Below are 71,884 nucleotides of genomic sequence, written 5' to 3'. Positions count from 1 at the left end.
TTGAATTTTTTTTTTTTACCACTCATTTAGCTATCTTTGGCTTCTAAGTGGTCTTTACTCTTTGGAAACTAAAGCGATAATTTCTGTAGTGTTGTACTTGATTCTACTGGCATTTATATATGCATCCTTCCACAACATTATATCTCCTACTTCAGGATCAAACTGTGAGTCAGTATCAAACCGTATCTCACAACAGATACCACGCTAGCAACTTAATAAGCATAATACGAGGGAGATCTCGATCCTTTGTATATTCCATGTCCACCAGTATGACTATTTATAGACATTCTTCAGCATATGCAACATAGAAAAGTAATTAATAAGCAGCAGTACTATCCTACTTTCCCTTTCTATACTTGTGCCAGGTATGGTCAGAAGCTCTTCTACCCTCTCACCTACCCTTTTTTACATTTTTAAGAATCTAAAAGGCTTGCTTAGGCTTCATTTGGCATAATTGCCACTTTTTTTTTATTTCTTATTTTTGCTTCTGATTGTTTCTGCCTTTTTTTCAGTATTCTGAAAATCAAAATTTGCATTTGACAAGTAGGATGGGCAGAAGCCATGCCAAGTATCAGAGTGAGGGCATGATCAACCCCAAGTCTCTTGTATCAACATGATATTTTACCAACTCAGCCAGTTGACACCCTAGAAACTAGAAATATATTTGGTGATCACAATTGTTTTCATTTTTAAAATCAGAAAAATCAATAAGACATATCTAAAGGCAGCCACACTGTTTGATGGCAATGACGCTAGTGGTGGTGATGGGGTGGCAATGGCACCAGGTAGCAATGGCAAGTGGTGACGATGGTGGATGACAGTGAGGATGTGGTGATGGTCATAGCTGCAGCATTGGTGGTGATGGCATATGACAGTGTTGGTGATAGATACAAAGGGCAGAGGTAGTGATAGCAACAATGGTTTTGGCAGCAACTACAGTGGAGAGGTTGTGGTGATAGCCTCAAGGGGCAGTGAACATGGAGGTGGTGAGTGGTGGCAGCAGTGGGTGGTGGTGTTAACAATGATTAGCAAGGTGTTGAGGGGTAGTGGAGGTGGAATTTGATATTAGATTGTGATAGCGAATAGTGTTATTTTTGCTTTCCAAAATTTTGAAACTGCAAATTTTTCATTTCTAGAAAGTTTAGGATAGTGTTTTAAAAAGGCATACCCAGGTGCAAGGCATAGGCAAAGCCCACCCCAAGCACATTGCTTCAATCAAGGCAAGCACCTTTAAAGAGGCACATGAATGGGTGAAAGTCATTGGGCAATGGGGTGTGGCAACTGCTTGTACATGAAAGCAATGGCATTATGGTTTTTTGGCTGCGGCCAAGTCAGGCATGACCACCTGGCATGCAACATACTGAGAGCCAAACAGGAAAGGCAGTTACACCCAACAATATCCTGCTGGAGGAGCAGGCTATGACAGCAGACGGTCATAGGCAGGCACCACCGAGTGGCTTATCATTGGATGTTGCACCTTCCTAACCAGCAAATATATCAAGTCACATCATTCTAATAGTGTATATGAGAAACCCTCGCCAAAGATTAATGTCATTATCCTATCATAGCCTCTTATCTTGGCAATCAGATTCTATCAACCTAGAACCTCCATTCAATGGATTTGTCCATGATCAAGATAGCAGGTCAACTGACCTTGTACCATATAGGCCTAACAGCTCGGAAAACCACTTAGTAGACCATGTCAGATCTAAAGAAAGCATGATATTTTATGATCTCATAGCTCTCTTATCTGACTTCTAAATTGAACATCCCAAAACACAGAGAAAGCAAAATTATGTCATCATTCAAACTACTGCTTCTGTTAAGATTTGTTAGTGACGAGGGACATGTATAAACTTTAAAACTTACAAGAATGAACTTACAACTAAAATACCACATATAGTCAGAGAAATTTTTAGCTACATTCACCCATAAGAAAACTAAGGTGCGAAAAACAAAAACTAAATGTCTATATCTGTTATGACATGTAATTAGTCAGGGAAAGACCTGTTTAGAAAAACAAAAAGAAAAAAGAATGGTGCAATCCATCTCAAATTCAACATTGTTTTTCCTATGCATTTGTTACAGGATCTTGAATTGAAAGTCATATTTGTTGCAGAACTAAATCCATCGATTATAATAAACTATAATGAGTAATTCGTCCCTAAGGTCTGCAAGCATTTAAAAAATGTTATTACTTATTAGGTATTAACCCACAATCCACAGCTAGCCACATACCGATTCTCTATAATCATAACTAGTTCAATTGAAAAAAAAAAATGAATACTATATATACATATGAACATCACCTTAGCAATAACAGGGCGAGCCATCGAGGTCCCAAGCAAATACTTCCTTTCATAGACAGCCCCAGCTCGCAAACAGGGGAATATGTAATCTCTAACAAATTCCTCTTTTAGATCTTTGACAACAAGTTGACTTGCACCACTGGCTTTGGCTTTTCTTTCCAAGCCATCCATCTCCATGACACCCTTAAAAAAAAAAGACAGGCATGTTTGACAGATGAACTGAAATGAGTACTTGGAGGGAATTTATGATAAACTAATGCCCTGTTTGGGAAGATCCTTCAAGATCTGGAATGATCCGCCAAAGAAAAGGTCATGCATGGGGTGGAGGGGGGGCTCACGGGTGTTGAGAGCCTTCTTTTTAATCCCACGGAGATCAGGCCCCATGATAACCCACATGCTCTCCCTACTCTCTCCCGCCCTCTCCATTCCTCCCCCCCATGCTCTTCCTCTGGCCAATCCTGCAGTATCGTGAAAGGTCATCCCAAAGAGGCCCTAAATAGTAAAAGTTTTAGTTGATGTTGTATGACAAAAAAATGGGGTAACCTGTCACAAATTTTAGTGAGGAGAATTCTGAAGTTGTGTTATTTGATGAAATGCATGAACCAAATGAGGTCTCATTTATAAATATGATGGATGGTTTGATGTGGAACTGGGAAAGCTCTGAAGTAATTTGAAGTGATGAGTGTAATTGGTATCTTTATGACTATACTGCATGAAATTAGATTGTTTAGGTGCTTTTGCCCTTTAAAAAATAGTCACCTGCTTCATAGTAGTATATTACAAGAATTATATAGGATCCGGTGGTTAAGTGATATACACAAACTTAGTTCGACTTCCATGTTAGTTTGTTTAAATATATGGCAAAATCTCGTGCCCTGAACAGAGCACAAATGGATTTTAACACATCGAATACCAAGAAACAGCATATTATTCAGCATGTTATTTTCAATAACCTAAACATGAAGAACATTGGTTCATGGAATGTGATGATACATGGTAATGTCTAGAATGATTGTGGTGACAAAGCTGTTCAACAGAGAGGCAATATAATTGTGGAATATAAATGAAACTTAGTTACCGGTTAGATATTTGAAACAGCATATTCTGTTCATCTGTGCAAGCTTGGTCACAATGCAAACATAAATAATTTGAAGATGCCATCTAATATGTGGCAGACTATTGACTTGATCGAGTGCATGCAACTTTGAAAATCAAATTTTCAATCACGTTTGAGGTAAAATGTATCACCTCAGGAGTACTAAATCATGAAACAATATCCAAGTATATGATTTACAATAAGAAATCGAAATTTTCTAGTTCACTTATGGCAAACCGACAACTCAATCAGTCACTTACTTGACCAACATCTGCAGTGAAGCAAACAACTTCACATCCATAGTTCTCCCTGCAATTCATAGATGACAGAGAATAAGATGGTGGGAAATGCAACATTAAGTGGTCCGCATAAAGAGAATAAGGCAATTATTCCTTGCGTCCAACTCAAAACTTCAATGATAAATGCATTCATATAAAATCTTAAATTATTGGCACACCATACACTGCAGGTTCTTCTTCCATATAAGAATATTTGTAGCACAAGAGGGATTTTAGATTAAGTTAAAATGACAAATAGTAAGGTACATTCTATGCAAACCATGACCTATACCTTAGCCATGGGACAATAACTGATGTATCCAAGCCACCGCTGTAAGCTAAAACAACTTTATTCAACTTTCCACGCAATCTGCTACCATTATGACTGCCATAAACATCAGTTTTTCCAGAAAGTGTCGGATCTGTCCCTTTTTCATCAGCAAGTACAAACTGAATATCTGCATATTGATGACGGGGAAAAATTAAAACATACAATAGCAATAGCAGAAGGTATCACCATGAGCAACCAACCTAACAATGTTTCTCGAATACAACCTAAAGCAAATATTTAGATGAGATTAACTGATATTTATATTAAGTTGATGGCAGAGACATGTAAAAAGATTCCCCTCTTTTGGATGCAGAAATTAGTTCTCTAATGTGTCTCCCTTCTTTCGGGTACTCATATAGTTATGATATGAGAGAGAGAGAGAGAGAGCATTCAAAATCATAATTTTCATATGCCTGTATATTCACTTAAAAATAAGCAAGATGTTAGATTTTAATATCTTTGATCCATGTTAACATTTCAAAGGAATTTTGCAAGAAAATTATGCTGGAAAAGTATAAAACATGGTTCACACTTCAAAATTTTGAAAACATTCAGTTTCAACCAGAATCAATCAAAAGCCAACCTTTATTTTGTTTTGGTGGCAAGTTCATACAGTGTTTGTGTGTGTATGCATTTAAAATTTAAGTGCATATGCAACTGACAGAAAATGAATTCCAAAACAACATAATTTATTCACCAAGATTAAAACAATTTGCTCCTCATCACATACCTTTGTTCCCAGTAACACATGTTTGTCGCGAATTCTGGTTAATGTTCACATGGCCGCAGAACCCACTTGACCTTGCACCCACCTAATCAAGTATTAACACTATGAGCACATTGCACAGAGAACATAAAATTATATCAAAAAGAAAAACAAAATTAAGAAAGTCAAATTACAAAAATTCAACAGCTTCAGTACCTCCAGGTGGAAGTTGGACTTCTTAAAGTAGCATATGTTATCCCGATAGGCGGGTGTTCCTTCAAGAATAGAGAATTTTGGTTAATAAGGGATCATAAGCAAAACATGTCAGACACGCATGGGTTTGCATATATTGAGCATAATTTATCATTTCCTCTCTTAAGCTAACCAGTAAAGAGAAATGTGAAAACAATTCAGTACATGCATATTGAATAAATTACAATCTTTTTGATATTAAATTAAAAATCTTTACCCATAAATTCTTGCATCATTTTTTCTGCATATTGCTTCATATATGTCTAATGTTTTGAAAGTTTCAAAATCAGCTACTGATGGGAAACAAACGGGTTTCTTCCGAAAACTCCTATAAGTAGAGATTCTAACTTCAGCTTTCATAACAGGAAAAAGCCTTTGTCGGCGATTTGGAGAGACATGAAAAGGAAGCAGGACTCAGATCCAATGGAAAGACATGATATTATATTTTTAACAAAGAACTAAAACAAAGGCTGCAAATTAAAGGAAAAAAAAAAGAGACAGAGAGAGGAAGAATCATGTGGGTCCAAACATCGAAATCAGCACAATCTCCATACAAAAATCATTTTTCACGATTTGAAACCCTAGAAAGATAACAAGGACCCAGGAAAGAAAGAGAAATCAAGGAAAAGGAGCAAAGATTCCGAGTTACCACAAATCCTCGGTCGATGAAACGAAATCTTCGAAGAAGAACAGGCCCCAATCGCCTGCAACTGAGCCATGCAAAGATCTCCTCCAATCCACCACCACCACCACCACCTCCAGGCGACGATTGATGGATCAAAAGCTAACCAGATCTACGACTTCGACGAACAAAGGATCCCGGAGAGATGAGAATGGCCAGAGGCGGGCGCGGAGCCCAACTAGAGTTCGACGTAGTCCGATCCACGCTGTTCTCGATTGTCGGTTAGAACTGTTCCACCACGTAAGCGGCCAGTTGACACCTCGACACGTGGACAATCTAAAGGTTGCGAGAGGCTGAGACTTTTAGGGTTCTGATCTCTTTCGCAAGCCTCTGCTCCGTTCTGTGATGGGTAAATAGGATGAAATGTGGGTCGATTTATCCTTATTTTTATATTTTTAAAGTAAATAAACTATTTTTTAAATAATATTTGTTTATAAAATTAAATAATTTATCTATTTAGAAGATGATTAAATTATTTTTTATTGATCAATAAAATAAATATTTAATTTTATTTTTAATATATTTTATTTTTATTTTCAATGCTTCTACCGTCCTCAATAATCTTGTCGTACATTTTTTTTCAAAAATAAAAAAATATAAAAAATATTTTAAAAAATATAAATAAATTTTAATAACTTATATAAAATAATATAAAAAAATAAATAACAAAATTTAAAGTTATTTTTTATATTTAAAAATATGATTAAATTATTTTTTATTAAAAATAATTTATTTTAAAAATATAGATTTTAAAATATATTTTATTTATAAAAAAAATGAATAGCACCGTCCGCACATATAAAGTACCTTACATCTTTCAATAACAAACCAACACATTATTTAAAAAAATAAAAATATATATTATTATCTATTTTGATTGAAATTTTTAAATAAAAAAATTATTTTTATTATTTTTTATAAAAAATTTATTTTTTATTTAATATATTAATTTAGTATTGAATGGTGCCAGATAAACATAATAGACTATTCTAATCAATAACTTTTCACATGAAAGGCCTCATGCATTAGATGCCATCGGACCGCATCAAATCTCATGGTGGATAACAAGCCACGCTGCCCTTGTGTTTCACCAATTCTTGATTATGCGTTATCCACCATGCATATGCTTCGGGATTTGTCCTGGTTTACTTGCACCTGGTGCATGCAATAATTTTTCGCACGCGACAGCCACCCGTGAGAGAAATTTCCGACTAATTTCTTATTGGGGCGGTGTGGTACTTTGCTTACTCGATGGAGAATCTTGGCGCGCGGGGCCGCTCTTCCGAAGAATATTCCCACGGAACGAAGCACGATCCGTGACGCGTGGAGGAAAACCAATACTGGCCGACGGATCAGGATCCGACGTTATGATGGGATTACCATGGACAACATGGTGGCGCGTGTTATGGGTTGTTTGTCGGAGTCATGTCTTCTAACTTTGTCCTTGATTTAAGCTTGTGACAATGGACCACCACTTAGATTCCTTCATGTTTGTGGTTGGAATTTTTTTTTTCCAGGTACAAAGGTGTGGCTGGAATTATATGAAGGCATGTTCACTTGGTTATGCAATCACATCTAGAAGGAGACTTCGACATCAATGGTGTTAGCAAGTTGTCTTATTGTCCATGTTATTTCTAAAGATGCTTAACTGATAGACTAGCCGGGCAATCAGTTATGGCATCAATGGTCACAGAATATATGTCACCTTTTTGTAAGGCTAGCATTTTGGACATCAAAATCAAATCAGAACTTATTCTACATTATTTGCTTATAAGAATGCTAGCTTGATGGGTGATGGAATATATAGAAACCGAATTAGGACTTGTTCTCCATTTCTTGGTTATGAAGATCCAAGCTTTGTTGAGTAATGGCATGTAAATATGACTTTTCCTATAGGGCAGGGAACTACTAATTCATCAAAGAAAATAGTTATTAGTTTCTAGAGACACTAACTAAGAAGCAAGAACTTTTCTTGATTTCTTGTTAATAGTAACAAGAATAAAATGGACCAGTTTTACATTTGACTCTTTTTTTTTCTTTTTCTTTTTCTTTTTTTTTTTTTTGTTGTGGGTTGTGGGGGGTGGGGTTGGTGTTAGTGTACACTTGAGTTTTCAAAAGGTGTTAATTTCTCTTACGTATTACGTGGGGAGCTCTTGTCATACTTTTCCATAAATTTTACAACTTTTCATGTGAATAATCGTAACAAAGGTGCCAGATTCTCGGTATTTTCCAATTTTATTTGCAGAATTTTGGTTCTTAATAGACATCTATTTGGGCCATAAAGCTACTCATGATTTAAAATTGTAAAATTTAGTTGGATGACATGCATGCACTAAGTGCTCTACAATTCACAAACAAAATTTTCTTTCTAAATCCACCTCAGTTCGTTTAAAACAATTACATCTTTCAGATAAACTTCACAAATAGACTGAATAAATTGGTAATCAGGAGTCACCAATGCATTAATTTGTATTGCCAATATGCGAAACTCCTACATACTCTTCTTTTTGAAATAAAGGTTTTTTAATTTTGTCCCACAAATAAATTGCACCAATTACAACTAACAACCTAACTAGCTAATATTTAAAATTATTATGATCATGCGACAAAGAAATTAAACCCAATTTAATTAGCAAGGTTAATATCCTAATCAAAAGTTATTTCAGCACTGGTGGAATTCAAAGTCAATGAATAAAGGAGCCGTATGCTAAAAAAAAAAAAAAAAAATCTTTTGATCTATGTATTTGGTTATAAGATGGACTGAAGGGATAAATATATTAGAGATGAGAATGTTGAAAGGGTGAACCAGAAAAACCGTGAAAACAAAATTACATATTAGAACCTGAAATGGAAGAATTGCACCTAAATTATAACATTTATGATATGATTTTAAATGGTTCAAATACAAATAGATGAGACAACGAGATGGGTAAGATTACTCCAGTGGAGGTTGCACTGAAGGTTTGAAATAGTTAATTTATGAGCAAGCTTTTCTTTTGTCAAAAACAAAAGAAAGAGCTCTTGGGATCTTTCTTTCGATGCATGTGCCCTTTTTTTTTATTTATGTGTATATTAAATAAAAGTAGCTATGTATTTGAAGTAGATGATGTGATACATTTTGGCAATGCAAAGTAGAGAGACAAGAAGATAATAATTGTAATAAAAAAAAGTATATCTTTTATTTTATTTTATATTTCTCTTTCTTTTTATCTCTGCCCATTTTATTATATAACATGAACTATACAAAGCCATTTTTTGTGGCATCTTCACTTGTGTTTCCCTCACTCTTAACTCATTATGCTATGTCCTATAAGCGATCAACTTGTTTTTGTGTGGGGATGATAGTGTTTAGAAGTTTCATAAATGACCAAAAGAACAGGATAAACATCTGATCTGGCTGGAAGAGTCAATTTAGTTAAGTCAAAACAGAGAAGAGAAAAAAAGAGTTCGCATGTTATATGACACATATTAGATATGTACAATTGGGATGCTTGGTTCATGTATTAGCCATTTATTTTCAATTTTTCATGTGCCTTGTATTGGAAATCATTGAAAAATCTCATCGTTGCTTTTAAAAATTGGCTTATTTCCTCTACAAATTGGATCATAAATTTGCCCCCCTACAAAAGCTATTTTTTATTGTGTTGAATTAGAATGTTGCTTTCAAATCTTGTTCCAAATAGATTTTCATTTTGGGCAATTATGCTGTAAAGGTTCTACTTGACCTTCCATTAGTTCAGCAAATGATCTGAAAAACCTGAGGGGCAAATTTGTGACGACCAAACTGTTTTAAAATTCATTGTACAAGATATGTAGCACTTACTGAGGACATCTAGTTGTCATCTGTATAAATAAAGATCAATTATATCCATATTTTAAAATTGTGGTCATGATCTATTTAATAGTTATACTGAATTGTGTGAAAGGCATTTCAACTATCGTTAAACTTTTAGATGCTAAAAACATTTCGACAGAAGGTGATATGCCAACAGTTGTTTGCTGGATGTCAAAGTCTGGAACTCCTTCCCTGATTTATGATCCTTGTTTACCAGATATTTAGAGCTAATTCTTCAGATATTATTGCACATCTATGGGGAAGGCAAAAAAGAAAATTTGAAGTTAGTTTCCAAACTAACTTCAAAGAGGAGTTAGTTTCCCCTTTTCTGCCAAAAAGAAAATAATTATAGTTATTATCCTTTTACATGGGCCCAAACAACAAGACTTCAAAGACTTGTTAATTACATGAGCAACAGAAACAAGAAGGGCATGCTCTTGAAATTTTACAGGGGCTGTGTTCAGTCTCAATCATTCAAAGAAAAGCTTACCTCCAGAACAAAATGACATGGCCAAAGGAATTACAGGATGACAGAGGATTCTGATCCAGAGCTGAGACCATGAATGATGCCTTGCATCCTTGGGCTAAATCAATAATTACCAAGACCTGCAATGAGCTAGCCTTAGATCACTTTATCATTTTATTATTTTACCAAGACCTGTATCATCTGACAATTTCCTTGATTGCTTCTACTACAAGAGGTATGTAGCACAATCATGCTCAAAGACACTTCGCTGTTTGAATCAGCTCAAGACATATTTGCAGAGATCGGTTGCATTATTGCCATCTACATTCTGGGTTTCTTTAGCAGCATCTAATTTTTGGGAGATGATGCTGGTTCCTTCAAAGATTGCCACACTTCTGCTTAAGCTCAGCACTCTGCAACAATCAAGGTTACCTGGATTACCACCTGAAGCTATGTACTATGTAGCTAGCCAACCATTTATTTAATCCTTTCAGTGTATTTTACCAAAAAGAATCACTAACTGTGTACTAAGTTGATGATTCATGATAGTTCACTGGAAATCTTTACATTTTGATCTTGATATGCATAAGAAGTTGAAAGGAAGACAATTTAGCATTTGCTGTTCCCTAATTGAAAATGAACAGTGAATATCACTTGCTACAGTGCCTTTTCATTATTTAAATTCTAAGCTGCACCAATCATGAGACTCTGATAGAATACTTCAGGAAAATGGTGGGTCAGGCTCTTCATATGGAGCACAATGTTTATTAGACTCTGATAGAATACTTCAGGAAAATGGTGGGTCAGGCTCTTCATATGGAGCACAATGTTTATTAGAGAAGCTACTACAACAGAACATTTCTTTTGCAGTAAGTCTTCATTCCCACATATCATGCACTCTCATTTTGCATAAAGCTCTCTGGCATGCGGAACCATGCAAGGCCTGGTTGGTTGCACTGTCGTGACTCCGGAATTGGAACTATGGGCCCCAAAAATATACGCCATAAATCGAGTATTATGGTAACAAGCATTGCAGCACCCAATGCATCAACAGCCACTCTTGGTAGGTCCCATGGGTCACCATTTTTCTCATCAACCCTGGATATTAGCAAAGATAGGATGAGACGATGCAAACTATAAGCTAATCTGATGCCGATGGATGAAGAATGATGCATGCCAGTTAAAAACTTTTCAGATAGAACAGTGGGTGACAATTTTAGCAGTGGTGTAGTCAATATACTTATGTCCTGCCCCTTGAGAAAAACAAATTGCCTGTCAGAGCCTACGCACAAAAAGTTTTGAATGATTCTAAGGCGATGTTCTAATTAGTAAAATGTTATGGCAGATAAATCTGTCTCTTCACATGCTATGACCTCCATGCACACTGTGCCACGGCAAAATGAGTCAAATACTTTCCATATGTCTCAGAGATAATGTTTAAACCACGCCAATAGAGTCCCAGAAGACTTGAACACGATCATCTGGTCTGTATGCTTTTGTCATCCCCATCAATCTATTGGTAGGCTAACAACATGTTTCCAGACATAATATTATGTTTTTCCCTTCCCAAACTACTCATCTCCTTTAACTGTGGTCTGCTGATCCTTGGACAAGATAAAACTCCAAAAGGTTCTATATGATTTTGCATTCCTATCTATAAATGAGTAGGTTAATACTCCATTAGATAGGTTTGTGCAAGGGATCACCCAGCAAAGTTCTGTAAATAACTTCGTACTTGATTTCCCAAACATCTACCACTTTTAACTGTAGCCTTTCGGTTCTGTGTGAAGGGTAAAGCTAATTCCATTTTGGAGGATCATACATGGGGTCACCTAGCAAGTTTCTTTTTCAGTTTCTTTCTCCTCTTGCTTTATCTGAAGCATCCTATCCACCATTCTTTACCGGTTTCAATTATTCTTTTGCAGAGGCATTTTGACAGGTCATATACGATCCAAATATTAAAGCGCCTACCTGTATTATACCACATCGTGGTACATGGTATTCCTGCTGTTTCAGAATCATACGGTGGTGGACACCTCTATATCATGTGTGCCAATGCGTATTGATGCATATTGGATCATAACTTTGTATGTAGCTTCCATATGCATCAACACAGACCAAGGGATAGCTGTATAGGCTTGTACACCGATCTCTCCTTTTAAACATGCAGTCCACCACTCCACCTCACTTAATAGCCTTCAATTTCAATCTAGCTGGTCACACTCTTCCGACCTCCCTCATTATTTTTTTCTTTTTTTAAATACTTGTTCACAACATATTAAGGCCCATCTACATAATAAATAATGATAGAAATGTCACTTAACATCAGACCAAAGTTAAAAATATGGGGTTTGTGTGCGTATGCATAAAAACATTTCCACAATAATGCTGGCACATGAGCTTCTCATAGTATCAGCAAAATCTATAAACACCTAAAATATATTTATAAGATTTTAACATAATTATATGTGCCCCTGTGATTTCTATCATGAATTTTGAGCTTATTTGTGTTGCTCACATGTAAATAGTCATGCAACATTGACTCCTATAACAAATTAGTAGGCAATGATGGTCTATGATCATATAAGTTTCAAACTGTATACTGGTTTATAAATAGCAAAAACTAGTCTAGTGCAATTAATATTGACTTGAATAGAAAAAAACTAACAAAGGAATGTGTTTAAGCATGCAAACATGCTTGCAGAATTTTTCCTTCTAGTTCATGCCAGGGTTTGGCAAGATATGCCCACATATGCATACCTCGTCACTCATAATCAGCATTAGCACAATATACAATACTTTAAGCTTGATGCAATCCCTATAACTAATTAAGAGGTATCAAAAAAATTACAGTTTTTTTTCCACCCGGAAGCTAAGGGTGACTACAGTTTAGGTTGGGTGAGCTTAACATCCCAGGATGTGTGACCAACAATCGGCCAGACCCACAAGTTGTTATTCAACTATACCCACTTGCAGGCCTACAGCCAACCTGCCGAACCCACTTGCTAATTTCCTTAACCCTTTGAACTATGAAGATCTGCCCAATCCAATCCCCCACCCCCCCCCCCACCTCTTTCATAGTTGATTTGCATAAAAAAAGTTACTGAACATAATGTAAAGCAGTGGAAAATGTTTTTTTTGTTTTTGAAAAAAAAAAAGTTGAATAGATTTCCAATGTTACAATTTTAACATCATATGTATAAAAGTATATATGTCATCTTTGTCATAAATAATGGCTCAACTGGTCATGCAGGTGCTACTTATACAGAGCATGCAAGTGAAACATGCCTACCGTGCCCTTATTTTAGCAGTTCAAGTGTAAAATGTTTACCTCAACTCTACAACAATAGGTATTTAAAAGTATAGGGATGGCAAAATTAATTCGATCCGATGGGTATACACCCTACCCGAACCCGGTCAAACCCGAAAAATAGGGTTTGACTGGGTTTGGGTTCGGATTTGGGTAAAACCCGAAAACTATAGTACGGGTATGGATAGGGTATGGGTAGTGCTATTTTCTACCCGAACCCGACCCGAACTTATGGGTATGGGTAATACCTGAACCCATATCCGAATATATATATATATATACATATATATATACATATCCGAATATATATATACATACATATATATATATATATATATATATATATATATATATGTATGTATATATATATTCGGATATGTATATATATATATATACACATATACATATACATATACATATACATATATATACATACATATACATATATACACACACACATATACACACACACATATATATGATCTCTCTCTCTTTCTCTCTCTCTCTCTATATATATATATATAATTATATATATGTATGTATGTATATGTATGCATGCATATATGTATGCATGTATGTATGTGTGTGTGTTAGAAGTATGTATGTGCGTATGTATGTATGTATATATATATAATTTGTAATTCTATTTTTGATTGATAATATGCATAAAATTATTTTACTTTTTTTTTGGGTATAGAATGGACGGGTATGGGTTGGGTATGGGGCGGGTATGGATTGGGTATGGGGAAATGGATTACCCACGGGTATCCCCGAACCCGTTGGGTATGGGGATGGGTATCTCTTTTCTTACCCGATCGGGTATCGGGTAGGGTTTGGGTATAGGATATTAAGTTCGGGTTTGGGGATGGATAGTATACTACCCGACCCAAACCCTACCCATTGCCATCCCTATAAAAGTACCACTACCATGACAAGAGGTATCTATCCAACAAGACATTGGAATTCCAAGCAGTCTAACTAAAGACAACAAACTACAAAAGAGAAAGTTTAATTGTCTTTGCATATGAGGATCTACCCAAAACCAACAATATTGTTGAAAACCCCAAATCCATGGTCTTATAAATGTCTGCCTTTATGAACCAAGAAAATCTGTGAAGGACCATTTCCAAAGCGACATGAAGCTACATAGGTTTATTGGGCAACTTGATAGCCATCAAACTAACAAAAAGATGAGGTTAGAGTGGATAGATCATTTTGGGAATAAGCTGGGGGCATGAGTCAATTTGTAATAGAAGGACATAACACCAGCCCATATATTTATGGTGGATATCCTTATCAATTTCAGTGTTTTGTGATTATATTTTGTTGTATTCATGTGATTTAATTGTATTTCAAGATGCCTCGCAACATCTACAACTAGCTTGAGAAATCCGCAAAGTGGAAAAATTTGGTGTGCTAACTATAAGCTTTTTCCACAGCATAATATAAGAATTTCAGTTCGTTTTGTCGAGTTAATTTGACATTAATACTTGCTTAATGTTAGGAAGTTCCCAATTATATCAATAGTCATGTAGGGCATGAATTTAGATACCTAACTCCTCCATCTCTACATAGGATCCAATAACTTAAATCAGTTATTATCATAATTGTTTTCTAGATAATGGGGTTTTTGCTTTGAATAAGACATATATGTTGGAACAACCAATCTTTTAAAAAGTTAGCTTTAAATGATTTTGTGTGATATTAATGTTGAAGTGTCATACTGAATTATTGAAAAGGTTTTATGATGCTTAGAATTCTCTCTCTCCTATGATTGATTAAGCAAACTTACAATATTGTCCAACAACTTCTTTTCTTCTTTTTCCCCACCTTAACCTCTGCTGCCTCTTTATCTTTCAGTTCCTATGGATGAATGCTTACATTACGATGCATGCATGCAGACTGTACACATATGCATAAAGCATAAGTGCATCAATGCAACTCAACATGCAAGTGTATGGTTAACGCATGCAGAGAAAGGATCTTAGATCTCAATTTTAACTTCCTAGCAGCATTTATGCAGGAAACCATCAGACTGTAATAAAGCAAAGAGACACAGGATGATCGTATTGAAATACTACTTATGAGATGCAAACAAGTTGTAATACATGATACATGATTTAAAGGCATTTTCTCCAAATTCCACAATAAAATAATAAAAAAAAAACTCCCTGAATCAGCTTCTTACCTTGAAAACATGGGGAAGCTCACAACGAAAAAAATTGCATAAAACAAGGATCCAATTTTGTACATCGATGCTCGATCAACAAACTCATAATAGGGAAACTGCAAGAATTCAAATAATCCACAGAATATCACCATGAAGATGTCAGCGCACAAGTGCTATTCAAGAACAGAAGTTATTTCTATGAATGGTCATGTCCAGGTGGCAAACATTACATTGTTTAATTCCACAGAAGTTTTCTATAAGTGATTGAATCATTAGCAGTTTAACAAGAAAAAGCCAGTATTCAACTTAAAATGAAAAGAAGAATAATTAATTAGCAGAACTATAGCATTAACAATACAACAATACAAGCACCGATCAACAAAAAATACACATTGCATAGACATGTCCTCGCAGCAGGACAGCAAATGCTGTGATTGAAGGTTTTATCCCATCATTAAAGCATGAGTACCGCCAGAAGGAAATGAACTGTTGAAGGTTGATTTAGATTTTAGATAGCATTATAGGGAAAGATATTCATCAGTTGCTACATTTCTGGAGTGCTGATGCTTATCAACTGTCACCTAGTTCCTCTTCCTCCCATGCTGGCTTCACCCTAATGACTTAATTGCATCTTGCAAGTTACAAGCTTGCAAGCATTGTGTTTTCAGTGTTTGCAAATTCAGCTCTGCTCTGATAGCTGTATATAATTCGAGCTCATTAACATTAGAGAACATTCTGCAGGCTTTATATGCTAAACAACATCTACCAGTCCATGTTGTTGGTTTCAAATTGAATCTCACATTTTGCAAGCTACAACCATGCGAATGTTGCATTTAACTTGCCATGAAACTTTGGATTCATTAGAATTTGAAATCACCAGGAATCATGTTGAAAGCTGTTCAAGATATCATAACATGGAATGATAAATTGCATAAGCAACCTTTCCAGGGAAGGTTGTCATGAAGGCTTTGAATTTTTTAGGTCTAAAAATATTTCTTGCAATCATCCTCATTCAAGAAAGTAACCTTCAACAATTAGAAAGTCTTTCATATTCTAATGTATACCTAAATCAATTCTGTGAAATATGATAAAATGATGTGTCTAACTAGTTCAGCAACTAATTATAACATTGAATCCACAATCTATCAAGCCTAGCTTGAATATCCATTATTATACCTAAGCAAAATCCATAGTCATCAAGGCTCAATAAAGCTTGACTATGGAACTCGGAATGAAGTGTACACAAATATTACACATTAATGCTGCAGCCAGATTGCCATATTGTATGTGACAAATCAAGCACATCTTCACATACCACCATGTCCTAACTTCATTCAAATCAAAATATAAATGCACCACAGACAACAAATTTAAATCTCTAAAGGAAATTGGATTTTGAAGATTTTAATCAATAAGAAAATAAAAACAAATTAATGCGACAAGTATGTTACCACATACATTTGAAATACCTAATGTCTCCAAGTATGCTATGAAATAAGAAAGTGCCAAAATCCATGCAGCTTCAATGACCAACCGATTTAGCCGTGGCAAGTGCGCAATGGAATGGCGTAGTCTACGAAGAGTTATATTGGACATCATGTGGTAAAATAGGAAGCAAGCATGAGTGAGAAGGAATGTTGCATGGGGTACCTGTAATGTAACAAATAGAAATGGTTACATTGTTTTTAATAACAATCGTCCCAGTATAAGATAACAACGATTATAACAGTGACATCGAGGGCATAGTCATGCATAGTCAATTCCAAGTATGATCATTTATAACCATAGGAATGGGGAAATATACATGCACCTCAGTCCCCATGAAAACTGACAATAACAAACTGCATCCTTCACTTGTCCTTCATGACTAGCATAAATATCATAGCATCTAGCTGAGACCATTAAAATATCCAAAGCAAATTACAAGCAAAAAATACTGATATTCTTAAATGCTATTGACAACCAAAGAGAACCACACAAGTCAGTGTTCACACAGAACTTTTTGAATCATTAAATTACATGTCTTCATGTCTCATCATGAAGGGTAGCTAATAGACACTAAACTCTCAAGGTTCTGTTATATTTTAGATTTCAGCATCAGCAACTATGTTTAAGGCCTTGACAAAAAATGGCTTTTAAGATTTAGGAAGGGAGAAAGCCCATGGAAACAATAAATATACATAAGATGATGATGATAATAATAATAATAATTAATTAATAATAATAGTAATAATAATAGGATGTGCACTACAGACGTTCAACCTAGGAATAAATGACAAAGAAGGATCAATCAAATCCAAATATTTAGGGTCCTGCTTGCTGGTTATGTTTATAAATAATGATTAATCGCATTTGATAATTTACCAGATTTATATTTTCATGATGAAAAGTAATAAAGACCCCATTTTATTAATTTCTATCAACAATATACAATGATGACCAGAAAATAACAAAACGTCCTGCATCAAGATCAGGACAAAAGCACTAAGCATGGCATCAGTACGGCTTGTCTCTTACATTGTTCATTTTCCAAGATGGAAAAGTATATGATGCTCCAAGTACGGTGAAGAAATAATGAGTCCAAAAGTAGTTCCCGACATAACTAAAAATTATTATCCAGAGATTTGCCTGCAGCAAAATAGAGTCAGAAACCGTTTAATGTGTCAAAAGTAGGCAGGCATGATAGAAAAGAAAAAATTTAGGATAAGCTAACATCGTGAATAACACTAAGGGCATTGTGTTTGCATCTGTATGTGAAGATCCCAATAGGCATTTCAAGAGGACTGGACTATACAAGCTCACATGCTCTGTATATTTAATATGAGTAATCCAAGTACTGCATCATTTTGCTCAAACAATACAGCTGAGTATGTTATAGTTGTATTCAAAAGCATGAAAACCTAATTCAACGTTGTTGCCTAACTCAGATTGCAAAGATTTCATGCATAAATCTCATAGTTATAGTTATGAGAAAGATTTTGAACCAGCAGACTTCATAGTTATACAAGAAGTAAATAGCCCATTGGTGTTACTGCAGTTGCAGGATTGTAATCAGAAGTTTCCTCCATCCATCACTTCATTTCAGCAGAAATTAAAGAATTATCTAATGTACATTAGTACCACTTAACTGGAATGAATAAAACTTTTTTAGCACTTCTTAATGTTGCGGTTATTAATAAAAACTTCGAAGAATCCTTGTGGTCATGGTTTGCATCACAAGTTAACTTAGATGAATATTTACATAATATAAAAATCAATGACCAGAAGTACCTTCAACATCTGTATATAATAACCAAATAAAATAACTAAGCCATATGCACTGAACCAATAAAGAATCATCATTTGGCAATGAAAATGAAATAAAAGTATAGACAAATAGATACACTTCCACTACTGTTTCCAGTCAGCCAAGTATCCATTCAGTTTTCCATAAAAGCAAAAATGTGGAAACACGAAAGTGATAAACCATTAGGAAGCACAATCTTTAAGTTAGATCCATGAAGAAAATGGCCTGCAGTTCTTTTCACTTATAATTCTCCTATAGCTTTTTATACTAGTTTTCATGGTATAGTGTTAGCCATGGAGAATCTGGATATAAATTAATTTGCAAAGTTTTCAATAGGAAGTTCACTAATGTGGCCACATGGAGGTTCAAAAACAGAAAAGTTACCTTTACCCAGTACCGATCCTTGCAGCATTTGCCTCTATCTGCCTGCAAGTAAGAACAAATAATCAAACCCCTTAAACATGCTAAACATACACTTAATTTAATTATCAAGGGTTATCCCAATTGTCATTTAGGATTAAAGGTTTAGAATACTTACAACAACTAGGGTTAAAGAGTATAATGACAAGGTTTATGCAAAGGGCTTGTTCGACTGATGATTACTAGAAAGACCTGTTCCTTTATTTTTTTAAAGAAAAAGAAATGGTTGGCATAGCTTCCCATTTTATGCATTAGTGTTCCCTTTTCACCTTTTTTTTTTTTTTTACATCCTATTTCTGTTTCTTGCATTGTTTTCTGATCTTCCTTGAGTTTGGCAGCTACTGTTCAGATATCTAGGTAAAAGCAATAAGACATACTTGTTTATATTCCTCTTTTCTTTCATTATCATTCAGCTTCATCACAAATCCAAGCTTTCCTACGTCCAGGCATGCCATATATAGATGTGCGCTCATACAAAACATGTGTAACAAATACAGTATAGGCATGACATATTCAGTAGCAAATGCTTGTATTCCTGATTGCTGCATTATCCCTGCAGGCAGTTGTTGTGGGGATAATGTACTTCAGATCATCACTTAGAAAAATGTCCCTAAGATAATCTAAATAACCAACTAATCAATCTAACAACAGTTTACAACCACAACAAACAGCAAGACATATTCCATTTAAATGGTGACTCTTTGTCAAAGACAGCACAAACTGACTTTGAATTTAAAAAATTGATGCTCTAGATTTCACTCAAAAAGTCATTCAGCTAATTGTTGCAATTCTGTCGCCACATTTGAATTGGCATTATAAAGCGTGCCATGTAATGGATGAAGTAAAGGGAAAGCTCTAGACAGCTGAATGACTTCATCGAATGAGAATTACCTTGGCATTGCGCATCTATATTTACAGAGTAAAGAGAAAAATGTGCACCTCTCCAACAACAAATAGGGGTATCAGGAAAGCTGGAACCACGGAAACCAACGCATTAAGCAAATACTCCAATTCAGTGAACCTCTGCCATCACAATCAGTTCATTTACAATGCCATTTTATAACAATAACATGCTAAGCAATGTTAAGATCAGTTCAAGACAATAACATTAGATTTATCCATCAAATTAAAATTTTTAAAAAAAACTTTTTATAATAGAATGTTTGCTGAAATGATCTTCATAACAACGCATATTTGATCTACCAAACATAAATCCTCTTCACTTGAAAAAGAACTAAATTATCCGCCTTTATCAGCGGATGAAGCCAAATTTACGTCAAAATCACATCAAGATTTGATCTTTTCTTGAATCCTCTTGAGGAACCAAACGACAGGAAGAAAAAGAAACAAAGAAAGGATCTAAACCTCGTAGAGCTTGAAAGGAACCACGATCCCGATGTTAAGGGTGAGCCAGAAGGGGGTGTAGAGTAGAAAGAACGCCTCCCCCCATCTTTTGCTCGGATTCGAAGCAAGCCATAAGCTTTTGGACACAGCGGAGCTCTTCTTCTCCCCTTTTCCTCCTTTAAGGCCTGCAACAATGGGGAGGTCAAAAAACCCTAAGAAATGGAGATCGACATTGGAGTGATACGTGGCGGCGGCTTTACCTCCCATCCGTCGCACGCTTAGTTCTCTCTCCCCAACCGACCGGCCGGCAGCGGATCTCGTCGTGGATCGAGGGGCGATACTCCCACTTCCGCCGCCAGCTGCCGTCTTCCCGCTTTCAAATCCAGTCATCGCAAGCATTAGCGTCGAGGTATGCATGCGTGATGGTTACATAAATCCAGCATGATGCATGAGACGTGCATTGCATGATGTTGTGGGCCTCATATGATCATCGTATGATAAATGGACGGCTATGATCGCAGGATTGAGGTAAAGGGGATCACCTGTTGCCTCCCCGATTGTTGACACCTGTGCTTGTTCGACGGTGCTTTGGACAACGACGTGACGTGAGCGGCTCCAAACATGTAGCCAGAGACTGAACAAGGGATCACGGTGGTCGCCTTGTCGGTATCCCCTCACCGAGAGGTGACCAGGAATTACCGAAATCCCGCAAAATCCGATCCTTATTTTCTTCTGGTTTTCAAATTCCATTCCGGATATAGCTGATATAATTTCGATCCTGATGGCGAACCAAACGCGTCCTTAATTGATTGCTCTTAAGATATAGATTCTGCCATGTCTGTGAGCCTGGTGGAGACGTTGCATATGCGGAATATTATGGATGCTTTTGCCCTCCTATAACCTAAGAGATCCATCAATCAAAAATAAATAATAATAATAATAATATCATCATCATCCATAATCATAACAATAATAATGATATGATAAAAAATAATAATAAAAATAATAATAATGATGATGATAATAATAATAATAATAATAGTAATAATAATAATAATAATAATGATAATTATAATAACAGTAGTAATTATCAAGTTTTTAAGTCTCAATGGGTAGAGACATCCCAACCATCTCATCTAGTGTAGAGCTGTCAACGGGCCGGATCCAAGCCCAAGACCCGTGGGTATTTACCCGACGGATTCGAATTTTGTACTAGCATTGAACCCATTTATCCGGACCTGATAAACTATAATATAAACAGACAGGATTTGGATATTTAATACCTAGATCCGATAGACCTCAGACCCGATGATATAATATAATATATATATATATATATTAAAAATATTTAATATCCCATCCCAGACCTTCTCTCTGTCTCTCATTCTCTCTCTTTCTCAGTCTCTCGATTTTCCTGAGGATCTCGACGGTGCCTCTCCCTCTTCGCTACGAGATCCGCTCGTCGACGGTCAAACCCCGACACCAATGCTGGCCCTCGACTCTCTCCTTTAATTCTTCGCTTCTGATCCATCCAAACTCGCCCCTCCTTACCGTCAGCAACGAGTCATGGCCACCGCTGACTGCAACCTCATCACCCACCTTGTCGCCGCCATGCGCTCTCTCTCTATTGCCTTGGCCGAAACCGATTTCTCTGAGATCCGCATCTCCACCCCCCACTCTCTCAGCATTCTCTCCGCCTCCAAGCCCCCATTCTCCGGCCACTTCCGTCAGGGCTACGACCACACCATCTCCACCCTCATGCTCGATTTCTACCGTAAGGTCAAGACCTCCTTCGTTGTGAACACATATTCTCGTCAACGGTCAGACCTCGGCACCAAAACATGGATGGAGGAAATCCGAACCGCCTCTCCCCTGTGAGATCCGTGCCCCCTCCCTCTGCCTCACATCATCTCCGCCGCCATCCGGACCGCCTCTCCCCCTCTGCTGCTGCCTTCTATGGTTCCGCCACTCCGTGCCCCTTCTCTCTACTTCGCATCATCTTCGCCGTCATCTAGGGCACCTATGACGAGGAGTTTCGGGTCTCGAAATCGAATCCGGATATCTAGGATCCATTAGGATCCGAGTCCGATACTTCAAGGTCAGATCCGTCGGGTATTCGGATTCGGATCCGGTATCAGTAATTAAGATTGGGTCCAAGTTTGGATATCTAGGTTCTGATCCAAATCTGACCTGTTGATAGGTCTAATCTAGTGGGATGTAGTCAAGATTTAAAACTTATCCATATGAATAAAGAAAAAGAAAAGAAAAAAAAATAAAAAATGAATAAAAATAAAAACAAAAAGAATAAAGAATAAAAGGAAAAGAAAAAATGAAGTAAAAAAAAAAAAGGATGAAAGGAATAAAAAGAGGAAAAAAAGAAATAGGAAGAAGAATGAAAAGGAAATAAAGAAGGAAGGTAGAGAAAAGAAAAATAAAAAAAAAAAGAAAGAAAAAAAAAAGAAAGAAAAGAAAAAAAAAAAAGAAAGAAAGAAAAGAAATATGAGAAAAGAAGGGGAGAGAAGGTGAGTGAATATGGAACTCTCGATCAAAATTATTATCATAATAAAATAGGATAGTGGAGCATCCCATTTTATCCATTTCATTAAAAAATAGAGATATTTTTATCCTATAAGATATATAATTTTGATAATAATAATAATGATGATGTAATACTAAATTTTTCTAATTTAAAATAAAAATAAAAAGATTCAAAAATCATCTTAAGAGGCACACAACACCCATCAAGTATTGATAGGTTCAATTGCATCAACGTTTGATGAGCCCATGAAAGATGTCCAGATAATATATTTTTTTTAAACTCAATTAAAAATATTGATCGTTCAATTTTAAATCCATTGATAAGATTGCATAGTTGTCAATTTCTAAGCTATTTAAAAGCAAAAACATAAGAAATACAAATAATTGTGATGGCCATCGATTTCTAAGCCTTTTAAAAAGAAAAACATAAGAAATACAAACAACCGTGCTGGGCTATAGGGTGCTCTTATCTCATAAGGTATAAAATTTTGATAATAATAATGATGATGATGTAAAACTAGATCTTTTTAATTCAAGAACAAAAAATAAAAAGATTCAAAAGTCATCCTAAGAGGCACACAACACGCATCAAATACTGATAGGTTCAATTGCATAAATGTTTGATGAGCCCATGAAAGATGTCCAGGTAATAATTGTTTTGAACTCAATTAAAAATACTGATTGTTCAATGTTGAATCCCTTGATAAGATCACATAGTTGTTAATTTCTAAGCCTTTTAAAAGGAAAAAACATAAGAAATACAAATAATTGTGATGGCTATTAATTTCTAAGCTTTTTTTTTGGTTAATATAGGAGCCAGCGGCTATATATTAGAAAAAAGGATAACAGTTTACATAAGGATACATATTGGAGACCAAATTCAAAAAACACTTGTAATACAACACAACCAAATAGTAAGAGATGGACATCAGAGACACCAGAACATCTATTAGCGTCTGAAAATAGGAACCTGAAATCCTGGCAGCATGAAAGGAGATAGATGCATATTGGGAAGATAACACTCTGGTGCTCCCCCCATAAGAGAAGCACAATTTGTATTGTGCACAAAAACATGTCTGAGACTTAGCAAGCACCTGGAACAGAATGTCTGCCTTCCGGACTATCAATTTCTATGCCTTTTAAAAGGAAAAACATAAGAAATACAATTAATTGTGTTGGCTCTGGTTGCTCTCATCCCATAAGATATAAAATTTTGATAATAATATCGGTGATAATGTAATACTAGATCTTTTTAATTCAAAAATAAAAAAAAAAGATTCAAAAGTCGGGCACACGACGCCCATCAAGTATTGATAGGTTCAATTGCATAAACATCTGATGAGCCCATAAAAGATGTCCAGATAATCAATTTTCATCAGGTATTGGTAGATTCAATTGCATAAACATTTGATGAGCCTATAAAAGATGTCCAGGCAATAAATTTTTCAAACTCAATTAAAAATATTGATCGTTCAATGTTAAATCCATTGATAAGATCACATGGTTGTCAATTTCTAAGCCTTATAAAAAGAAAAACATAAGAAATAGAAATAACCGTGCTGGCTATGGGGTTCGAACCCATGCGCACTTATGTGCAGAAGATCTTAAGTCTTCCCCCTTAACCACTCGGGCAAACCAGCTGCGACGTACGAGTGGGGCATCACAAATTTAAAAGAATATAAATTTAAGATCATGGTATGCATCATTGCAATTGCTTGTTTTAGCTTGTTTGTGGTATCTATCTAAAGTAGCCGGACTGATTAGATATAATCTTGCATGCACATTATTTTACAACGGTTGTATGTTCACCATCTCAGTAGGAGGAGGAAAACATGCTCCCTTGTCCCATAGATCATGGTATCTAACATATTATTTGCTCCATCATAAGAGAAATTATAGTCTACCCTATGTGCTTTATGTAGCCATGCACAATGTCAATCACATCTATCTATTTCCATGAGCTCCATTCATCAAGTATTCATCTTAATGAATTGCTACAGAAATGAGCAATTATAATTATCGACATGCATGGTCATATGGTGCACGCCATGTGGAATATGATTTCTTCTGTCATAGATCTAGTTTCGTTGAACTATTGATCAAAATTATTTTTTTTCTTTTGATAAAATATAATTTACCCTTTAATTGGTGAAACCAACCATTTTGCAATAGCCAATTTAAAAATCATTATCCTTTACCTTACTTTGTTTATCACTTTCGCGCAATCCACCCCCCATGCTTTCAACCTCTTTAAAGGATGAGCTCTATTTATGCTTGATTTGAAGCTGAAACCATATGATTTTTAAAGATATTTGTCATAAATGTTGCCATTATAGAAAATATCAAGTTGCCAACAGTTTGAGTTCTGGGTACCTTTGAACTTCCATGGAGTGGCAGAATGTGATATATTTACTGTTTTCTATGTGACCCTCCCTATGATGGGAGACTCCAAATAAACTGTGTTCTATGCTCAACCTTACGGGTGGTGGCCATCTTTTTTTACCTATTTTCCAGCTTGATGTATGGCGCTTTGGGTTGATCAAGCCTTGTACAATTATATATAGTTGGAACCACTAGTGTGCCATGGCCAATTTCTTGCATCCACCTCAATCATCAATCTCTAATCATTCATATTCCCCCCATCAGGTCTTATTAGTATTCTCAGCCTTGCAATCCTAGAGCAATGGGTCTGTCCGAATCCATGCTTTAGGAAACAAGGGGGAAAGGCCTTGATCAATGTCGTTGGGAGATGCAGTAGGTTTGAGCTTGAAGACTCGATCCAGTTGATAACGATGACTTTGGTAATGTTACATCTCTTCTCTGGTTCCTAAGATAAAGAGATATCATTATATTCCAAGATGTCTCATTGATTTTTTTTTTAATAAATTACAAAAAAAATTTTAAGATTAGACCTAAATTATACTTACATTTAGTAATTTGAAAAATCTATACTTACCTTTGGAGACTTCTTTTTAGCTAACACTTCAACTTATAACTTGACATAATATTAGTTAAATTGTTACTTTAAATAGAACATAAATGTCATGTCAAAAAAAAATTTAAAAAATGATCAAAATAATTTTAAGTGATATAAGAGCCATACAAGTATATTAAAAAAAAAAAAGTGCATGCACCTTCCCACCAAAGGCGTTTTTGACTTTTCACACGAGATATATGGTTTTGCATTTCTATGTTCAAATTTATTGTCTTGAAGCTGTTAGAAGTCATCATATTAGATCTCATCCTTACATATCAATCTCGATCGGACGACACTCATCTCTAATATCTACATCTTTATCTTCCATCCAATGTATAATAAGCAATATATTCTCTCACTAAATTACCAACCAATTTTTAATTGACATTATCACCCGCAAACAATTTCATAATTCCTGTAACAAGCATCAATTGATTTTTTTTTTCAATAATTATCAAATTATGGCTCCAAAATTTCTATTGGTGAGAGAAAAGCAAGAATAGAGACCACCCGAATACAAACGAAACAGTCCCGGTGCAAGCTCATCTCATTTTATAATCAATCTTGAATTACACCTTGTTTAAAAGATTCAGTAAAATTATGAGAGCTTAAAATTAATTACTTGAAACTTCTATTTAAATAGTTTGGAGTAATAATATTGATTATATTTTAATCTAATAGTTAGACTACAATACATCCTATGATATATAACCTATATTAATTTATACAAAAACAATTATAAATGTATCAATATATTATTTTATATTTCTCTAGTTATGCTCATTTTCCAATAAAGTGAGCTAAATCTGACCAGAATTTCGAGTTTAACTTGGGACCAGCATGCTTATTTGCCACTTAGAGAGAGGATTTTACCATAATTAATATCTGGCACGTTATGTGACCAGGTAGCATCGCTTTTGAAAAGTGGTGACACCAATTCTTTTTGGCTCTTGTGTTTCTCGATCCCTTGTCCCTATCGGCAGGTGCCCAAGAGAAGCGAGAATCTCGCTTGGGGCATGTGATATTACTTTGTAGAAACGTTTGCTTGTGATCATAATTTCCTTGGGGGTCCAAAAAAGGTGATATAACCTTTGTCTCCCGTCCAAGCGAGCTTTGTCCATTGCAAGGCTTCAAACTTCTATTAACGCCGTTGTACCATTGTAGTGGTCCTCCTCCAAAGCCCCCTGACCGTTACTATGGATATCAAGAGGTTTCATTTGTCCATTACAGTTTGGTTAGAGATGAGTGGCTCTTATGGCTTTTATCTGTCGTGATGGAAAGGAAATTAGTTAGTGTTAACTAAACCACTACTAATTAGATCAAATTATTTCTAACCTTGAATAAAATATATCTTTAGAACATGCGCGCACACATATATATTATATATATATCTATCCCAAATGATCGAATTTTAAAAACATATTTTTGGTAAATAGTGCAGATGATAAATGGCATTTGTTATTTTCATTTATGAGGCCATTATGGTAAAATATTTATTAGATAGCAATATTAAGTAAATACTCGCCTGCATCATTTTAATGATAGCAGTTTTCTATTTTTTTGTATTTTTTAACTCATCTAAAAATCAGACTTTTCCACTAATGCCTTCCTTTTTTTTTTTTTTTTTTTTTTTTTGTGGTAGTGGTCTAAAAGGGAGAATATATCTGTGTGTTTGGAATCTCCCGATATAAACAAAAGGCTTATAGTTCAATAAGATCATGATTGTTGACAACAAGCAAATTGGGACTATGATATCTACAACAAAGATAGCTCGATCATAACAATGACTCATGTTTAAAAGAAGATATATACATATATGTGTGTGTATGTATGTAGAGAGAGGGAGAGGAGAGAGAGCCAGACTGAAATCAAGTCAAACGAATTTAAACTCAGATCTGATTAGATCAAAACTCTATAATTGAAGTTCTATATCAATGATTCAAGCCATTGAATATAATCTATTATCCCAAAACTGCTTGCATATAAAAAATTATATGATTTGTAGATCTTTAGCCTATGCATCAAGTAATCAAAAATTAAAAATTTAAATAAAATTATATTAAATATATTTTTTAATCACTTGATGCATATATTAGAGATTTAAATTATATGACTTTTGATGTGTAAGTAATTTTAAGATAGTAGATTACATTTAGTAGTTTGGATCATCGATGTAGGACCCTCATAATCTAATTTTAATCTGACTGGATCTGATCCCAAATTTAATCGATTTTATCTAAGTTTGCCGGTATATATATATATATATATATATATATAGCAAATGATAGGTGTTTCTTTTAACATGCCTGCCTTCCAAGTCAAGCTTCATGTGCTCATGCATGTTAGGAGGTTGCATCTTACACACGAAAACTTTTAGAAAATCCACTTTTGCACATCCATGGATATGTATATGCATCTGCACACATCTTATTACTAGCAATGTTATGATCATGATTAACCTTAATACCTTCTTCCCTACTCCTAATGCTTGTAAGCATGCAATCGTAACCACCAACTAAAATTTTATATGCCCAGCCAGTATTGAAACTAGAATTATATCATCTATAGTAGTTATATTATGATTTATGAACATTTATCATGTATGCACCATTGGTGTTCTAGATGTTAAAATCAGCTAGTAACATGGTGGTTTTGTTCTATACCCTTGCATGCTGATTAAGATTTGAAGAAACAAGTTTATGTAATGTCACCACAACATGATATTATTGAAGGGTCTAAAGCTTGTGAATCTCTATTGATTTGTGTCATTCAGGAGAAAGGAGATGGTGCATCAAATTTAGATCAAATGAATTTGAATCTAAATTAATGGTCACTCTCCAACCCAAAATTGAACCAAAAAATGTTTTGCTAAATTATTAACCATTCTAGATATGGAAAAATCATTGATCATAAGCCATATCCTATTATAGGGAAAATGGTGACAAAGGTCCATTTTATGTTTACATAAAATTTTACTTACCTCACATAACAACTGCCTCGTACTTGACCTTGTGGTCTTCAAGAAATCCACTTCAGGACTTGACTTTTGCCTCCTGTTAGCCAAACATGCACATGAGGAAGCAAATTAGTAACTTGATGGGCAATATAAGGAGCTAGTGCATTGATTGGCTTACTTCTATGACTTCTTTACGATGAACTCGCAATAGGGTGGCAAATTATAATTTGACATGCAAACATCTGATATAAGTGGGTTTTGATTTGTATAAAAAATATTTGATTATAAATAATCAGCCTGATTTAATCGGTTTGATAAACGACTCAATTTCAGATTTAAAACCTAACTTATTTATCTTATTTTTTCCTTTAATATTTAAATTGAGATGACACATTTGCAACCCGATCCGTTAAAGACTTGTTTAATCCATGCAAATAGTTCAAGATCTATTTAACCCGCTTAAGTTCTATTTAATTTGTCACCACATCTGGACTTTATTCAACATATTTATTAAATAAACTATGCACATCGAGTTAGATTATCAATTATTCAATTAACAAGATGGTTGGGTTTGAATTTCCATTTTATTTATAATAGGCTAGTCTAATTTGCATTTACATATTTATACATACATACTGCATACATCAATTTTGGTTCAATTCTAAAAGTAGCAATACAAAACTGTATATCCAGAATAGTTCTTCCAAAATCTTTTACCTATAAAGAACAAAATGGAGTAAAAATGAAAAAAAATATTTTCATTTTATTTGAAATTTTTTTTTTGGTATATGTGATAACCAAATGTAAACTGCTTGTGAGAATGGATGCTAATGGAATTAGATATTTGTTTGGCTTCTTCACCATAGTTTGTAGTTCTTGAAGAATTTAGTCCAATTACTAAATTATGAAAGCCATTTATAGAAAGGCAGAAGGGAAACTAATGGTTACAAAGCAAGTAATTTTTTTTAAAAAAATGCATTACCAGTGATACTAGGGAAGGCAAGAAAAAAACAAACTAATCCAATTAGAAGTCATGATTGGACTCTCAATTCTTTGATTAATCTGAAAGATCTAAAATAACATAATTCTCATTATTTTTTTAGTGAGGGAATGACCAACATGAACGATTTGCAAATGGCTTCTGTAAAGAGTGCGTCTTTGGAAAAGAATTTCCATAATGGACATGATGGCTTTAGAGATGCTGCACCTATAATCTACTCTCGGCAGAGTTTCAGTGAATAAGGAGAATCGGGTCAAACATATATAACTGTATATAAACTTGGAGACCGAAGCTACTAGCAATCCATTTAAATAAGTATATTTGTACCATATAACTTTGATTAAATTTTAATCACGATCAGCTCAAACTTTTCATAGTTTATTTTCATTACTAAAGTTCTCTTTGGATGATTAGACTTAAAATCTCATGAAATTTATCGATTGAGCCAATACAATTATCAAAATCAAACAAAGCTAAGGGATCTTTTTTCTCCATATGATATTCAGGCTGGCTCACTTTAAAATTTTTTTAAATATTTATAAATATAGATCTAGTCTAGTCTAATTTTTAAATCTATAGATTTCATGAAATTTTGAGATCAACCATTCGAATAGGTCCTAAATGAATTAGTATAGAAAAATATGAAAAATCTTTGCCAATGATATCACACGAAGCACCTTTTGTCATGCTCATATTATATCGAGCACAATGTAATCTCACTACACAAACAAAGTAGTCCACCTTGTTAGATTAAATTTGTATTTTGATTATACAGAAACAATTCTCTCTCTAATATATTGCTCTACTTAACATTGTTTTTATATAGATTTTTGTCATCTAAATAACGTTTTTGTTTTCTTTTCCCCTTTATTGCATTCTAAAAGCATTCGCTAGATGTCAAAAATATTTTATACAAATAAAGCTAGTCCAATACAATACATGAGAGGTCATATTATCAATTTTTTTTTTCCTACCCCCCTAATTACTCATTAATTATTATTAAGTGTCATTTTCAAATCTCCTCAATAGATTGGTCCAAGCCTTTGTTCTCCCTCTGGTCACGCATGGCCAGGATTCCCCTGGTATCGGACTGTATTAATGACGACAAATTCGTCAACTAAAGAATATCTATTGCCGCCATCGGCACCAGCCAGTGGATGCCGAAGTCGGCAATGACTGCCTCAAATCCCGGGAGACAATGCCGGCGAATACTTCGAACCAACTGCCATCGAAACGACGAAACAACCCGCATCAAGCTCGCAGAACCAATCACAACCGTCAGATCAACGAGCTCCTCCAATCCCTTCAATCCCATCCGTCCAATTGATAACTATTTCCGTGGAGTCCTTATCCTCGTCCCATCCGGAAAACAAGCCATAGGAGCCGCGCCGCTGGATCCACGGAATTTATGAGAGTACTCGGTCCAAGGATTAGAACAACGAGACGTTATATTTAACAGCTTTAGATCCCCCCGCCATGTCATATATAACATGTTTTAAAAAGAAAAATTCATTACAGAGAGTTATATTGATTGGGGTATAATCAGATTGAACCAAATCAAAAAATTGAAAGTTAGAACTCAATTCGATTAAAATATTTAAATTTAAAATTTGACTGTAAGTTAAGTAAATCTTAATATCTGAAGTTTGAGTTAAATTTGATGAAAATAGATAAAAATTAAGGTTGACTCAATTCAATTCGAATACCAAATAAATTAGATTCAAATTTAAAATTAAATTTTAATTTATTAATAATATATATATTATATAAATAATATTATAAAATATATATAAATCTGAATAGTTCATAAATTTTTGAGTCAAATATTTTATTATTTAAATTTGATTTAAAAAATTATTCAAACTATTTGAATTCGTTAATAATCAAGTTGAATCGAATTTGAGTAATTCGATTTGTTTGCGTCTTTAATTTTAATAATTTATTATCATATAAATATTTTTTATTTTTTTAAAAATTTTAAGAGTATATCACTGGTAACAACATTAATAGAAAATGAGATTTTCTTGTCAACGTGCACCAAGCATGGAAATATAGAATTTGAAGAAGGGATTAGCCTCTTCAATCTTAAAAAAAAATTGATATAAAGATATAAGCTGTTGTTGGTTCTAGATAAGAGGAGAGAGAAAAGATGATCAATAAGAAAATAAATAAATATTTTATTTTAATTAAAATTTAAGAAAAAAGAGAGAAAGGTGAGAAGCAGCATTTTTATAGAAATAAATTTTTATATTTTATAAAAAAAAAAATTCACATCCATCTGTTGAAAGTTATAATTTTTTTTAAAAATATTTTTAAATTTTAAATAAAATAAAATAAAATCTTTCAATTTATTAAGAATATAATAAATATTTTATATAATTTTTTAAAAAAATATACAATCGAATATGAGATATTCTAAAATTTATAATTTTTTTATGGTTAATTAAATAAGCAAAAACTACTTCCCAGATATCATATATTTAGGTATTATTTTTTTAAAAATTTTTTAATGAAAAAATATTCTTCTTATAAACCAAAAGAGCCAAAAATCATTTTTAAATTAAATAATTTAAAAAATAATAATATTTTTTATTATTATTTATCATTTTTCATTGGTCCGTTCTAACAACGATCTCCGGTTATGTCAATATTATAAGTTTCTGATATTCGTTCATACAATATTCTGTATTTATATATTTATATTTTATGTATGTATAATAATCAATTAAATATGAAAGATTCCTTAAATCAATTTTGCAAAAGGTTTTTTAAGGGTCCAGGTCGTGGGATTAGTTATATAAATACATAGAAAACGGTCATTAAAATGCAAAAATCGAAAATTACAGAGATTCGTTTCCAGGGAAAAACCTGACCAACAACAGTAATTCTAGTGATAGGTATGGAGAAAGTCCGTTATAAGGGAATACCGCCGTTAAGGATAAGCTTGCAAAATGGACGGTCGAGATTTCTGATTCTGATGTTTCTCGAGTTCCGATGCGTATTTTTTTTATTCGATATGATTAAGATAAATTATTTATTTACAAAAGGTAATATTCTATTCTAATTATTTTAATCGCTAGTATATATAATCTGAGGAGAATCTCTTTCGTACCCTTCGATCTCACTGCTCTCCCTCCCTCCCTCTCTCTCTCTCTCTCTGTTTGTTTGCTGCGAGAAAATACCGTGGCCTCGTCTCCCCTGGGCTTCGGATTCGAAGAAACCCTAATTTGGCGGGCTGGAGGGGATGAGATCTCGATGGTTCGGGACCGAGCGCCATCTCTCGATCTCTTCCGGGGCTCGCGGACGAAGTTTCCTTGGCAGGATTTCTGGATTTTTGGGTATTTTTCTGCTTTGAATCGGATTAGGGGATAACGAACATTCGGATTCCCGAGTTTTTTTTTTTAAGAATTTTGGGAATTTCTTCCCTGTGATTATCTTGATGTTAATGTTTTTCGAGGTTTGAAATGCAATTTCAATTAATTTTTGTGTTTGGATAATAATTAATATTGCATTGAAGGAAAAGTTAAGATTTTTAATGTGATTTCACCGTATATCTTCTTTTCTCGATATATTTTTAATGTCCATTTTCTTTTTTGGCTGGTACGGGTGTTCACACCAGTCTGGTGTGAGTGATGTCCATTTTTAGTTGTATTTTTTTTTTTTTTTTGATGAAGTCTTGCAAATGTTGAGTCGAAATACCTAATACATTTTCGTCTATCTGGGTCCTGAGATCTAATTTTATTTGAAGAATGAATTATTGGAATGCATTTTTTTTCTTTTTATTTTTTGATTTCGGCGTGAGCTTTTTTTTTTTTTTTTTTTTTTTAAATTCTGGATGAATTCTCGTTTTGGTAAATAAAGCGAACATTTTGTTTTTATCCGAGGTTTTTTATTCCTTAAATGGTCTTGATTTTAGTTGCGGCCGGGAATGTGGAACGGGAATGAATTTTATGTTGAATGCTTCGGGCTACTAGTTGATGTTTATTTCCTTCTTTTCAGTTAATTGAGTTTGGAAAAGAATTACTGCATAACCTCATGATTGTTATTGTTGTTCTTCTTTAATGAGCGTAGCCTCGCGTTTGGAGCTTCTAATTTTCTTTGTAGGTAATTAGGTGCGATTGAAGGGAGCTATGGATTCTGGTGAGGTCGAAGAGAATCTGTTTGCACCCGGTGATTCAAAGGTCTCCTCACCAAGCTGATTTGTATAACCAAATTAAATGGAAGGCTTCACTTTCTCATAAAATTGATCAATAAAAGGAAGTTGTTATTGTTGCATCTTTTACTTGTAACTGGTTATATGTGAATATAATTGTAATGAGCTTCAGATATTAATGTTTTGTCATGGATCACAAACTACCCATCGATGTATTGTTTATTCTTTTCCTTGTAGGTAATATTCTTATTGAAGTTAATAAAGGTCTTGTTATGAGTCGTCTGGCTTATTAACAATTCCTTGCAACATTTTATTTTTGAATGAGTTGGTACTTTTTCCACTTCTCTTATTGAATACAAATGGTAATTGTACAATGTTGCCCGAAGGGATTTTCTGATACTACTATTGATATTATTGGATGTTTACAAGGGCCTTGGGAGAAACTATAAGTCAAATCATTTTTTAGTTTACTTTTATCCCAGAGGGGGTATCAGGATTAAGTGGTTGAGAAAATTTTGCTCTTTGTATGCAGTTGCATGGCGGCATGTGTAAACAACTTTCTGCAATTGTTTGTAAAGTTTTGGGGATCTTTCCAGTCTTGGAGGATGCAAGACCTAGAAGCAAGTCTGGTTTACAGGCACTATGTTCATTGCATGTAGCTCTCAACAAGGCCAAGGGCCTTCTTCTGCATTGCGCAGAATGCAGCAAGCTTTACTTGGTGAGTCTATTCTATTCTGCTAATTGACTATGTGGTCATCTGATGCTTTAATTTTTCTTAACCAAATGGTGGCATTTAGGATTTTTTTTTTTTTTTTTTGTTTATTTTTCTAGCTCATAGCAAATAATGGTGGCCATGCTTTGAAAAAAATTGACAAAGCTGTCAGTTCGGTGCACCAGAAAACATTGAGCTACAATTATTTTATATGCACACTCCTACAAGTTTATCAAGTTTATGTGTCTCAAGGCTTCCTGGAGACATGTAGGGATTTACTTCTAACAAGTTTTCCTAGAAGAATAATTTCCTTGTTTATTCTTTCGTGAATTAGTTTTGTTAATGTTATTGCAACTTGCAGGTTAGGATATCATGAATTGGTGTTTGTTGATTTAATCTTTTACAAGCCTCTGTATGAAGCTTTATGCAATTCAGCTACTATTATTGTTATTTTATGCAAAAGCTTTCTCTAGAAACATAGGTGTGTTTAAGAATACTTATTCTTTGCATGAGCTCTGATATTATGTTATGCTCTCATGTCAGATATATTCTCATTTTAATATGTATCTAATTGGACCCCTATTCCCTTGGATGAGAGGGTGCATAATAATGTTATAGTCTTAATATAGAACATTAATTTTGTATCATTTGCCTTACCATAAAGCATAACTTAGCTTCATGTGCTGTAATGGCTGGAATGGTTTAGAGGCTAACATATGCTCCATCTTGATGCTGCATCTTATGTCTATTTCTCTTTCTCAATTATTAGGCTATAACTGGGGATTCCATTCTTATGAAATTTGAGAAGACAAGATGTGCTCTCCAAGAAAGTCTTCGGCGTGTTGAAGACATAGTTCCTCTAGCCATTGGTTGTCAGGTATGGATTAGAGATTGAACTAGTAAAGGACATGCTGTAATATGGGTCATTGCTTTCAAAGACTATAAAATCTTCCTGTTTCTGTTTCTTTTGTACACTGTTTTTTTGACAATCATATGTTTGCTCTTTCACATCATGATCTCCTTTGTGCAAATTACTATGACATATATAACCGAAACTCTTCTATGCAAAATTATCCTTAAACATCTCCTGTCTGAGAAATAGCGTTATTCCCAAAACAATGCTGCAAAAAATGAAGGAAATTACTGTTTTCCTTGAATACATCTTAACTGCTTGGAGCCATTCTGGTAATAACTTTTATATTCTATTACATGAGCAACATATAGATTGGTCAGTTCTGATTTGAGACCTAGCTCCTGGATTAATGGTGATCTTAGGAGAAAAAATCAAGTCATCCAGAGACTAGGTAAAATCAGGAACCTGTCATAAGGGCTAATGTTTGAGACCCTATATGCGAAATGTCCTAGGTTATTTGTATCATATTAAAGTTCTTCTTTGTGGTTAAACAATTGCAAGACAGTAATGATGATGTGCTGGAGCCTGTATCGATAAATTGCTATATATGTCAATGGCACAGAGCTAGCTGCACCTTACACACACATATTACAAATGATCAAATTAATGGTCGAACCTTTATAATCTAGCTATTTAATTGAACCTTGTTCAATGTAGCTTATTATTGCCTTTTATAATGCCAGATGACATTTTTGACCCATATAGTTTCTACCGGCCATGAGCTTAGTTAAGTGTCTTTTGGTAAATACTAGCTGAATACGTATACTTTTTGCCAGTTAAAAACATCAAAGATCTACCTGACCTAATTTAGAAATTTTGATTGGTCATGAGTTCATTTTTCCTCTTTAACATTGAGCTTTTAGAGATGCTGCTTCCCATCTCCTTGCATACAATAAATGATACCATCCCATATAATCTATAACCAATTCCAAACAAGCTAGAGAGTCGACTTTGTCTCCCATTCAGTCATAGATAGCTTAGTCTAGGTTCACACTTTGAATTTCCATCTGCTGTATCTATCTTTGACAAAGTTCACGTTTCTTGTTTACTGAAGATAATATTTTCATATATTCTTGTCAGATCATGGAACTTGTTACTCAGCTGGAGGGCGCTGTTTTTATTTTGGATCCATCAGAGAAGCAAGTAGGCGAGGAAGTAATCACATTGCTTCGAAAGGAAAAACAATTTAATGGTGATTCCAATGATGGCATTGAGCTTGAAATTTTCCACCAAGCTGCTTTAAAGCTGGGCATTACTTCAGCGAGAGCAGCTCTTACTGAGAGAAGAGCTCTCAAGAAGCTGATTGAAAGAGCCCACGCTGAGGAAGACAATAGGAAGGAATCCATTGTGGCTTACTTATTGCATCTCATGAGAAAATACTCCAAACTTTTCAGAAGTGAGATGCCAGATGACACCGACTCTCAACGATCTGCTCCTTGTTCACCTACTGTCCTAGGCTCTCTTGAGGGTGTCAATATGAACAACCAAGCTTTTGAGGGGCAGCTAACCGAAAGTTCTTTCGATTTTAAGCATCATGAGGTGAAATCAGGAAACATGTCAATACTGCCTGAGGAGTTCCGATGCCCGATCTCCCTACAACTCATGTATGATCCCGTCATTATTTCTTCTGGGCAGACATATGAGCGTGTCTGCATCGAGAAATGGTTTAATGACAGGCATAGTACTTGCCCCAAAACCCAGCAGCAGCTCTCCCATCTCTCTTTAACTCCAAACTATTGTGTCAAAGGCCTGATTGCTAGTTGGTGTGAACAGAATGGTGTTCCAGTTCCAGATGGTCCACCAGAATCTCTTGATCTGAACTATTGGAGGCTGGCTTTATTAGAGCAAGATCCTACGAATTCCAGATCTACAGGGACCATTGACTCCTGCCAGATGAAGGGTGTGAAGGTGGTCCCATTGGAGGAGAATGCTGCAATAGAGGAACCCAAAGTGGATGAGAGGGACAGTTTGGAAAATGGCCCATGTGAGGACCATGAAGTGGATGAGCTTGAAAGAAATGAAGGCTTGCTAACTGTGCTCAATGAGGGTAATGATATTGGAAAACAACACAAAGCTGTGGAGCAGATAAGGTTTATATTGAAGGATGATGAGGAGGCAAGGTTCTATATGGGTGCGCAGGGCTTTGCTGAGGCACTTGTCCGTTTTTTGAAGTCAGCTATCTGTGAAGGAGATGAGAGAGCTCAGGAGGTTGGAGCATTGGCACTTTTCAACCTTGCTGTCAACAATAACAGGTATGAGAGTCATTATTTCTTAAGTTCTTTTTATTTTGTAGGTCAGATGGCTCCATTTGATTTGCTAGAGAATGAATGAAGAAAGCTCTCTGTAGCCTTACATGTGCACCAGCATTTTCATCATTTGCTTCATGTCATTGATGCACCTTTCTCGTGCATTTATTGATGTGATGATTGCTTCACTTTTTAATGCATTGATGGTATGGCACAAATGATAGAAATACCTTCATGTATATAAGGTTATCTTGAATGATGCATGGAGGGTATTTCTGTCATTTGCCAGTTGGAGCAACCACAAGTTGCTCCAGTTGGACCATTGTGCTGTTGCCTATATATGTACGTATGTATGCATAACTCCTCTATATGAATTGGGCCAACATGCTTCTTAGAGCAGTTGACCTTAAATGCTTGCTTATGGAATTCAATTTTGGGTCTCTCAAAATGGACATCCACACTGTTGATCAGGATCGGAGATGTATAAAATATTTATAAATAATAAATCATGTATTTTTGAGGACTTTAACCAACATATCATATGGATACAAAATGGATAATTTTAACAGTATGACCCATGTCTTGTTTTGTTCTACAGGCTATATTCATCCAAATTAGCTAAAACTTGATTTGTATAAATTTAAAAATATTTAGATGAGACCAACGGTTTGGATTTACAAATCATGTAGACTGTAATATACTTTTGTTCACTTGCTATATTGCTACCATTCACTTTATGCTCTTTTGATGCAAAGGCAAGAGACTTCTAAAATAATTTTAGTGTTTGGATATTCGTACATTGTAGATCATAATTAATGGTGTGGATTTCTATTTTTGGAAGATCTACCATTGATTTCCATCGGGAAGCATTATCGTTGACTTTCATCAGGAAGCCTTTGGGGCCACATACTTTTAGAAGCATTCGATTGTAGTTCCCTGCCTCCCTCCCTCGGTCCCTATATATATATATATGCGTGCACGTGTGCTCGCACGCACATGGGTGTGTACATATATCAAATGCATGAGTGTACTAGAGGATTTGATAAAATCAACCCCACCTATTTTCGCTGGATTTTTACTAGTAACGTATTTGAATAATTAGTTCCAGATCTCCTGCCATCCTTTTTGTTTCTTCCCTTGCATTCTTATTGCTGTGTTGCATGTGGGGGGATCTCAGGAACAAAACAATGTTGCTATCTGCTGGGGTGGTACCCCTGCTCGAGGATATGATTCAAACTTTGAGACTTGCGAGGCAGCCACCGCTCTCTTACTCAATCTCTCCTGCCTTGATGAGGCCAAACCTGTCATTGGGTCAAGTGAAGCTGTCCCTTTCCTGATCCAGTTCCTAGAGGCCAATAACTCTCGAAGCTACTCCTGCAAGCATGATGCCCTCTACGCCCTATTCAACTTGTCTACTCACCCCCCAAACATCCCTTACCTCCTTCCATTTGGCATCATCGAACAACTCCAATCTCTCCTTACAGCTCCTGCAGGACCTTCAAGCTACACATGGGTTGAGAAGTCCTTGCTGTCTTCATAAACCTAGCTTCAAACACTGCAGCAAAGAAACATATAATATCAGCCCCAGGTTTGATCGGTTCGATTGCTGCAGTCTTGGACAATGGTGAGCCCACTGAGCAAGAGCAGGCAGTGTCATGCCTCCTAATTCTGTGCAGTGACAACGACAAATGGAAGAGGGGGTGATACCAGCGTTAGTGTTGGTGGCAGCAAATGGAACGCCAAGGGGGAAGGAGAAAGCACAGAAGCTTCTCCAGCTGTTTCGGGAGCAGCGGCAGCGTGAGATGTCCCCTGTCCGGACTCAGCTGCATGAGGTGCATTCAGCAGTGACTGTTGGGATTGGTGGTGGTGGGGATGATGGAGGTAAGGATGCATCTGAGTTTAGATCAAGATCCAAGAGGTTTGGTAGGGCATTGATATCAATGTGGAAGTACAAGAACCGGTCTCGGCATCAACACTAGAATGTATCTCAATGCCTCTGTAAATTGTTGATGTAATTTTAGTCTGCTTCTTCCTTCTTCTCTGAAAGTTTCTCTCCTCCTGTGGAATATTTCCTTGCCTAGGAAGAAGTCCCAGATAGATGTACAGGCCTCCCAAGTTTTGGAATTTATTCTGAGTCCTTTGGTTTTCTGCCTCTTTTTGGTCCTTGTGTGCTGGCTCCGATGAATTCCCTGTATATATTTATGATATTGGAAAGACGCAACCACATGCCCGTCTAGCTCAGTTGGTAGAGCGCAAGGCTCTTAACCTTGTGGTCGTGGGTTCGAGCCCCACGGTGGGCGTTTCAAAAATTTTTATTCCTCAGATATTTCCTTCTCCTCTCTTATTTTGAAATTAAAAAGGAAAAAATAAAAAAAATCTACAATGTCAAGTTCAAACATCAGAATGGTTATGGCCCCCATTATCGTTCACTAATTTTTCTAAGCACTAGAAATAATACTGCTTAAAACTGATTAGCAATCCTATGCATCTTCATTTAAAAAAAAAACAATGCGGCGTGTTAAGGTTTTTGTTTTTTTTAGATTTATATTTTGTTGTTGTTGTTGTAGTCTGCTACTACATACTGTGTACCAGTTAAATAGCACGATTTGATGAGAAAAGTTTGGATCCCATTGGAGCTTCTTTGAGAAAAGTTTGGAGCTCCCATCTGAGCTTTTAAAACAGCAGCACTATTTTAACACAGAAATCTAAACAATAACAATGATAATAAAAAAGATATCCAGCTAATGTCTATTTCTTCAGTGACTTCCTATTTGATTAACACTGTCGAAGCTGCACGTACGAGAAGCAGGAAAGCTCCATATTAGTCATGGTTTTTTCACATGAGACTACCATTACCAACCTATCTGTTTGGCATAAAAAGTAAACAAAAATTACCAACGTATATATTTGGCATAAAGAATAAACAAAAATGAGGTGGAGATCTTTAAATTCTGGAATCCAAAATTTCTGGGACAATAATCTTTTAGCTAGATTTCTAAACTCCATGGAACACCGACCCCCCCCCCCCCTCCCCTCTTCAACCACCAAACAAAAAAAAGGCAGAAAGGAAATGAGAGAGGGAGGAAGAAGAATTTTGAGGAATCAAACGAGATCACTGAATTACTAACAGAAAGAGGATCATTAAATCCTGCAATACCAACATTTTTGGGACATCATAGATCACCTTTTTAGATGGATTTTTTCATCCTAATGAACTCTGAAACTAAGGAGCAACACCTTGTTTGGACTTTGAAACTGCGATAAGGGTGGATTATGCATTCATCCTCCGTTATGTCTGGGGTAAAAGACACACATGCCAAAAAATGGTCTGGCATCGCAGATCCTCAATTATTCAGTCAGATTGTGGTGAACCCGGGATAAACAATACCTCAACTACAATGTTACTAAGGCCGCAAATGAGTCGGATTGATTTGTGACCTAATCCGACCCTATCTGCTTACATCCGATCCAACTCGACCCATTTTAAAGGATCCACGGGATCGGGTTAAATTCTAAATTGGATCCGTTCAACTTTTCAGATCAAGTTTGGGTTTACTGAATTCGAATCTGATCTGACTCGATTTGAATTCAGTATTGGATCCAACATATAAATCATAGGACAAATAGAGTGGGATTAGAATTCTGAATGCTCTTATAGCATTGTTATTTATTATATAGTTTTGCTCAATTTGACCATGAGATTCTAAGAAATCATATTTATACTTACATTATTGGTCTCTGCCGACTGATGGTATATATTGTGTTTATCTTATATATGCTATCAAAATGAAATCCATCAATCTATTTATTTATTATAATTTATTTATTTTGATTATAAAATAAACACTGTACTAAAAATAAAAAAAAATTTCAGTTGTCAAAAAAAGATAGAGATGTTGTAGAAAAATAAAAATAATCTCCTTGTTGGTTTCTGTATTCATTTTTTTCTCTCTAAATTATATCTATATTTTAGTTAGTTCTTGATAGTGACTGTACCAAAGTCATTATAACATTTGATGACATCTGTTCATTTGTGAAATTTTGTGCTAAAATTTTTTTAAATCATGATTGAGTTCTAGTAGTTAAAAATTATGGATTGCTTATAAATTAATAGTCAAGACAAAATAATATTTATTTTCTTTTATCATAACTTCTCACATGTTGGTCTATTATACGAACCGAGTTCGAATCGGATTCGAATTTTTTAGATTTGGACCGAATTATATATAGACCAGACCCAATCTAAATAATTCAATGGGACAAAATTTTTGATCATAGATATGATCCGATCTTCTATTGGGTTGGGTCTGAATCCAACATTAAAATTTGATCAAAAAATCGAATCAGATTAGAGTCATTCATGATCCCATCCGATTCGACCCATTTGCACCGCTAAATATTCCCAGGGTCATCTCTTTATTTTATCCCATCTTTATTATAGAAACAATCCAAATGATCTTTGTCCCCAAAAAATAACCACAAAGATAAATTGGTTTATCTTCTAATCCAACAATAATCACAGTTACATCAGTCCTACTACCATACGATGTAATTATGCATGGCGATACAGTCGACATATCATAACAAGAAAAAAAGGACTTATCCCATCTTATCCTTGAATTTATTTATACCAATCAGGGACAACCACAACTTATGGGCTTATTCTTAGAGTCATAATCTGAATAGGATAATCAATTGCCCGAATAACCCCGAAGGCATTTCAACCGTCAAAAAGGCAAGCTCTGTTGAATTTTGGTGCTCAGTAAGTCAAACTATCCGTTTTTTTTTTTCTTTTCTTTTTCTCCAAGCACGAAGACTTCTACTGAGAGATCCACATCGGCTCCTTTCTATGCTTTCTTCGCAAGCTTCACTCCATCTTTAAGTAGCAGCCCCTGCATCAGTTATTGGAAACAAAACAAACTTGCATTTCTTCTACTCAAAACTCCAAAGTATGGTGGAGTCTCATCCGATTTCTTGGAATGAAGGATTACATGGCTTCATGGATCTTTGGTGCTGATTAATCTTCTCTTTTCTAGGTATCCAAACATGAAGCTTGATACAACTGGTCTTGAATCCTTTGCTCCACTTCACGGAGGAATGGATGATCTCCATGGAGAACTTTGGGCGCCTCCATCATTTGATCTTCCAGTTTGTGCTGATGTAAGTTTGTTTTCTTTTCTTTTTTTCTTCTTTTCGAACAATAAATCTAATTCCATGAGCTTTAGATGGAATTTACTTGTTGCTGGGAGTGCAAGAGAAGAAGATTTTTTCTTTTTCTAATCTCTGTTGTTTTTCCCTTCATCCAGTTTGATGGGTTTCAGAAGAATGCGATTCAGATGGTGAAGCCGGCAAAAGGGACGACGACTCTCGCTTTCGTTTTCAAGGAAGGCATCATTGTGGCCGCTGAGTCTCGGACTAGCATGGGAGGATATGTTGGTAATCATAAAGCCTTTGAATGTGTCTTCTTTCTGAGTCATGTTGCACTGCACGTTCTAGTGAATGCTATGCTGTTCAAGTAGCTACTCCTTGCCTGTTTATGGTTAGCTTGCTCAGATTGATGGGATTCCATCATACTACTAGCTTGTTCTCTATTTTCTAATTGGTGAATCATTGGGTGATTGAAGGAAAGAAAAAAAAAATTGGACATTGGATGAGTAAAGGTTGGCAATTGCACTTTTCAGAGCCTGTTGGCACCTTGTTATTGGCCATGCATCATTATAGCTTCAATTATACTAGGTTTGCATGAAATCAAGCTAGGACTAAAGCCTAAAGATCTTATGATGGACCTAGGCCTCCATGAAAACTACAAATCTTACTAAAACAAGTTTACGAAAATAAACTCAAAATTAACCAAAAAAGATCATGCAAGAAAATGAGACCACTTCATATATATTTCCTGTAAGGGGTTTGCATGCAGTCTATAGGGTGTGGAAGGATGCAGATTTGGTGATATCACAGTAGAACAAACCAGCTAGCTGGTATTGTATTGTGACTTGTGTTGCTGTTTGCTGTTTGCATGATGGCAGATGGGGAATTTTTGTTTAGGATCAGAAGAGAATATAAGATGTAAGATAGGGACTAGCATTCCATCCAGTGGGATTCAAGAGCTTTCACCTATTCATTTAATATAGAATAGTTGCTTCCATTACCGCTACCCCATCCAGGTTATTTTCACAAAAGAGCCTTTAGGCAACCTTTGTACCGATGCTATGCTCTTGATAAACTGCTGTACCACTAATCTCTCCTCCTATATTGCAGCTTCTCAGAATGTCAAGAAAATTGTTGAGATCAATCCTCACATGATCGCAACAGTGGCTGGAGGGGCTGCAGATTGCATCTTTTGGCATAGAAATCTGGGAGTCAAGGTCAGATATGTTCATGTAACTTTTATATACACAATCAAATTATTCACCTTAAATGTGCTGTGAATTTTATGTACATCAATAAATGTGCAGTGAGTTTTATGCGCATCAGTGAGCTTGGAAGAAATAATCCATAAGTTTTGTTAAACATTGTTTTGATTCACCTCCTGCTCAGTGCCGTTTATATGAACTGGAAAACAAGCGAAGGATCTCGGTTGCAGGTGCTTCGAAGCTATTGACGAATATGCTTTACTCGTACCTTGGAATGGAGCTTTCGGTAGGGACGATGATTGCTGGATGGGATGAAATGGTATTTCTGCATCTATGATTCTATTATTTAGGTGTTCTTATTTCCAATGCAGCTGTGTGACTCGTTCTTTTCTGTTTGCACATTAGGGGCCATCTCTGTATTATGTTGACAGTGAAGGAGGAAGACTAAAAGGCTCAAGATTTTCAGTAGGATCTGGATCTCCATATGCTTATGCTGTCTTGGATAATGGGTGGGCAATGGACAGACCCTCAAGTTGACCTGAAGGTTACTCTTTAGCTAGATCAGCTCATATTTTCTTCTAACATTGTATCAGATATCGCTACGACATGCCTCTCGGGGAAGCTGCAGAACTGGCTCGTCGAGCCATTTATCATGCAACATTTAGAGATGGAGCTAGTGGTGGAGTAGCTATTGGTATATTCTCTTCTATCCACTAAAAATTAGCTTCACATTGGCATATTCCATTATGTTTTGTGAAATAGGATGCCATTTGCTCGATGATCGTAGTGTTAATATGTTCTAGTAATTTTCATTTGCATCTTACTGAGATCGTCTAAATATTGCTTTCTCTAATGGTCGAACTTATCATGATGTTTTTGCTTTGCAGTTTATCATGTCGGACCTGATGGGTGGAAGAAGCTCTCTGGTGATGATGTTAAAGAGCTGCATGATAAATACTACCCTGCTGTCCAAGTTCCTGCTGAGCAGGAAATGATGCAAATTACGCCGCTCTAAGCACATAGTTCTGGAGTCCTGATAAATGTCATTTGAGACTTCAGCATATATATGAATCTATAAATACATTAAACGGATGCTACCAATCTGAATATTTGTTGAAAAAGTTTAAATTAAGCTTTGTCATCTGAGCTATGGTGGTTGTGATACATATATTCATCCTTTGATCAATACCTTTTGCTAGAGATTAGGCATCATCAGTAAAAATACAGAGAGAGCATGCACTATTCTTTCCATGTTTGGTGGTCAGAACGGTGAAAGAGGCCGAGTGGCAAACAGATAAAATTGGTTAGAGAAAGTACTAGCATTTGCCTTGCTGACTTGCTCTGGTGGTCTGCTAGTGGCAAGGAAAGAGAAATATCTTCATTCCAATAGAAATGCTACAATAATGTGCAAGACCATTTGCTTTTCCTGGATTGGTTGGGCTGAGATGGTGGCCAACTGGAGTTATTACTCCCTTGTTTGCTTTGTTTCTCTATCATATTCCAAACTTGCTGGAAATTTTAATCAGTTTCACCAAGGCAATTTGAACTCTGTCTTTTGGTTTTTAATACTGCTGATCGACCCAGTCGATCTGGCATGCCAACAGCCTGATTAACCACTAGTTTAGCTTTTAGAAAATTATCCGTATGCACGATTATATTCAGCTTTGGAACTCTGATTGGCTGAGAATGCATCCATGTATGTCTATCCGGTTGATCTAGAATTCTTGCGCTTGATCTACATATCTAAAACTTTGGCCCAAGGCAGACTTAATATATATTTGATCCAATTGTACTCACTTCAACCTAGCCCATGGTATCCACATTGCGATTAAAGCTGATCATGGGCTGAGCCGCAAGCCTAAACTCTATTCATTTTTAATCGGGCTTTGGATCGTGCTTTTCTATATTTTGTCATTTTCTAGGCCCAAGCATGGCCCATGACTAACTCTAATTGACTGTGCATGCGTACATACCATTTGGATGCAGGGTGGGTCGCATTCAGGTTAGGGCAGACTTTTCCATTCCAAGCTCTGTTCAGTGATAAGCTAAGCTCGCTTATTTTTAAATTGTGGAAACAGAGTCAGGGATGCATGGATCCCACATCGTCTGCACCATGAGCCATGGGCTGCCCAATACTCTACTCTCCGTCAACACGGCATCTAATACAAACCAAGAAATATGATGCTAGACAATTACTACATTCCACGGTCTAGAGGGGAAACCAGGGTACTGTCCTTAAGGAATGGCTTGGGATTGACTTGGACAGAGACATGGGATGGTTAGGTGTCCCTTTTCTCCCATTTCAGTCACAACCTCATGCATACATAGCTGGAAGTGATTGACATGAGTATAAAATGTTTAGATGTGTCACCTGCTGTTTTGTTGGCCATCTTATCTTTGTGACAATGCCAGTTTACCTGTTCCATTGTTACAAAGAACCCCAAAGTCATGATCATCAAATGGAGGCACACAAAAACCAAACGTAGTGAAAAATTTGTACATCAACTCATTATTTTGTAAAATTGTAAAATACCAAGTTGATGGGATGGTCATTGCATTGATTCAAAGAATAAAAAAAACCTTTAGCCTATTCAACTCCATATGACCAATCACAAACCTCAGAAGTGTAAAAACTTCAATAGAATATGAAATATTAGATTACTGGAACCTGAACTTCTTTGCGTGAGGAGACTGTTTTTTTCCCAAAATCCCTTTAACAATCCATATGATTCCAAAAGCCAGAACTTTTTGGAAGTTACAAATTGCCTATTGGGCTGCCAAGAAGTAATACACAAATGGGAAGTTCTCAATAATGCTAATACCTCCTTGTCATCTGACAAGTGACAACCACCAAAAATACTTATATACATAGACACCTTTGGTGTTTCAATTCTCTTGCTTGCTTGCACATATGCAGTTTTCGCGTTCTTGGGTAAGAATCTGCAGGAAAGAGCCCATGTTTAACAGATCTGTGCATTATATTCAACTAGAAAAGCTCCAACATCTGTGAGAATAGAATTCGTGTAGGTAGCTAAACTGATACAGATTTAAGCTGATCATTATTAGGGATGATGGCTATATTACTGATCAGGGGTCCTAGGAAAAAAAAAAAAAATCAGAGTGTTGCAACAGCATTTAAGTTTATGTATATATGTATGTATGTTAAGTATAAATGTGTTTACGTATGTATGTGCATATGTATGTGTATACATATGTTTGTACATGTATGTGAGAATAGGGGTGATGGCTAGATGACTAACCAGAGGTACTTAAAAAAAAAAAAAAAAATCAAAATGTTGCAACAACAACTAAGTTTGTGTATGTATGCATGCATGCATGTAGCAAGCATATCTATCACATGTTTGAATCTACTCAAATATTCATGCTTTTCTTGAGGAAGTGCATATATATTTGAAAAATTGATACAATACATATTAGTAGCACCTACTTTGCTCTTAGGGATGCAAGTGCAGCCAGTGGCATAGCATAGCCAGAATTTTCATCTTGAGAGTTCAATATATAAATTAAAATAAATAAATAAATAAATAAAAATAAACTTAATAATATTACATTAATTAAAAGTGAGAGAGAAAAAAAAAAAAAAGGAAAAAAAGTGAGAGAAAGAATTCAAACCTGGGATATGGGGATGGAGGGTGGAGGTTCAAACCACTAAGCTAACTAAGATTTTTTGTTTTATGGAGTTCAAATATATATATATATATATATATATATATACAAAATTTTTTGAGTAATATTTACATATCTCTAAGGGTATAATGGGTATTGCACCAAAATTTGGGGGTTCAATTGAACCCCCCAATATAAAAGGTGGCTCCGCCCCTAAGTGCAGTGCTTGTGCATATTTATTGCTCACACAGTTTACTATAACTTTATGAAAAAATTAATGCAATATTTGCTGTTTCCAGGCATCAGTGTCTTGGTGGCACTAGTTATAGCATTATGAGAAAACCAGTGCAATTTGATATGCACCTGAACTTGGCTCTGCAGTGACTTGATGTGCTGAAATGCCAAGTCTAACATGTCTGCTGTGTTCGTTTGCTGCAAAATATCAAAGAAAAGAAACCATAAAATAATTATACAACTACATCACTTCTGTCACAATAGTTTTCTAGGAAAGGGGGTACAATGACCAAGCAAATCTCGACCAGTATACAACCATCGATATTTATATTATAACTACAATCACTACTATATTACTATGATTATTATTATTATTATTGGGTGGAGGTGCCATAAACAGGATTCCATGCTTCTTGTATGGTAGTAGTGGCATGACAATAAGATCCTTTCTGATTCCATCTGACAGGGATCACTTGTGCTAAAATTTGTTTGTACCTCGTCCATATTAGGCACAAGTTCTTGTAGCTTTTTCAGCCTGTCACTAATTCTTGTTCTCCTCTCCTGGCAAGTACACAAAGAATAAAACTTAGACTTAGAATGAAGGCTCATTCTACAAGGCATGAACTGATACAGGAATAAAGATATGAACAGATGGTTTATTAGAGCAGTTTAAACAAAACCCTTTCGGCAATGCTCCGTGGGTGTGTGGCGCATCCACGCTTAGCTCGTGCTTTGAATGGAACCTGGTCTTGTTGGATCTGGAGGAACTCTAGTGATGTTGTCGGCAGACTAAACTGAAAGATCATTATTGACATATAATTAGAGACTGTAGATTTGATGACTTGCATATTAACATCACTAGTTAAATCCAATTAATAATTGGAGCTCAATGTAACAATAGATAACCACAAAAGATGTCCTAGTATATCCAAATAGCTACCAACTTCTCACATAGTTTACTAGCTAGCATTGCAAAATTATAGAAACTACCTGAGATTCAATGCTGCTATGTCTGGTTATTACATCCCCATCGTGATTTTTGGCCTGTTTGTTTGGAGGTGCAGAGAACATGATAGAATTCATATCATCCCATGAGCCAATAGAAAAATTGCTTGAAATGTATGACTGCCCAACATTCCTAGATGTCTCATTGGAGTTGTTGCTGCCACTAACACTCTCTCCAGTGTCTGGGATGCTGATCTCAGAGATTTGAGACAAAGTTCTCTGTCTAAAAAAGCTCAATTGGGAACTCAATCCTCTGCTTCCCATGGCATAAACACCATCTGTTCCTTGTTGAGAATAGCTCCCAGTGTCCCCTGTAACTGAAAAACCTGTCACACATCAGACCATAATGCGCATAACGTTGTGCAGAAGATGAAAACTATTCCTAATAACTTGGAGAACAGCCCCTAATCTAGAACAGGTCATTATTCTATCTAGAAAGCCTGAATGAGAGATAAGCTGTGATTTTCTTGTGAGCTTTTGGTGCTCTGATTTGCTATAAAAAGATTCCAGATCATAACAACCAATCTTCACATGATAAGAACAAGAAAAAGAATGACTCTCAAAGGAGCAGAACATTCATCAGTAGAAGTTGGAATTTCCCAATTCCACCATGTTAATAGGTATCTGATCTAAGACATATATGTTAAGCAATTAATTAAGATATGAAAACTAATCTATATATTCTTTTTTTATTTTCTCCCATTCCTCTCCTCTGTCCTAATCTATATATTTTTCCCTCCAATCTTATCACATTTTTCATACATTCTGGCATTGATTTTGCTCTTCGAGATTAGTTGTTACAACCTATGGCTCTGTACATTTAATTGGAAAAAAAAAAAAAAAAGCATTAGTCAGGGTGTCAACTAGTCAGATGTTCATCGAGCAAATTTTGTATGATTAGATGTGTAGGCTTTGGTCAACACCCAATATAACCTGCTAGTGGACCATTGTTGTCTGACTGATACCTCTGCAGATTAGACCTGCTGGGCAGCTATTGATCAAATTCCCCCAACATTTTGTTTCAAAATTGAGAACTATGTTCCGATCTACTTAGATACATATGGTTCAAATTCTCTAATTTTTTCACCTGTTGAACATGTTGCATAATTATGAGTTAATGACAACAAAGTCCAACCATTATGTGCAGTACTGCAATTGGTAACAAAAAAAAAAAAAAAGAGTACAGTAGGATATTGATCTACCGAGATTAAGATGTCTATACAGATCCAATGATAAAGTAATCACCATTCATTCTAATAAAGTGAAGTTAGCTGTTTCAACCTGCCCCCGATTTCATAAAAAAAGATAAAGTAATCATAATTTCCACAGCAAAACAAATGGGAAACACAGGCACAGCAATCTGATTCATTCAAATGAATGGTGAAAAGCTCATACCCAACCTGAGAATATATGACATACATCTTGGTGAGTCATGATGGCTTGGGTCAAAAACTTGTAGCAATACAAGCATCTCACAAATGTAATTAAAAATTTCATGAACAACTGGAATCAGGGTCCTAAATTGGAGGGCTACAAGCTTCCTTGCCGTAACAATATACTTAAACTATATTCAATGTAATTTATCGCATGACATCAATTGATGGGATAAAAATATTAGCAAATAATAATGGTAAAATACTGAAGAATACTCGCAAATAACTCCTATGAGACCAACTTAGCACCTCATCATAGCTATGGATGAAGGAACCACGTGCCTATGTAAGGTCCCTTTTCATGCAAATTTTCTTATAGGCGAGGAGGGTTTCACAAGGATTGCCACTGCAAGTTTTTCATCACTATAGCATTGGTTATGCTAAATGGTAACTAGCATGTGGGTATGCATTTCATTGATAGGAAGGAATATTATAGAAATTGAGGTCCATGCGACACCACCAAGTGTTGCCAAGGAACTCTTCTGCAGAGGCACAGTGCCATGATTTGGGTATCACAAAGAAAATCACATCTGAACTCTAGTCTTTAATAAACCTTGAAGAGCACATTCTTTCCAATCTTTTCAACTAGCTAATATACATAGTAACCAGTGGTAGGGATGTCCAATGCAAGTGAGAGAAGTAAAAGTGTCTGTGATCGCATGAGATGTAGCATTTCAATACTATCTAACAAATGCATTTTTATTTTTAGCTAGTAAATTTCTCTTGTTTCTCTCTCCCTTTAAGTAAGAGGTAATTAAAATGTACTGTTGTTATAGGAGGGATCTGTAAAGCACTGAACAAATGTACAAGTAGTAGGTTGTAGCACTTCGAAGGCTACAAAGTCCGTAGATGAAGGCTAACTGAAGCATCAGAGGGTCCCACATCGGAACATCTTTAGCGAGTGTAGACTTTTTTTGCAAGTACTTTTTGGCTTCACGGATCTCGGATGGCTCCCAGCTTCAGCCATATCAGCACCTCCCGGAGCCTTATAGCAACATGAACCACAGACGAAGGTTTCAAGCTTTTGCTTTATAGTAGTAGAGTTACAGTAAAAATTCTTCGTCTCTCTCTGAAGTTAAGTAAATAAATAGAATTATAAGCACAATAAAGATAGACATCTACAGTGACTAAGGCAATTAAAAGAGGTGGGCCAAAGAAGAAAACATCATCCAAGAAGAGACACGAAAAGAAACCTCAAACATAAGAGTGAGAAGTGACACGTAAGATCCACAGGAATCCACTGAACCCAGACATCCCATCACCCCAAACAGCTCATCGGGGCCCACCCATTCAAGAGACCAGTCTTATTTCGGTAAAAGCCAAGCAAATCTACGACAGCACATCCAGATCTATGAAAGGTTCAATGTTCCCTGCGACATTGCGGACGGATCTGGGTCCACAATGCATAGTACTAAACTGGGTGGACTTCATTGATGGCTAAATACATGAAATCGAAAGGTATGTTGGTCATTTGGGGTCAACGTCTGGATCCATCCATCAGACGGTCCAGGATACGTTAATTTAGATGAAGTACGATAGTAGATTACATGGAATGAAGAGTATTTTGATCGTTTTAATAATTTCAATGGCAAGTTTTAAGTAAGGAGACTACTGGCCACAGTCAACTGTACTTGCATCCGTTTGGCAGCTTCCGACGGCGTGTGGCCTCTAAAATGCAAACCCGAAACGGAAAACCGCCACCAAACGTGGTTCTCCCCAAAACGGCGGTAATGTTCCATGAGAATCGCGTTTCCCCACCGATTAGTTTTTCTTTTTTTTTTAAAAAAAACCTTTACCCTGATCGATAAATTTAAAAAGAAAGAGGCAAAATGGAGCGACTATCACGTTTCTCAATTCACTCACACGCGCTTCTCGCGATAAATTAGCATGTATCGGGGTTTTTTAGGTCAAACCGAAGCGTTTCCCGTTGCGTTTCCCGTGAGAAAAGGCAAAAGAGCGGAGGAGCGGAGAACTGACCGTTGTCGACCATAAGATGAGATAAGAATCCGGCGGGGGAGCTGCTGTGCCGAGTCAACGGATTCCCACCGCCCCTGGAATTCCCCTCCACCGCAGCCGGCGCCGGTGGCAGGTCGCCGACTGAGATCTCTCCCACGCCGTAGGACCGCGGCAGCCCGGACCCCACGCCGCCACCGTCGTTGTTCCGGTAGGGGGGGGGATTCGGCGAGGAGGTGGCGGCGCCGGCCTTGCAGGTCGACTCCGACGTCAGACACGGCGACCCGAGGGAGAATAACCTCCCCATCTGGAACTCCCCCCGGCCGCCGCCGACGGAGTCGGCGATGCCGGTGAGGAGCGACCCCGGCGCGGAGCCGTTCCTCGCCAGCGCTGGTGGTCGGGGCGCCGTCGCGAACATCGCCATCCCCTTGCTCCCCTTCGGCGGCGATTGGTTCATGATAGCGGGCACACGAGAGAGAGAGAGAGAGAGAGAGATGTTGGAAGTGGAGGGGAGGAGAAGTTTGATACTTGGATTAATTATTATTGGGATGATGAGTTATGGGAATGGACTTGTGGTTGGTGGGAATTTACATTTGAGTTTGAGCCACTTCCCATGTGAATATGCGATGCCTGTGGGATTTAATTAGTGGTGAGATTCTGTGTTTCACTGTTCATCAACGTGGGATCCTTTTAGTGGATCGATGAGACCATCAAATGATGGGTTCCCAAAATTGGGAACAATTTGCACCATGAAATACCATTTAGTGCTTGGCAACCATCATTAAAAATTATACGACTATCAAATAAGATGACTTAATGTACTATATATGGCATATTATTGTTGATAGATATCAATCTCTTAATAGCACCTATCAAGTGATGCAGAACACTTCATAGTGCAAATTGCATACCAAACGAGTCCTTTAAGTTTATGTAAGGTAGATCCTCTTGGTGAGGATGGTGTTAGCAGGGATAGGATCTCCTTTTTGTAAGAAAGATCATAGTGTGATTACAGGAACATTTTATTTAGGCTTGTGAATGGGTTGGACTTAACTAATTTGACTTTTATCTAATTGGTTTGGACTTAAATTGAGATATGACTAGATAGCTTAGAGTTCAATTTAATGATAGGTAAAAAAATTTTGGATGACATTGGACTTTGAGATGTCCATGTGGTCCCCAATTGATAGACCCAATAACCACTGTTGGTGATTGAACTTTGCGTTGTTGACTCATATGGTTTGATAAATCCCTTTCTCATCCTACTACTATTGCATCTTATTGTAAAATTATTGATAATTCGTTTGCAATAATAAGACTAGCATTTTGAGAAACAAAAATCATAGAGGGCGGGCATCGGAGAGAAAAATATAGGGCGGGCTTCCTATTTTACCATATTTTTTTTAGAAAAAAAAAATTATATGTGACATCTCTTTTTTCTTTATGTTTAAAATATATTTTTTATTGGTATATATTATATGATTAGATAATATATACTAATCAAATTAGTCATGTAATAAATCAATACAAAATAAATCTATATACAGTTTCTGAAATATAATGTTCACTAATACATAGTACGTAGCTATGTAATATATATTTAATAAATTAGTTACATACAAATCTAATGTATACTATCAAACAAATTGATATACAGTTTTAAAAACATCATATTACCATTATATAGTATATTATCGGATAATGTATATTTATTAACTTCCTGATATATATTATAATTTTTTAATATATATATATAATAATAATTTAATATATATTTTTAAATAAATCGATGTATAATTTTTAAAATATATTTTTTACTGATATATACTAAATAATTGGATGATAAATATCAAATAAATTAGATATCTAGTACATACTTTTAAATAAATTAATATATAATTTTTAAAATATAATATATATTTTATGATCAGATTTTTTGAATCCGGTTCAACGTAGTTTAAAAATAAAATAAAATTAAAAAAAAAAAAAAAGAGAAGAGGTCCATCGGAATAGGGAAACCTCATCCCCTGCCCGATCGTATGCCACGAAGGAGGATAAGGCCGCGCGGGAGCCGGAGGAGTGCCGTACGCCGGTGAGCAATAGCCGAAGGCTGTTTGGTCGGGATACGCCGGTGAAATCCGGCTTTATCCGAGGACCTCGAGTTTATCCTCTTCCCTTTTTCTTTATTTAAAACCCATCTCCCTCTCGATTGATCCATCACCGAAGCCCCTCGCCTTCGTCTTCCTTCTTCCTTACCTCCGGTAGTCGTCGAACTCCGTAATCAAGCCGCCGTCGCCCGAAACCCCGTTTCTCCTCCCTGTTTCTTTGTTCTCTGCTGGTTTTGTTGCGAATCTGCAAAGCCAGCCGAGCCATCGCCGCTGCCAGCCGGACTGCCGTCGCGCCACCATCGCCGTCGACCCCATTCCCTCTGTCTCCCCTCTACCCTCCCTTTGGTGGAACCCCCTCGGCTTGATGGGAGAAAGAAAGGAAAGAGAAAGAAAGAAAGAGAGAGAATAAAGAAAAAAAAGACGTGAAAAAAAAAAAAAGAGAGAGAAGATAAAATCTATCTTTTTAAAATCATGATATTGATCGGATCTGAATTTGATTAGATCTAGATTAATTCAAAAAATTTAAATCACCCCATGATCTAATCTAAATCACAATCTAAATCGAGCATCTCTTTTTTTTAAGATTTTGATGTAGATTGAGAGGAGCACAGATGCGAAGATCAGACCGCATATTGAAAATCATGATTTTTAGATTCGATTGACGTTAAATTTTTTTTTATCTTTGAATTTATTTATATATATATATATTTATATATTTAAAAATTAAATTATATATATAAAATATTTAATAATTATTGAAGTTTAAAATTATATATTTATTTATAAAAAATAATTTAGAAAAGTTAGATCAAGCATGGTGTCACTTTTGCATGATACAAATTTTTGAAAAAAAATAAATTTTTTGTATTAATATTGTATGATCTTTGAAAAAAATTTATATATTTATTGATGTATAAAATTTTAAATAAAAATTATTTTATTATCCTTTTGAATTATATTGAAATTGAGTTGATACTGTTATAAAAATAAGTATCATTATTTATGAAAAATTGATTATAAAAGAATCATGAGAAAAACTCTCTAATTGGACTATGATCTGGGTCTAGCCAATGGGACTGATCGTTGGCCACACATCAGAAGTGTATTTCTCTTGCACTTAGCTAGTCGAGGCTGGTCGCTGGCAGAGTTAGTTCTCCTGGACTTAATTAGTCGAGGTTGATCATTGATACACGTTGATGTGTCACATATTTCTTATATTAAGACTAATATCTTTGTCTTATCATGGGTAAATTGTGGCCGTATGGATTAGAACTAATTTTTTTATGATACATGCTGAAGGATCGAATGTTCTGTATTTTAGAGGGTAGTCTCTTCTGGATCTTGTCACGGAGCTGATCATGACGGTAGTCAACGAAGACTGAGTGAGGATTTTTATCTTTTACTGATGTGCATGAGATATTTTGAAAAAAAATTATATTGTTACGTATTATTGATAAATTATTATATTTTAAAAAATAATTGTGTTTGATTTCTCAGAGATATTGGTAACTTACTGAGTCTGTAAAGCTTACTTTTTTTTTTTTTTTTTTTTCAGATCCAGAAGATTTTATGAAGCTTGGGACCGAACAGTGAGAAGTATAGGATTGTATATTGATAAAAAGGTAGGTCTTGCATATTCTTTAGTACATTGTCCTAAGAAATATGTGGCCATCACGTGTCCAATTCGAATGTTGGATTCGGAGTACGACAGTTTATTAGTAACAATTCACAAGTTTCTAACTTTACCTAATACAAGAAATTATATATATATAATTTTTTAAATTTTATGAACTCTAAAAGATACAAAGATCCTAAAAAAGAAAAAGACATTTGGAGGAGAAAAAAACTCAAGAGGAGCAAAAAGACCTCAAGGATGGAAGAGATGTTTGATGAGGAAGCGATAAATAGAGAGACTTCATGAGGAAGAAAAAGAATAGGAACAATCTCTCTTTAGGGATGGTCTCTTTTAGTGTGTATAATTTTTTTTTTTATTCTTTCCAAATTATTGAATAGATCCTATTGTTAGTAAGAGTCTTGTCCCTATTTAACTTTTAAGTTTTCTTTTTAAGATAAAGGTGCTAGAGGAAGAGAAAACATGACAAAATAAGAGTTCCACCCTATATGATATTCTATAGCGCCCATCTGTATGATTTCTGTTCCACTTTGAGAATTTTTACTTATTATTATAGGTCGCTTTGTTATTATTATATAAAGATAATTAAGTCACGATAGATGGAATAAGTTTTACCAGGAGTAGAATGTAACCTTTCCCAAAAAAAAAAAAAAAAGGTCAAAACTACCAAAAATGGCCAAGAGTTCATTAACATTCCAGGCCTTTTTGTTCAAATAATTTACTACATTCAATTTGTTTTTTATTAGTTTGGACTTTGGGATTTATCAGTTGCAGTATAGCAAGATAAAAATTATGCTGGTCTCATGTGTTGTCTATAGGTCTAATTTAGGATTTAGACAGGAGCATTTATACCTAAAAACAGAATGTATAATGGGATATATTTATGTACTAGTTTTTGTTTATAAAATATGTACTAGTTTACTTTGGAACGAAATTTAATTATTAAAGGTTGCACATTAGTTTGGACATGGGATCTGTGGTGAGGAGAAGAACGAGAGAGAACTCATTCTATGTTGTCTATAAATATAAATTAGATGAGAGAAGTTTGATTTCTGAAAGGAGGTGTGGTGTCATACTATTTATGTATTTATTATTTATTTTCTGTCATCTTCTTATAAATGCATAACTATGTGGGCGTAATTGTGTGCATCTAAATTAACAATTAGAAGAATAAATAATTATATAAAGTATTTAAGATTTTTCAATGATGTTCTTTATCCACAACAAAATTAAGTTTTCTTTCAACCTTGCTTGTTGCAACTTTCAGAGTACCATAAACACACACACACACACAGACACACACATATATATATAGTATCAATAGAGGATTGATTGAGCATAATTAAGCAAAAATATTGGATATTAATACATAAACATTTCAACTAAATTTTCATCATTACAGCGTAGCTAGGTGGAAAGTATAGCATGGATCAAATAAACTAGTGATTTATTATGCGAGCACTTGGTTCTTGCTGTTGAGAACTTCTAAAATCCTCAGCCAATTTTTGGTTAATCTTTAAGCACTACCATATTGGATCTACATATTTGGAGGTAAACTACATGATACAAGCTTCATTATCAATTTGAGCATTAAAATATGCCATAGTCATTTCATCATAGATTGCAACCTTGCTCAAAGTTAATATACCACACATTTAATGAAATTCATAAAATGTGTCATGAGTCCTTTCAAGGATCCTGTGAAATTCTTGTGATGCACCATTTTTCATTTGCTCAAAAAAGTCCTTTCAAGTGGTACCTATGCATACAATTGTGCAGATGAATAGACATCCTATTCATCAAAAAAGACCAGACAAGGTATCTAGGACAATGTTTAGTTTGCTAATTAACCATAATGGACATGCCAAGATGGTGAGATTGCTAGCTACAAAGTAGCATGGCATTCATAGTATTTACTATTTCTTTGGATTTCCTAGTTACCTTATATGTGTTCATGTTGAAAATTGTGCCATCCTAACTGTTTTTCTTCTCATGTAGGTTAAATCAATTCGGACTAATTTGATGATTTTTGGCTATAGACAAGGTTTGAAATTTAGGCCACATTGGATGAACCATATCATGCAAGAGTTCTAATATAATAAGTGAATAGTAATTGAAAAAAATAATACCATTGTTATCTATAATTTTAATTACAAAATTGTCAAGTGGTTATTAACAATGGGCACTATATAACGGTTTCGTAGGGATCCCAACACCGTCATGAAAACATGTCTTGGATTGGTACCAATTTCTTGATCTTTTTTAGATGTACTCGTAAATAACGAGTCTCGGGCGACCATTTTCCAGATCCCCTCATCCCATGCGGATGCATCCACTCTCGGGTCGCGTTCTTCCTACGCATGGGTAAAATGGAGTGCAACCAAATTTTTTTTTTTTTTAAAGAAGGATATTTTTTTCTTTCTGCAAATCCATTGTTAGATCATCCATTGGCCACCTTGAAATTTATGCAGGTGGATGAATGATAGAGATCAAATTATTTTGAGATTTATCCGATGGGTTATCCAAGGTGGATGGGCAGAAATCCTTTTGCACAAAAGATACAACCATTTTTCAGTGTTTTGCATTACAGAGAACTAGACTAGACTGTATAGCACTCCATTCTACCACACTCTTTCATAATAAAGACAGAGGACTATCAAATATGATGAGCTATCTTCTATGTCAAATACAATGTGTTGTGATTGAATACCAACTAGCCATCTATGTTTGTGATTGGATCACATGGTAGCTATTAGGGGCTGTATAACCATCTGCCATGCCCAACATCGCCACTCACTTGAGTGCTAAGATATGGCAATATAAGTTTTTATCCATTGTTTAATCTGCAAATATAGTTTAAGCAAACTTATTCGAATAGGATCAAACATCATCTTAAAAATGATATTTATGTACACCTTAAAGATACATAAAATTTCTTAATTCACTTTCATAACACCCCTGCTACCTCAACACATCACATATGCAAATTTATGTACATAAACAACTAGTAGGAAAATGTCACAAAAGGTACTATCAGATAAAAAAAAAAAAAAGATCATGAAAAGGATGCCATGATGTCTCCATGGATCCAGTAGTCTCAAAACATATTCAATTAATCTGATATTGATATTTTTATATGTATGGATTCTTGCAAATACAAGCAAACTGAGATGACATAGAATGATTGCGTTAACACCTTAATACTCATTCCCTTGAGTATTTGACCTCAAATAGATAACATATGAAATATTGGCTGTTCTAACTTAGGCTAGATCTAGTTTATGACTTCTTGATATAAGCTTTTACTTTGAACCTAGAGTTTATTTTTTTGGTCAAAAGCATGGTCACAGCAAGACCTTGTCTATATAAATGGTTAAGTTTATGAAAAATTTGTGTCCTTCACATGAAGTTTAGACCGAACAATTGATGCTAAGGAATATTAATTAAAATGGACAATTTATCGAGATGGTTGTACTTAGGCCTAGGTTCATCGAAAATTAACTGAGTTTGGGTAATTAGGGGTAGTCGGGGAAAGGGTTTAATAACAACATGGCCAAAGAAATTAAGGGTAGCTACAAACATACAACCACAATTAAATTTTTAAACTTGATTTTATGCAACACTAAGTAGCATGAGACTAGGGCATTCAAGTCTAAACACCTGAAATCATGGTAGAAGTCTAGGTTAAAAAGCTTTCTTTTCAACATGATGATAAAAATTGAGAGCGTTGAGGGATAGATGGTCTGCTTGGCCCAGAAGGCAAGAATTGGTCTACAATTTCCTTGACAGAGTATTGCTTTCTTGAACCATCATTTAGTAATCTACTCTCGTGAGGTGCATTCTTAGATGGGCCCATTGGATATATGAATCTGATTTTTTTTTTTTTTTTTTCACAATTGATTTGGCTGCATGAGCATTTTTCTAACCTTATTCAAGAGAGGGGTGGTAGAAAAATGCCACATCACCTAAGTTTTGATTTCCTAGCATTGCTCACCCTAATTTTTGAGTTTTAAGGTCAGCTAGCAGTTGATAAATAATATCCACCATACGCAAATATTAAGAATAAGATTTGGATAAAGTGTTTTCTTCTTTGTGGATCTTTTGCCCCTTTTTATCTTTTCTGGGATTAGATTCCTTAGAAAAGATTTCACACTTAGCCAAACTACCTTTACAATATGCCAAGCGGATGACATAATTCTTTACATCACCGAAGGAAAGAAACAAAGTCACATAGACCAGGAAAGTGTTAAATAACAAAATTTGTTATATATATATATATATAATTCAGGGACTAAAACTGAAGCCATGAGAGGGTGTAAGTGGATTAAATAGAATAAAATAATATAAAGGGATTAAAACTGAAGCCATGAGAGGGTGTAAGTGGATTAAAATAGAATAAAATAATATAACTAACGTCATAAAGTGACGGTTTCATCATACTAAAAGAACAGAAAAATTAGCCTCAGCTAAAATACATAAAAAAGATATTTGATATTTTTTTTTTGATTGAAACGGACAGTCTGTAGAAATCGAATATGGGTATATCCAAAAAAATTAAAAATAAATTGATATTAATATCAAGTTAGATATTAATAAGCACCAAATTGTGTCCCAAATTATTTTTCTTCAAATTTTCATAGCGGCCATTGACACTTCCATTTTGCATCTCCAAGCCCAACTATTATTCAAAAAAAAAAAAAAAAAAAAAACTAAATGTAACCAATTAAAATGTAAGAAGAGCAAGCCAGTTTTTCAAGAAAGAAAAAACCCGCCTTCTCAATTTTAAAAGCCCGTCGAAATAAAATAGAAATATCCTCGAAAGCTCTTTAATGGCGAATAAACGATTCCAAACCCCACTCTGCTGCCGTCGAGGCGGAATGTCGGCTCTCACCCCATCATCATCATCATCACCTGATATTCCCTGATACCATCTCCCTCCTCTCTATCTCTCCCCACCCCCCTCCAAAACCCTAACCCTAATGCCATGGATTCCAACCCAAGAACCATAACAAACCTCCGATCTCCCCAAACCCTAACCCTAACTCCTTCCTCGTCGTCGTCCTCCTCTTCGTCTTGATCCCGGCGGCTGCTTCCTCCGACCTTGATCTCCACTCCGGCGACCGGGAAGCCCTCCTCAAGCTCAAATCCCGCTTGATCGATCCTAGAGCGAGCTTGGCGAGCTGGAACGGATCCATTTGCAGCGACTGGAGCGGAATCTCCTGCGATAATTTCACCGGCCGCGTCGTCGGGATCAATCTCAGCGATTTCGATCTCTCCGGCTCCATCAATCCTGGCTTCTGCAAGCTTCCCCTTCTGGAAACCCTAGTTTTCGCCGGCAATGGCTTCTCCGGCCCCATTCCCTCTTGCTTCGGCCGCTTCCGAGCGCTCAAAACCCTGGATCTTAGCCGGAACAAGCTCGGTGGCCCGCTGCCTCTCGAGCTCGCCAAGCTCCGGCGCCTCGAGGAGCTATTGCTAGCCGATAATCCCAACGTCGGTGGTCTGATTCCGGAGTGGATCGGAAACTTTTCCGTTCGGCTGAAGAAGCTCGATCTTAGATCGGATTCGTTTCAGGGAGAGATTCCTGCGAGCTTGTTTAAGCTCCAATCTTTGAGATATCTCGATCTTTCGAGCAATAGATTGGTTGGGTTTTTGAGGGAGTTCGATCAGCCACTGGAATTCCTCAGCCTCTCCGCCAACCAGCTCTCCGGCACCCTCCCCTGTTTCTCGGCGTCGGCGCGATCTCTTTCCGTTCTCAATCTCGCCGGCAACGCCATCGTTGGAGGGTTTCCGACATGCATTTCGTCGCTGAGGATGTTAACCGAGCTGAATCTCTCGTCTAACGGCTTGGAATTTAGGATTTCGCCGAGACTTATCTTCTCCAATAAGCTCCTAGTTCTTGATCTCAGCTCGAACGCGCTTTCCGGCCCGATTCCGAGCAGAATCGTGGACGACCCGGACCGGTCGGGGCTGCTGCTGCTGAATTTGTCGACCAACCGGCTCTCTGGCCAGATCCCGCCGGAGATCACCGAGCTGAGGAGCTTGCAAGGCTTGTTTCTGGCCCAGAACCAGCTCGCCGGAGAGATCCCAGCAGCAATCGGCAATTTGACCTACCTCCAAGCTCTTGATCTCTCTTACAACTCTCTCTCCGGTCCGATTCCCGTCAGTCTCGCCGGATGCTTCCAACTCTGGCACCTCAAGCTGGACCACAACAACCTCTCCGGCGCCCTCCGGCCGGAGCTGGACGCTCTGGACAGCCTCAGGATTCTGGATGTTTCTGCGAACCGGATCTCCGGCGAGATCCCACTCCCCTTGGCCGGATGCAAGTCCCTCGAGGTTGTGGATCTCAGCTCCAATGAGCTCGCTGGCGAGCTCAACGGCGCCATCCTCAAGTGGCAGAGTCTCCGCTTCCTCTCCCTCGCCCACAATCTCTTCACTGGGGACCTCCCCGATTGGATCTTCTCGTTCCAGTTCCTCCAGTCGCTCGACCTCTCCGGCAACCGCTTCTCCGGCTTCATACCGGACGGCGACTTCAATGTGAGTGCGGAGTTCAACAACATCGATTCCCATGAGTTATTTGAGGACTGTGGGCTCGCCGGAGAGGTTCGTGTTTCAGTGTCGATGGATCTCTCCGGGAGCCAGCAGGTGGAGTTCGGATACGAGCTCCGGTCGGCGGTGGGGATCGATTTGTCGGATAACAATCTTCGTGGGGAGATCCCGGAGGGTTTGATTGGGTTGAGGGGATTGGAGTATTTGAATCTGTCATACAACTATCTGGGTGGCCGGATTCCGGGGAGCTTGGAGAGGATGGGGAGGCTGAGGCGGCTGGACCTGTCGCACAATTCGCTGTCGGGGGAGGTGCCGGCGAGCATCTCCCGGCTGAGGGAATTGGAGGTGCTGAATCTGTCCTACAATTCTTTGTTCGGGCCGGTGCCGACGAAAGGCGGGCTTTGGAGGTTTCCGGGGGCGTTCGCGGGGAACCCGGGTTTGTGCGTGGAGTTCTCCGGGGGCGGGTGCGGGGCGGAGGCGAGCCTGCCGGCGGAGGAGGCGGTGGACCGCGGGGGAGGAGGGGAGGAGGGATTGATATCTGGGGAGGCATTCTTGATCAGCGCGTGGTTGGGTTCTACGCGTCCACGGTGGCTCTGCTTTGCTGCGGGAAGACCAGGGGCTATCTTTTCCAGCCGTTGAACCCAGAATTCTAAGTACCAAAGGGGGAGGGGAGGGGGGGAGGGGGTTTTCTTGTCTGGACAAGAGAGGATTTCTGGTGATGTACAGTTTTCCGTTTCTCTTTTATATTGCTTTCACTTATGCAATTAATTTTGCAGTTTGAAGTGGTTTTTAATTAGGTCCTAGGTGGTTACACTTTAATCTCTCTTTTTATTGCTTTTACCTGTGCAATCAATTTTGCAGTTGAAATGGTTTTAAATTTGGTAATGGTTAGTTGCTGAATTAACTAGAGATTAAGCTAAAATTGTATTGGGAGTAGAAGAACTTGATGCTTCGAATGGGTAGTGTTATGGGTTATACCATCTCGGCCATTATTCTTGGGGCTCATTCTTGGATATATTCATCGGATAATAATCGAGGCCCTTGGTAGATCTTGATAGCAGGCATCATCTGGATGTTCTGCTCCTTTTATGAGAAAGCTCTCATCACTGTAATCTCGATTCGGATCTATGAAGTGGGAGGAAACAGACGACCCCATCAGACTTAATCTTCAGATAAAGTCTTTGATCAATGTTTAATAATTATGTCGAACTATTCTCGACTTTTTGATCGAACTCATGCCAACGATTTTAGAAAACCTTCGGATCTTGAGCCATTACAAAAGAACGTGGGCAAACCCTATGTCTTTTAAATGTCAGACGATTTTGACAAAGCTTCCAATGGTTACGATGAAATGTGGCATGTCACTTAATGCTATTAATATCTATTACCCATACTTATCATGGACCATAATTCTTCGCAGTGGTTACGATAATCAAGATAATGTATATTTCTTCTCTCTATAAAAGGAGACGACAGAGATCTTTCAGTAATTTTTTTTGATTTAGAAACATTACTCAATTGCTATATTCTCTTTCGCTATTCCAAAGCTCCGATTAACTAAGCATTGAAGGGTTTTAAGTCCGAAAATTTTCATTGATAGAACATTTTTTGCATGTCACAAGGGTGACAAATTATCCTCGGATTACCATCCATCAAGCTACTCTATTTCGATTCGAAGCATTGCAGAATAGGTAGAACAATTTATATTAATTTACTTGAAATGTCAAGGATTTGTTTTTTACAGTGGATACACTCCATATTTCAACCTCACACAAGGCTAGTTATCAGTGGCAATCATATCCCTCTATATAGCAATCTCACTTTTGTTTATATATCACATAAAGGCGAGGAGTGCTTTACCTAATTAATTTAAAAAAAAATTATTTATAAAAATAATTAATATTTAACTTATTTATCGAATTGATGCAAAAGGGATGAAACACATTTTGAATAGCATTTTATCATCGCCACATCACCCACCTTTTTCTCATTTTTCACGTAGACGACGTCAAAAAAAAAATAAAAATAAAAAATCATTTGAAATGACGTTTTTAAAAACATCATATTATTTGGCGATTTAATTTTTCTCCAAAAAAAAAAAAATAAAAAAATAAAAAATAAAAATTATAATTTTAAATTTATAAAAAAATAAAAATTATAATTTTGATAAAAATAAAAATTATCATTGCAAATTAGTATCTCCATTTCAAATTATCTTTTTAAAAAAATATTGAAAAAAATTATTGTAAAAAAATTAAAAATACCATAAAAAAAGAATTGAAAAGAAATAAAAATTATAATTTTAAATTTTAAGAAAATAAAAATTTTAATTTTAATTCAAATAAAAATCATCATTTCAAATTACAATCTCCTTTTCAAATTAATTTTTTAAAAAAATATCATAAAAAAGAAAAAAATGAGAAAAAAATAAAAATTATAATTTTGAATAATTTTAAAAAATAAAAATTCAAATTTGATTTAAATAAAAAGATAATTTTAAATTATTTTCTCCATTTAAATTAATTTTTTTAAAAAATATCTAAAAAAATCCTAAAAAATTAAAAAATAAAAATACCATAAAAAAGAAAAAATGAGAAAGAAATGAGAAAAAAAAATAAAAATTATAATTTTAATTTTAAAAAATAAAAATTTTAATTTTAATTCAAATAAAAAACATCATTTTAAATTACTTTTCCCATTTTAAATTAATTTTTTTAAAAAAAGATGTTCAAAAAAATAAAAAATAAAAAATAAAAAATTAAAAATAAAAAAAGAAAAAAATAAAAACTATAATTTTAAATTAAAATAAATTTTTTAATTTTAATTAAAATAAAAGACATATTTCAAATTACTTTCCCATTTCAAATTAATTTATTTAAAAAATATTTCAAACAAATGAAAAAATACCTAAAAAATTTTATAAAAATAAAAAAATGGAAAAAATGGAAAAAAATTAAAATTTTAAATTATAAAAAAATTAAAATTTTAATTTGAATTAAAAAAAAAAAAAAAAAATGCCATAAAAAAGTGAAACAAGATAAAAAATATGAAAAAATAAAAATTAATTAATTTAAAATGGAGAAAGTAATTTGAAATGATGTTTTTATTTGAATTAAAATTAAAATTTTTATTTTTAAATTTAAAATTATAATTTTTATTTTTTTTATTTTTTTGTAATTTTATTTTTTATGGTATTTTTTATTTTTTTAATTTTTTAAGATTTTTTGGGATATTTTTTTAAAAAATTAATTTTAAATGGAAAAAATAATTTGAATTTATGTTTTTTATTTGAATTAAATTTGAATTTTATTTTTCAAAATTTAAAATTATAATTTTTATTTTTTTCTCATTTTTTACTTCTTTGTTTGAATATTTTTTAAAAAAATAATTTGAAATGGAAAAGTAATTTGAAATGATATTTTTTATTTTAATTAAAATTAAAAATTTTATTTTTTAAATTAAAAATTATATTTTTATTTTTTTTCATTTTTTAAATATTTTGCTTTTTTATGGCTTTTATTTTTTTATTTTTTTAGTTTTTTGACATATTTTTTTAAAAAAATTAATTTGAAATGGGGAAAGTAATTTGAAATGATGGTTTTTATTGGAATTAAAATTAAAATTTTTATTTTTTTAATTTAAATTTAAATTTTTATTTTTTTTCTCATTTTTTCTTTTTTATGGTATTTTTAATTTTTAATTTTTTAAGATTTTTTTAAGATATTTTTTTTAAAAATAATTTTAAATGGATAAAATAATTTAAAATTATTTTTTTATATGAATTAAAATTCGAATTTTATTCTTTAAAATTCATTCAAAATTATAATTTTTATTTTTTCTCATTTTTTTCTTCTTTTATGATATTTTTTAAAAAAAATTAATTTGAAAAGGAGATTGTAATTTGAAATGATGATTTTTATTTGAATTAAAATTGAAATTTTTATTTTTTAAAATTTAGAATTATAATTTTATTTTTTTTAATTCTTTTTTATGGTTTTTTCAATTTTTTTTACACTAATTTTTTTAGATATTTTTTAAAAAGATAATTTGAAATGGGGATACTAATTTTAAATAATAATTTTTATTTTTTTATAAATTTAAAATTAAAATTTTTATTTTTTTATTTTTTACATTTTTTTTTTTATTTTTCGCTTTTTTTTAGAAAAAATTTAAAAATGCCATTCCAAATGATATTTTTAAAAATATCATATTATTTGGCGATTTTATTTTTTTATTTTTTTTGACATTGTCTACGTGAAAAATGGAGGGTGACGTGGCGATGATAAAATACCATTTAAAATGATGTTTTATCATTTTTACATTAATCTGATAAATAAGTTAAAAATTAGGTTATTTATGTAAATAATTTTTTTTACATTAATTAAGAAAAGTGCAGTATTTCTTATTTTGTGGTATAAATACTCCTTAGAATAGTGCATAATAAAGGGAAAGGTATATTCGTGGATCTACTTTAAACAGTTTTTACCGATTCTCTGCATCAAGTTTTATCTCCTCTTGATTATCCTCTCCATGATCCTCTTCTTTAACTGCAAAATTAAAAAATAAATAATGCACTATTGCATAGTAAGCATAGTATTATGGCCAACTCCCCATCGCCTGTCGTCGGTATATCGAGCACCTGTAAGACAGCGTCCACACAGATCGGAGTGGTGTCCGACAGAGACCCTCAGATGCTTAAGTCAGAGAAGAAAGTTAGTGAACAGTAGTATTTTGGATATTCAGAGTAGTAGAGCTCTCACTCGAAGTGGCCTCCGTACTGTTCACTTATCCTCTTTTTTATAGATGAGATTATTGTAACCGTCGGACGTGGTCCCATATTTTATGGTGCTAAATTATCGGGCCATAATCATGTAGTGGGTCATTAGTTTTCACTAATTATGCCGTGATATGCGGTGGGTAACCGTTCGTAATGGTTATGGATGTTGAGCAGATCAGCCGATCATACATCGGTAGTAGGTGTGGCCGTCGGCTGATAGTTCTGTTGCACCGACAGCCTAAGTTGTTCGATATTTATCAGCATCAGTCGATCACTAGTCAGTAACTGACTATAAGTCAGTGAAGCTTGTTCAATTGGTTGATGAAGAGTCGGTACTATCTATTCAGCTGATGCTGGTCGGATTCGTATGTTCAGTCGGTCGGCTATTGTCGAGTCAGAGTCGGGAGTTAGTTGGCCTGAGTCGGAGGTCGGTCGGTTTATCCCAATAGTTGCCCCCTACTCTCAAGTCCAATGACGGGTTGGCGTGTATACTACCACGTGGCTTGTTATATTGGACGAAAGGAGTTATTGCCTGTCATGTCGAACCCCGATTCTGCAGCCACCTTCTTTGGGATACGGACGATTAGCTATTTTGTCGTGTTGGCAGGTACAAAGTTATCTTTAAATCGATACATTGACAGGATGATTCGGTATCATCTATCGTATCAGACATCATTTTGGAAAGTCGATTCGGCATCGGACGATGTGATTCTGATAAGCAGATTTGTGCCACGTGTCCAAATATTATTGGGTCAGAACTGTTCACGTGGATTAGGGTGACGTGGCTTGTTCTGAAGCAGGTGCGTCAACCATTCGATCAATGGTCGGTCCAGATATTGCCACGTGTCATCATCTGGTAAATCTTCGATTCGATCGCTTTCATCTCGACTGTTGAGGATCCTATATATAGAGGGTCGCTCTCAACCAAACTTCTACTTTTCATTTTATCTTTCTTGGTGCTGAAACTCTGTCGGACGGTCGTCCCAGCGTCTGAGATTGTTATTCCTGTCTTTTTCAGGTCAATTTTGTTTTCCTTGAGTTCCTTTTCTTTTAGAATCTCCGCTTTCTTTAGAGTCTTGTCTCTTATGGCTAGGATTTCTCTTCTCGGGACGGTCGGTCGAGAATCCGACTGACAAATCTCAGTCGGGTCGGAGATGGAGGTTTCTTCACTTTCGAAGCCGAATGTCGAGCGGCTTTGAAAATATATTATATCTCGGAGCAATATCAGCTCTTCGTATCTGGTGCCGATGGTCGAGTGAACGAGCTACCATTATGCGCTTCATATCCTCATCTAAGCTATACAACCAAGGATGCTAATGATGGTGGATGAAGATCTAAAGCCCTCTTTGTTCCCGTATGAGTGGGTTGGGCTGTTGGCCAGGTGAGAGCCTCTCTATTCCCGCACAAGTGGGTCAGATTGTTGATGTGGTCGGCCAAGCGAGGTGGTCGAAGAGTTGTGTCCAGATCTTAACTTGAGCAGCATCATTCCTTCGGGGTCGGAAGGCGGGTTGCCGAAGAAGAAGTTATGCCGACTCAAGATGAAGCACCGACCGTGCCTGAAGTTGTTGAAGTCGCGACATTACACCAGAGCAAAAGAATAGGAACGGCATTGCAGCGTAGTCGGTGTATTTTGCTTTCCTTTTTGTAATCAAATATCTATAATCAGACTTCGATCCAATTTTGTAACTTCTTGTTTTGACAATGAATGAAAGTATTTTTGAACTTTATTTATCTAAATATTGTCTGCAATGTATGCAATATAAATAGCCACCGAACATTAATCGGTGATCTAATCATTCGTAGGACTCGTAGAATATCTGTTAGTCGCGTAGTCTTTGACGTACTTAATAAAAGTTAAGATAATGATGGTAAGTCGAGTATCCAATATCCGATGCTTGATCGGATTTGTATGTCGGACCATTTGATAATTGGTAGCAAGCCGAATATCCTTCGACTGACCGTAGCCATATTGATATAATTTCAATCCGACTTTGATCATTTTGGCATTTTATTCTGCTTAGTTAGGACTAAGTCGGTATATTAGTCTTTCGATTGTAGTCAGCTTTTACAGTGAAAAGCCGATATTAAAAATCGAGATATAATCGGCACTATGATTTTTGCAGTGAAAGCCATTATATTTGATGTCAGTTTGAGATTGCAGTCATATGTCGATTTTTTCAAAAGAACCAAAATATAATCGACACCGAAGCAGTTGATTTTCTGACTTTTAGTGAAAGCTGAAATAAACTTCTCGTCGAATCAGGACTTCTATCTTGTCCCTGAGTTGAATGCATTTTCGATATCGTAACCATAATCACGATGGAACTGACAATACTTCCTCCGATTGTGGTTCCTCGATGATGCTTTCATCAGTGGAGAGTGTTGTAGATATTTGCTCCTTCGATATCCATGAGGATCTGCGCAGAGAAGCAGAAAGAGAAGTATAGGAGTCATATCTGTCATAACTCGGTTTTGGACTTCATCTTCGAGGCGAAGTTCATTTATTGAAAAATGATCGACTTGATTTGACCGGAGCTCCTCCCTTCTTCTATTTCTTCTTCTTCTGACCTTTACCTTTGTCTGCGTTGGTCAGAAGCTCCTTCATCCCGCGCATATACTTGTATGTATTCTCCAGAAGTTCAGCATAAGTCCGATGAAGAGTTTTGTCTAAAGAATATGTAAATCGAGATCCCTCAGATCTCTTTTCATAGTCGATATGGCCATATTTTCATTGAGATCCTTGATCTCAAGCGTGGCCACATTAAAACAGACCACAAATCTCGAAATATCTCAGTCTCTCCCTGCTTGATCGAGAAAAGACTATCAAAGTTCGTAGCGGCCTTTAATTGGTGCTGAAGTGAGCCACGAAAGAGTGTTCAAGCTGTCCGAAGGAGTATATACTTTTCGACTGAAGTCCGGAGTATCAGGCTCGAGCAGCTTTCTGAAGAGTCGCTGGGAAGTCGATGTACAAGAGAGCATCGGTCACCTCTTGAATCATCATGAGAGCCTGTAGCTCTCAAGATGGTCGATCGGGTCGGTGGAGCCATCGTATGGCTCCATCTGAGGAATCTTGAATCGAGATGGAATCGGTTGGTCCAAGATGTGCTAAGAAAGGGGCTGGACGATGTGGAAGTCGTAATCATTGGACTTCCGACTTTTCACTTGGAGCTGAGCAAGTCGGTAATTAATTTTCTAGAACTTGCATTCGTAATCATTGAATCGCCATTATTGGGAAACCCCGGGGTTGAATCACCCAACGAGCTTGAAGGAGAAGTGGGGGGTGTTCACAGCCGTTTCTCCTTCCTAATACTATTGAGATGGGAAGGAGAGGGAGAACACCATGAACGATGAGTGGCACATCGAGAGTACTGAGAATGTCGTTGTTCATCTCGATGGAGAAATCGAGACGGTCGCTCTGGAGAAAGAGATGGTGATCGTCGTGGATGACGGCGGCTGTGCCTGAATGGCATCGACTGTGCCACCGGTGGCTCTGCTGGCGCTATTGCTGGGTCGCTATTGTTGGAGGCTTTTGACTGCCTTCGTAAGAACATTCATTTACTGCACGAGTACAGCAATCTGGACGTCGTGGTGATCACGGGATGTGAAGAACTAGACTCTGCTACTGGAAGAGGGGAAGGAACCTCTTTCCGACGGGAAGAGTGTCTTGCTGATCCAATTGCAGTCGAGCGTTGGGCTCTGATTTTTGTCATGATGCAATGTTATCTTTCTCCCCTACCTGGCGCGCAATCTATTACGGCCAACTCCCATCACCTGTCGTCGGTATCGAGCACCTGCAAGACAGCGTCCACAAACCGGATTGGTGTCTGACGGAGATCCTCCGATGCTTAATTAGAGAGAAAAGTTGGTGAATAGTAGTATTTTGGATATTCAGAGTAGTAGAGCTCTCACTCAAAGTGGCTCCCATGCTGTTCACTTATCTCCTTTTTATAGGTGAGATTATTGTAACCGTCGGACGTGGTCCCATATTTTATGGTGCTAAATTATCGGGTTATAATCATGTAGTGGGTCATTAGTTCCCACTAATTATGCCGTAATATGCGGCGGGTAACCATTCGTAACGGCTATGATGTATTGAGCGGATTAGCCGATCATACATCGGTAGTAGGTGTAGCCATCGGCTGATAGTTTTGTTGCACCGATAGCCCAAGTTGCTTGATATTTATCAGCATCAGCAGATCACTAGTCGTAATCGACCATAAGTCGGTGAAGCTTGT

General features: G+C 35.9%; 5 protein-coding genes, 2 non-coding genes and 1 pseudogene across 12 annotated transcripts in view; 4 read left to right on the top strand and 4 right to left on the bottom strand.

The window, feature by feature from the left end:
* LOC105038658 (argininosuccinate synthase, chloroplastic) overlaps positions 1 to 5,861 on the bottom strand; it is an 11,710-nt gene extending 5,849 nt beyond the window's left edge. The window contains exons 1-6 of one of the 2 annotated variants that reach the window (XM_073260449.1): positions 5,622 to 5,861; positions 4,937 to 4,995; positions 4,745 to 4,826; positions 3,976 to 4,141; positions 3,666 to 3,714; positions 2,310 to 2,492 (exon numbers count right to left, since the gene is read on the bottom strand). In XM_073260449.1, the coding sequence (XP_073116550.1) occupies positions 2,310 to 2,492; positions 3,666 to 3,714; positions 3,976 to 4,141; positions 4,745 to 4,826; positions 4,937 to 4,995; positions 5,622 to 5,691 (609 nt within the window). In that variant the 5' untranslated portion in view covers positions 5,692 to 5,861. The remainder of the gene's footprint in view (positions 1 to 2,309; positions 2,493 to 3,665; positions 3,715 to 3,975; positions 4,142 to 4,744; positions 4,827 to 4,936; positions 4,996 to 5,621) is intronic. The other variant, XM_010914533.4, reaches the window with a different exon arrangement.
* A 3,982-nt stretch (positions 5,862 to 9,843) lies between these two features.
* Positions 9,844 to 20,889, bottom strand: LOC105038657 (cycloeucalenol cycloisomerase). Of its 2 annotated transcripts, XM_010914530.4 has the most exons (8): positions 20,746 to 20,889; positions 20,507 to 20,670; positions 20,081 to 20,164; positions 19,106 to 19,147; positions 17,953 to 18,063; positions 16,894 to 17,085; positions 15,454 to 15,551; positions 9,846 to 11,053 (listed from the first exon to the last, which is right to left on the bottom strand). In XM_010914530.4, the coding sequence occupies exons 1-8, from the start codon at positions 20,882 to 20,884 to the stop codon at positions 10,846 to 10,848; spliced, it is 1,038 nt and encodes a 345-aa protein (XP_010912832.3). In that variant the 5' UTR covers positions 20,885 to 20,889; the 3' UTR covers positions 9,846 to 10,845. The 2 variants fall into 2 exon arrangements, with proteins under 2 accessions (XP_010912833.3, XP_010912832.3); XM_010914531.4 differs by lacking the exon at positions 20,081 to 20,164 and having other exon boundaries at positions 9,844 to 11,053.
* A 3,691-nt stretch (positions 20,890 to 24,580) lies between these two features.
* TRNAL-UAA (transfer RNA leucine (anticodon UAA)) lies at positions 24,581 to 24,663 on the bottom strand. The gene has a single exon. It is a non-coding gene; the product is annotated as a tRNA-Leu (tRNA).
* An 8,645-nt stretch (positions 24,664 to 33,308) lies between these two features.
* Positions 33,309 to 40,132, top strand: LOC105038656 (U-box domain-containing protein 45-like; annotated as a pseudogene).
* Positions 40,133 to 40,207: 75 nt separating this feature from the next.
* TRNAK-CUU (transfer RNA lysine (anticodon CUU)) lies at positions 40,208 to 40,280 on the top strand. Its single transcript has one exon. It is a non-coding gene; the product is annotated as a tRNA-Lys (tRNA).
* A 2,518-nt stretch (positions 40,281 to 42,798) lies between these two features.
* LOC105038655 (proteasome subunit beta type-5) lies at positions 42,799 to 45,481 on the top strand. The gene is made up of 8 exons (XM_010914526.3): positions 42,799 to 42,929; positions 43,017 to 43,140; positions 43,287 to 43,416; positions 44,239 to 44,345; positions 44,518 to 44,652; positions 44,739 to 44,842; positions 44,927 to 45,027; positions 45,221 to 45,481. The coding sequence occupies exons 2-8, from the start codon at positions 43,027 to 43,029 to the stop codon at positions 45,346 to 45,348; spliced, it is 819 nt and encodes a 272-aa protein (XP_010912828.2). The 5' UTR covers positions 42,799 to 42,929; positions 43,017 to 43,026; the 3' UTR covers positions 45,349 to 45,481.
* A 1,477-nt stretch (positions 45,482 to 46,958) lies between these two features.
* On the bottom strand, positions 46,959 to 53,136 carry LOC105038654 (transcription factor bHLH128). Of its 4 annotated transcripts, XM_019848080.3 has the most exons (6): positions 52,610 to 53,131; positions 49,185 to 49,525; positions 48,875 to 48,988; positions 48,690 to 48,755; positions 48,324 to 48,392; positions 46,959 to 47,273 (listed from the first exon to the last, which is right to left on the bottom strand). In XM_019848080.3, exons 1-6 carry the CDS (start codon positions 53,040 to 53,042, stop codon positions 47,220 to 47,222), a joined length of 1,077 nt encoding a protein of 358 aa, XP_019703639.1. In that variant the 5' UTR covers positions 53,043 to 53,131; the 3' UTR covers positions 46,959 to 47,219. The 4 variants fall into 4 exon arrangements, with proteins under 4 accessions (XP_019703639.1, XP_019703634.1, XP_019703638.1 ...); XM_019848075.3 differs by lacking the exons at positions 46,959 to 47,273; positions 48,324 to 48,392 and having other exon boundaries at positions 48,408 to 48,755; positions 52,610 to 53,136; XM_019848079.3 differs by lacking the exons at positions 46,959 to 47,273; positions 48,324 to 48,392 and having other exon boundaries at positions 48,408 to 48,755; positions 49,185 to 49,510; positions 52,610 to 53,135.
* An 8,023-nt stretch (positions 53,137 to 61,159) lies between these two features.
* LOC105037419 (uncharacterized) lies at positions 61,160 to 63,650 on the top strand (the record flags this gene model as incomplete). Its single annotated transcript, XM_010913086.4, is given in 4 exon segments — positions 61,160 to 61,270; positions 61,272 to 61,332; positions 61,335 to 63,431; positions 63,434 to 63,650. Coding segments are annotated over 4 exon segments (2,361 nt in total), but the record flags the coding sequence as incomplete, so codon positions are not given.
* Between the last annotated feature and the right edge of the window lie 8,234 nt (positions 63,651 to 71,884).

Source organism: Elaeis guineensis, chromosome 1 (genome assembly GCF_000442705.2).
Source record: "Elaeis guineensis isolate ETL-2024a chromosome 1, EG11, whole genome shotgun sequence".
Lineage (NCBI taxonomy): Eukaryota > Viridiplantae > Streptophyta > Magnoliopsida > Arecales > Arecaceae > Elaeis > Elaeis guineensis.
This window is presented reverse-complemented; position numbering and strand designations above follow the sequence as displayed.

What these genes read in the sequence shown, in the direction of transcription:
- LOC105038657 (XM_010914530.4), bottom strand. Translation starts at nt 20,884, where the DNA reads ATGCTTGCGATGACTGGATTTGAAAGCGGGAAGACGGCAGCTGGCGGC. An exon ending in TTCCTTTCAAGCTCTACGAG is followed by an intron (nt 20,165 to 20,506) that starts GTTTAGATCCTT and finishes TTGTGATGGCAG; the next exon opens with AGGTTCACTGAATTGGAGTA. An exon ending in CCCTATTTGTTGTTGGAGAG is followed by an intron (nt 19,148 to 20,080) that starts GTGCACATTTTT and finishes TCTTACTTGCAG; the next exon opens with GCAGATAGAGGCAAATGCTG.
- LOC105038655 (XM_010914526.3), top strand. Translation starts at nt 43,027, where the DNA reads ATGAAGCTTGATACAACTGGTCTTGAATCCTTTGCTCCACTTCACGGA. An exon ending in ATCTTCCAGTTTGTGCTGAT is followed by an intron (nt 43,141 to 43,286) that starts GTAAGTTTGTTT and finishes CCCTTCATCCAG; the next exon opens with TTTGATGGGTTTCAGAAGAA. An exon ending in TTGCTGGATGGGATGAAATG is followed by an intron (nt 44,653 to 44,738) that starts GTATTTCTGCAT and finishes TTTGCACATTAG; the next exon opens with GGGCCATCTCTGTATTATGT.
- LOC105038654 (XM_019848075.3), bottom strand. Translation starts at nt 53,042, where the DNA reads ATGAACCAATCGCCGCCGAAGGGGAGCAAGGGGATGGCGATGTTCGCG. An exon ending in ATAGCAGCATTGAATCTCAG is followed by an intron (nt 48,989 to 49,184) that starts GTAGTTTCTATA and finishes ATGATCTTTCAG; the next exon opens with TTTAGTCTGCCGACAACATC. An exon ending in CACGGAGCATTGCCGAAAGG is followed by an intron (nt 48,756 to 48,874) that starts GTTTTGTTTAAA and finishes TGTACTTGCCAG; the next exon opens with GAGAGGAGAACAAGAATTAG.